The sequence below is a fragment of the Xenopus tropicalis genome, chromosome 2 (assembly GCF_000004195.4).
Source record: "Xenopus tropicalis strain Nigerian chromosome 2, UCB_Xtro_10.0, whole genome shotgun sequence".
NCBI classification, from domain to species: domain Eukaryota; kingdom Metazoa; phylum Chordata; class Amphibia; order Anura; family Pipidae; genus Xenopus; species Xenopus tropicalis.
Window position 1 is genome coordinate 78,372,368 of NC_030678.2, and position 71,472 is coordinate 78,443,839.

Below are 71,472 nucleotides of genomic sequence, written 5' to 3' on the forward strand. Positions count from 1 at the left end.
TTAGGTTGTAGCCTTGGTCCTAACAGCTCTACTTCCATCTTTGTTTTTTGCCCAGTGTTTTCCATTCTGGACTGCTGTTTCACTGGAGTCTATGGGCGATTTTACAAGATGGGTCATTTTATAAGATATTTAGCAGCTAATATAATTATAATTCATAGTCATAGTTTTATTTTATTCTTTAGAAACTTAAAGAAAGGCTTTTTTTCCTGTGAATCTTAGCACTTCTGAATGGCCAACTGTATGTTTCTATCCATTTGGCCAGCCAGTGGAATACCTTAGGCAGGGGTCCCCAACCTTTCTTACTTGTGAGCCACAGTCAAATGTAAAAAGACTTGGAGAGTAACACAAGCATCATAAAAGTTCATGGAGGTGCCAAATAAGGGCTGTGATTGGCTATTAGGCAGCCTCTATGCACACTTTCAGCTCACAGGTGGCTTTATTTGGTAGTAAATCTTGTTTTTATTCAACCAAAACTTGCCACCAAGTCAGGAATTCAAAAATAACTACCTGGTTTGGGGGCACTGAGAGCAACATCCAAGGGGTTGGTGAGCAACATGTTGGTTGGGGATCACTGCCCTTGGGCATCAGCCAGTGTATAGGCACTGTGTAAAGCAATCTATGCGCTAGTGTCTTATTGATCTGTGTATAAAGGCAAATGAAATGGTACATTTTACAAACAGTTTATAGTTCCTCTTAAAAAAGGTCATAGCTAAGTGATATTTCACTATTTTACATATTTCACTACATTCACAGTCAACAGCACAGTGAACTGGGAATAATTATTGCTGCTTAGTGTGCCAGCCTTTGAAACGCTGCCTAGTACTTACCTATTTTAAAACATGCAAACATTAGTAATTATGAACTATAATCAGAAGCATATTCTATTGTAATGGACAAACACAGCTTGATAGCCTACAGGTTTGCCATGCTTTTACATTTTTGGAATGGATATTGTTGTTCAAGTGTTCCCTCTACAGACGATATTGCTGTATTACAATATATTTAAAATGTATGTAGTAGGCAGGTAGCTCCCCCTGTAGTTAGAATTTAGCACTAATGTACAAACCTTTTGAAAGGCCTCTCTAGACAGCAGAGCAGCATCTTTCTGGTTTTCTCCATAGGTGAATATTACTGAACGGTACTGAGTGCCAACATCCTCTCCCTGCTTCATACCTGTAAATATAGACTAGATATATTATTTGTAAAGCAAAAAACGTGTGTCTGGGCTTGTAAGAAAACGTTACACTGGCAGATTCATTAGGTTTGGAGCCCCTTAGTTCAGAAAGTAAGTGAGATTTTAGGATGTGGGTTGAAGGCTTTATTTAAATTGACTTGATCCAGGTGAAGTCTCTGAACTGTTCCATTTTGCTACATTGGTTGATACATTTCTCACCAGCATCTGTGGAATGTTAACAACTATTGTATCAATTCTAACAGCTGCCTTTAATGAAGCATTATGCTCAGCAGGGCCAAAGATAAGAAATGTATCAACAAATGTATCAAATTAGAACAGGGTTATTGCCCGCGCTCCCAGAACTGCTCCAGGGAGACTTGAGAAGATGAAAAATGAAACTTATATATCAACAAAGAAAACTATTACAAAGTAACAATACATTTGTAGCTTTACTACTACTACTAATAATATATTAAGATATAAAGTAAAGATGAATTACTGATCATTAATATAACTGCATATGTTTATTTTACCTTGTGTTTTTTTCTCTATACTAGAAAATATATTGCAAAAATGTGTAGCACTGCATATAGCAATATCGCTATACAATAAATACATATATACATACACAAGATTCTGAGCTCTTTTGGGAAGGGTCCTAGTTTTTACCACACGTATGAAACCTAGTTTTGTATGATATTCGTGCGTGTATGGCGGATTGACCGATATCGCAAAAGCTAAGACGCTTGAGTAAGGTCTGCGTTTAGGGCTGAACTATTTTTTCCACCTTCATAGCTGACGATTCTGCCCTTAATGTCAATGGAGGGAATGAACAATCTTTTCTGCGACCAATGGTCGAAACTGGGAACAGGTACGTGTATGGCTACCTTAATGATTCAACATACTATGGCATTATTATTGCTGGGGTAGCCTAGGTTTCAGAATAATAATGCCCTCATAGAAACAGCAAGGTCCATAGGGAATGGATTTGCTAAGATGTGAGTAGACAATCAATGTTTCAACATCTAGTGAAAATCCTTCTTAGGAGTGTACAGGATGGTGAACTACAACACAAAATCCTCCCAGGGTGCAAATTTAAAAAAAAAAGCTAACTGCAGTGCCAAATTTTGCAAGTGTGTCTTACAAGGGCACTATGTGGCCAAATGTAAAACTGCAGGCAAATAAAAGATTTTGCAGCACAACAAAATCAAGCCAGACTGCGCCATTTTCTGCTTTTTCCTGTTCCCATTTTCAATCTTAGGTTGCCCCACAGCCATTGTGGACTTGATAGGTAACTTACCTTCTGTAGGATCATGGTTTTCCCAGAAAAGCTTCAGTAGCACCTTATAAGTTATCACTTTGGGGTCAAATACAACTCTGACAACCTCAGCATGTGCAGTGAGGCCTGTTAAGAGGGCAATGAAGAGTTATAAGCATGACCTACTTTTAATTTCCTTATAAACTAATTTATTGGAAATATTTTGAGGTACACACATTTTTTACTTTTTACTTACTGTATATACTCGAGTATAAGCCTAGTTTTTCAGCACCCAAAATGTGCTGAAAAAGTCACCCTCGGCTTATACTCGAGTCGGGTGCCATGGGTCCCTCCAGACTAGCACCCTCTGTCCTTTGTGTGCAAATTAGGCAACCCACAACCAGACCCTCCAGTGCCCTGGCCTGCTCCCAAATTCATCTTCATCTACCCATTCTACACTAGACATTGCACTTTATATTCGATATAAACTATATATGGTTTTGAAGGATTTTAACTCTTTGTGTTTTAGCTTGGTTGCTGATTGAGCTAAGAGGGTAGTACTCTTAAGGTATCATCATTGATACCATATTGTTTTTGTTGACCCTCTTCTCCACTAGAGCTAGTTTACTGTTTAAATAAATATTTAAAAACACATACCCCACTCGTTTAATGTAATTTTATTGGTATTTATTTTGATTATTGAAATGTAGCAGTAGCTGCTGCATTTCCCACCCTAGGCTTAAACTCGAGTCAATACATTTTTCCAGTTTTTTTAGGTAAAACTAGGTACCTCGGCTTATATTCGTATCGGCTTATACTCGAGTATATACGGGTATTTTATTTAGAATGCATGAAGATATTAGTGGCTTACAGGCCCCGATTGGAAATCCATAGATTTTAGCAATTGCCAGAGGGGCTGCCATTGCCATAGACCAGTGATCCCCAACCAGTAGCTTTGGGGCAACATGTTGCTCCCCAACCCTTTGGATGTTTCTCCCAGTGGCCTTAAAGCAGGTGCTTATTTTTTATATGTTGGCTTGGAGGCAGGCTCTAGTTTCATAAAAAGTAGATGTACTTCTAAACAGAGCCTTCTATAGGCTGCCAGTCCATATAGGGGCTACCAAACAGCCAATAACAGTCCTTATTTGGCACCCCAGGAACACGTTTCATGCTTGTGTTCCTCCCCAACTCTTTTTACATTTGAATGTGGCTCAGGGGTAAAAAAGGTTGGGGATCCCTGCCATAGACAGTTACTATGTAGTAGGCTAGTGGGGCTGTTTGGGCCTCTGTGTACTTGAAATGCCAGGGCCTATTTTGAGTGCAACATAATGCAGTCAGAAGAAAGAGGATGATCCACTCCATGTGCCCCTGGCCTTTAAAATGTATACTCTTTCCAGGAGGCAGATTGGTATATTTGCATTTGTCTTTATGTGAGAATGTTTGTGTTTACAGGTTCTGGTCACTAATGAGATAACACTCAAGCTTGGTATTATAAAATTGTTATCTGCCTCGGTTAATGAGAGCAAATCAGCAAAGAATAAAAACAGCAGGGATTAATCCACACCTCCTGATTTTGGATTCAATAAATTAATGGTATTATCACACAATGTTAATGTATTCTGGTAAAAGCAAAAAAGTGTTTTCTATGGTTCCTACACATCTCCCCAATACCCTATGTTGCCAGCTAGGTCCAGACTGGGATTCAAAATAGGCCCTGGCATTTCAAGTACACCGAAGACAAAACAGCCCACAAGGGCCCAATAAATATTGACTGTCTATGGCATCTTAAAACAGCCCCTCTGATATATACATATTACTAATCTGTTCCCAGCATCACATTGGTTCCTGTCTCTTGTCAGCTGCATCTTGGTGGTCATGAGTTGCAAGCAGACACAACTATGAAATCATGGTAGTAGCATGATGCAGGCTATTGCTGCAGCCAAATTCAGTCTGGGCAGAGTCCAGTAGTAAACCCCAGCTTTGTCTGTATAAATCAATTGTCAGGATCCACTTTGACTAGGGAACAGGGATCTGGACTGGGATTCAAAATAGGCCCTGGCATTTCAAGTACACAGAGGCCCAAACAGCCCCCAACCAGCCCAATAAATAGTGACTGTCTGTGGCATGTGCCAAATGATCGGATCACATTGATGGCAAACAGGACATCGGGACAAGGACCGCATCAATGCGCTAATGTCCCAACGAGATTTTTTAACCTGCTGATCAATTTTTAGCCAGATAGCAGTGAGACAGGCCCATTTGAGCGCCCAATACATGGGCTGATAAGCTGCCGATTGGTCCGTTGGCAGCTTTTATCGGCCCATGTATGGCTACCTTTCTCCTCACACTCTCAAATAGTAAGTTTACAAGGCTGCATGTTCATCTGTTACTGAGCAGTGGGTAAGGGAGGAAACAGTACAAGATAAACAAAAATGTAACGTTACCTGTGCGGACCTCCTTATAAGTAGGGTTGGGGGTGTGCCCTCCTGCAAATCCCACCTGAGTGGAGTAGACACCCTCCTGTTTCCAAAACAAGCGCTCTGCACCCCAGAAACAGCCCATTCCTGTAATAGATCCATTATTAGTATTGACAACAACCATGCATGGACTGGGAATCAAAAGAGGTCCTGGCTTTTCAACTACACAGAGGCCCAAACAGCTCCCCACTATCCCAATAAATATGACATGTTACAGCAGGCCCTTTGGCATTTGCCAGAATCCACAGACTTCCAGGACTGGTGTTACTATATCAAACAGGTGAAAAAAGCAAAACAATCTGTGAAAAGCAAAAAAGAGCAAATCAGGGTGCAAAATTCATAAACACAGTTGAAACCCAAAAGGTTTTCATACTACCCTAAATTGCCAAATGTCTCAGTCTTCTAAAATAGGGCACATTTGCCTAAAAATACAACTCTGCCTGTGTTCAGCAGCAATGTGTTCATGAGGAGTGGGTGTAGGTGTCTAGAATGTCATTTAGATGCACAAGTTTGATTTGCACAGGCTGCATCAGAGCCCAATGCATAACTCCTGCCCTATGGAAATTTTCTTGACACTAGGTAAAGAGAACAGCCAAACCCCAGATGCAAGTGCTTTTTAAATGTGCACTAGGGGACATGCTTTTGTTCCCCTGCCATCAGCACAGCCATGCCAAGTACACTGTATTCATGTGGCACAAAATGGACCGCAAATACCTGTGGCAAAAAAAGTGCACACAAAGTAAGAAAAAATTGTGGTTTTTGCCTGCTCTTTGCACTTTACACCCTAGTAATCTTAGCATATTGCAACCTTTCATAAAATTCAGTGTTAATGTTGCCATATACAGTAAGATTGTCTAAAGGAGTTAATATTTCCCCCGATATGGCCACCTTGGGTGGGTGATATCATGCAAATGTAATAACAATCACATTACAATGAAGGGGATATGAAAAGTCAGATTGAGTACTGCATCAGTGATCCAATGGAAAAATCAAGTCTGCCTGATGAAATTTTGCCCAGATATCAGTCGGGGAGGTCTGACGGAGGGCCCCACACATGGGCAGATAAGCTGGTGAATCAATCTAAAGGACCCATATCACCAGCTTAAAGGAACAGTAACACCAAAAAATAAAAGAGCTTTAAAGTAATAAAAATATAATGCATTGTTGCCCTGCAATGGTAAAACTGGTGTGTTTGCTACAGTAACACTACTATAATTTATATAATAAGCTGCTGTGTAGCCACGGGGGCAGCCATTCAAGCTGGAAAAAAGGAGAAAAGGCACAGGTTTGCTTAGCAGATAACAGATAAGCTCTGTAGAATATAATAGTGTTTTATCTGTTATCTGCTATGTGCCTGTGCCTTTTCTCCTTCGAATGGCTGCCCCCATACTACACAGCATCTTATTTATATAAATTATAGACTTTCTAAAGTAAACACACAACTTTTACCAGTGCAGGGCAGCAGCACATTATATTTTAGTTACTTTTACACACTTTCATTTTTTGGTGTTACTGTTCCTTTAAATCTGCCCATTTGGTCAACTGACTGAATGAACAGAAGTATGTGATTTGGCCAGCTGTGGATGCTGATGCCCATGAATTGTACTTATTTAAGTTACCAAGCTGGCCTGTAACTCTATACTCATCCTGTTGTGAGTAACTGTAGAGACTGGGCAAGAGACATCAGGTCCCAAGGGTCATTGTAAGACCCTCAGGTTTCTTTATATCTTGTTTTTAGTGCTGGATTACCATCAAGATAACATCTAAAGGTTCCACTAGTATTTCTGTGTTCCCACTACTTACGAAGATAGTTGGACATAGCAAGACATTTTTGATAACTTGAATATATCAAAATCAGACATGCACTTTCATTAGACTGCAAAAAAAAGAATCTATCTTTTTGCTATTTATTGAGCCAAAACATTTTGCAGAAATCCAGTCATAGTTTTCATTGATACAATAGCTGTAAGCTATTACTTGTCAGCAGCTGAAATAATAAAGGAAAAGCAGATACCAGAATGGTTGATGCGGGCTACTGGACTGCCACAAAGTTTCTCAATGTTACAGCTATTATGCTATTGTTCAGATGAGCCGGAATTGGTCCATATATGCTAAACCCTATAATTCACCCCACATAATTGCTCACAGTAAAACTACATTAGCTAGAGAAAAACTCACCAAACACTGCAATTTCTAGGCCATCTGGGAATGGTTCCAGAGTTGAATTCCCATTTACCATATGTTTATCTGTTAAGAGGAAGCAGAGGAATGACTTTCTAGCAGGGTAAATTATTTAATTGTACCAAGAACTTTTGTACTTTTTACTCTAGGATTATCCAAATAACTAAGAAATCCTTAGGGTAATGGAACACATAGGGGGACATTTATTAATCCACGAACGCTCCGAATTTGTGCGACAAAATCGTATTGTCGCACTGAGTATGAAAGTTTCGGATTCATTCAAGCTTCGTTATCGTTAAATGTGCATTTTCAAACCAACAACCACCTGTGCGATTGGTGACAGACAGCTTCCATTCTTTCTGTCTGATACTGTCTGAATGACAGGTGGAATGAAGAGGTATCAGACATTTCTCTGCTGATTGAAATATACTGGTGGAGAAATATTTGTGTGCCACATGTGTTAAAAAAAGATTTGCAACACGCTTCATACAATGTGGGTCATTTAAAGGGGTAGCTCACTACTTACGTATGTTATAGAATATTTTTTTAGCAACCTCACAATTGGTCTTCATTTATTGTAATTGTTATTTTATTGCTATTTTATTGCTTATCTTTCTATCTAGACCCTTTCCTAGTCATCTTACTGAATCTCATTCAATCCACTGCCTGGTTGCTAGAGTAAAATGGACCCTAGCAACCAGTTTCCTGCTAAAATTCCAAAGTGAAGCTAAACAAATAAAGCAAAATAATTAAAAACATAAAGGGCATTTGAAAATTCTCAAAATATCACTTTTAACATGAATAAAAGGTAATTTTTAGGTCAACTACCTCTTTCATAATAGGTCAGTTATAGTAGCATCATGACTGGTTGCTGACTGGTTCTAGTAACCTCTGATTGGCTGCTAGGTGTTACTGCATGCAACGCTAATGTGCCTGTTATTACATCACCTCAAATAGTTTGCGTTAGCTTCACTCACTCTATTCCCACCCTGAGGTGTGCCCTTGTTTTTATACAAAACGTTATGTGATTTTGTCCCAAAAACACACATTTCAGTACTTGCAAGAACCAACAGCCATGGCTGATGAGATTTGGATTCATGCTGTTAATACAAGAAAGGTTGCTGACTGAATAAAAGAATTGAATTGCAATTAAGCTAAACATATTACCCTTAACACAAACAATTTAATGATGTGAAAATGTGAGCAGACTGCCAGGAAAGGTAGAACCTCCCTATTTGGAGATGGGATTAGAAATGCTGGGATGTTTATTTGTCTTTAACCAGCTTAGAAGAGCTCTAGCAAATGTTGAACCTGATTGACTTATGCCTGATTCCAGCCCAGTCAGCTAGGTACACAATGATGTGATAAATGGCTGAATTATCCTAACAGACTTTAACCAGAGCTGTGTGAGTACTGAGTATTGTGTGCACACTGTGTGTATGTACTGCCAGCAGGGAAGCAAAATCCTATCAAATACTGTACCTTCCTAGGGTAGAACTATTATTTCAGAATAATGCAAGTACTTACCCGCTACTTGTAGGGCATCACTTCTTCCTGGTAAAGCCTCCTGGGCAGTAGGAAATCTAATGTTTCCCAACATTGTTGTGGAACTGGAGCCGTGGGGACAATCACAGGTATTTACGTAACTACAGGAGGGGGCAGAGGTTGCTGCCACACTAATGAGTAACTGATGGTGGAGCTTTGTTTGTTAACTCTTGACCTAGCGGCACATGGTGACACAGCAATTGAGATATTGGTGTATACAATAATGCTGTAGTCTAAGGCAAGAAGTTTGCCCTCTGCTCCTATCTGCTCTTTGTTGTGTCTGCACCCAGAGTCACTGTGTTCAGCTCAAAAATGTAAGCTCACCCATTCCCTTGCTAAAAATCCGCTCTGTGTGTCTGCACCCAGGCCGAAACAGTGACTCTGGGTGCAGACACAACAAAGAGAGCAGATTGGAGTGGAGGAGTAGATTGTCAGCCTGCCCTTTTATGCACTAACCTAAAGGAAAACTATACCCCCAAACAATGTAGGTCTCTATAAAATATATTGCATAAACAAGCTCATGTAAATCCCTGCTTCATCTAAATAAACCATTTTGATAAAAATGTACTTTTTTAGTAGTATGTGCTATTGGGTAATCCTAAATAATAAATTAACATTTTAAGAATTAAGGGCCACTCCCCGGGATCATAGGATTCACAGGGCACACATACATGCTGGGCCACATCAGCCAATAAATGGACAGAGTTCTGCCTTTTGCTCCCACACTACTTCCTGTTACAGTTAGAGCTACATTACTTCCTGTCAGGTGATCTCTGAGGGAGCACACAGCCGAGCACAAAATAGTGGATCAAGGGAAAGGATGTAAAAGGGCAATATTTACTGATATATATATTCAAGTTTGGTAAGATTCTTTAATAGGTCACTTAACATGACATAAAATGTCTGTTGGTTAAGTATTCATTCTGGGGGTATAGTTTTCCTTTAACTATAGAGGAATCAGAACTTGTGACTCCTGGGCAGCCTAGAAGTATAGGGAGGCCAGTGGGTTACTGACTGATAAGCAGCTTCATGAAATATGTCTTGTTTGCAAAGTTTAAGGGGACCTACAATGATTTTAACTATAGTGGAACCCCTTTTATGTACCCACATACAGGGCCATTTTAATAAAAGGGCACCAGAACTGGGGGCCCACAATCATACTCTGCTATAACTTTTGACAGAAGCAAAAAATGTCAGACCCCTCATTTTAATCAGCTGAAAAAGCAACATAACTGTATGTTTTACTTTCTATTAAAATAAAAGCACCTAAAGGATATATTTTTAATAAAGGCTGGTACTGGGCTGGAATGCCTGGATCTCATGTCTGTTTCAGCAAGCCCAGACTTGTTTCTCTATTTCCTGCCTTATTGTACTCAAATTCTCCTGCTGGAGGGTAGTTCTATAATAAATGTATTGGAGCAGTTGTGGGGGCCCACCAATGAGATCTTTGCCCTAAGGTACCTGGAACCTTTAAGCAGCCCTGCCCGTATATTAAGTTTTCCGAGATATGACGTGTGTTCGTTGTGGCCGGTGTACATAAACCAAGTTCCTTCCTTACTAGATTTTATGGTTTCCCAGATTTTACATATATTTTTTTGTGGTTGGGTTCTAATGCCTACCACTGGTAGTGGGATGCAGATAGTAATGAACTATGGCAAGTTATACTCAAAATAAACAATGGGGCTTCACAAAGCTTGTTTTGCCCTGTGCCTTTGTACCCACTAAAGACGACGTTAGGAACAAGACATACTTGAAACAGAAATGCAGGCACTAATGGTTATTTTCTCTTTGCTGCAGCATGTATTCTTTTTTTGTTTTAAATGTTTGCATAAAAAGCCAATAAATAATAACAGTAATAAAAATTAACGAAGGGTTAGTTAACTTTAGGGTGAAGACACATGGAGCTACTAGTAGCAGCTACTTGTCAAGGTTACAGAAATAGACAATGCTGATCATTTACTGATAATTGTATGTATGTGTGTTTTACCAGAAGCAATTCTCAGTATTGTCTATGGCAGGGTATTTTCTGGCATTTAGTAGCCATAACAAATAGCTGCTACTATGTAGCTGTGTGCCTTCACCCTTAAAATTAATTGTTAGAATAAGGTGAGACAAGTTGTACTCATAACATGGTTTTAGGCTAATGTCAGATGAGGCGTCTGGCGTATATTTTCGGCAAGCGGAAAAGCAGTTGCCGAAAATACCCCCATCCGCCTCCTACCTGTGCCTGCACCGGAATGAACGAGATACGCTCGGGTGCAGACACATATAGCCGGAATACAGATAAAAACGCGAGACTTTGCATTCTCTCTTTGGCTACATGTGCCTGCACCCAAGTGTATCTCATTCATTCCGGTGCAGGCACAGATAGGAGGCGGATGGAGTTATTTTCGGCAACCGCTTTTTCGCTTGCCGAAAATATACACTATGCGTCTCGTCTGACATTAGCCTTATCTGCTGCTTATTCTTCAAAGTATTCAGTTCTTTTAATGATGATTAAATGCAACAACATGGACAACGATTTTTTCCAGGCACCTTGGTTATGGTATTGATAATGCAAATGTCTGGGTGCTAACTCTAATAAACACATTAGTCCATGGTGAAGAAACTGTAAGAAGCCCTGATGCAGACAATAGTATACTAACAATATTTGCACATGGCTTCCTACTTTTTATTTTCTCTTCTGCTGCTCTCCATTTTGGTCAAATCTCTAGTATCAAGAGTCAGGAGATGGCATGAAAAAAAGAGATAAGTAATAAAAGCACATAATTCCCAGTGACTGCTGCCAACTTGTAACAAACACAGAGAGCCTCATGCTACAACACAGCACTGCCTTAAACCCAAAAATGAAAGGCTTTAACCTTCACTAATGGCATTATGGGCAGAGACATGCAGATAACTCCTTAATGTCCCTTAACCCTTTAAGTTCCTTTATAATGTAGAATCTATGTTCTTTGGTACCTAAGTGCCACAGATTGTAGATTCTACATTCTGTGCCACTTCTGGGTTTTCCTTCACTCAACACTCGTTCCACAGCCCCTAGTTAACAAGCAGATGGGGGGAACCAGTGGCCCCTGGGGCGTGATTGCCCAGGGGCCCCACTGGAAACAGCAGGCACACGGAAACTACAAACCTGCTGTTTTCTGCTCTTCTACCTCCCCCCACTCACCAAATTAGAAGAAGAAAAGGCTCCTCCAGGTTAGTGTCCTGGAGGAGCCAAAAAATTCAAGTGTATGAAAGAAATTCCAATATAATGTACTGCTGCCCTGCACTGGTACAACTGGTGTGTTTGCCTCAGAAACACTACTATGGTTTATATAAAGAATGCAGCTATGTAGCCATGGGGGCAGCCATTCAAAGGAGAAAAGGCACAGGCACTTAGCAGATAATAGATAAAACACTATTGTATTCTACAGAGCTTATTAGTTATCTGCTATGTAACCTGTGCCTTTTCTCCTTTTTTCCAGCTTGAATGGCTGCCACCGGGGCTAAACAGCAGCTTATTATATATAAACTATAGTAGTGTTACTGTAGCAAACACACAACTTTTACCAGTGCAGGGCAACAGTACATTATATTTCATTTACTTTAAAACGCTTTAATTTTTTGGTGTTACTGTTCCTTTAATGTCAGTGGTTTTATTGGATTTTAGTGGTTTTATTTAATTCCGCATTGTTCTTTGTTACTTGTTATGGACATTTTGTCTGCTATATATTAGTTTGGGTGCCTCTGTATGCCACATAGTTTGGTAAATATGCATATTGGGCATCAAACTCTTCAGTAGGCCCCTGGCAGGTCTTTAGAATGTTTTATGTTGATCCATTACAAAATGTGTGGTATATAATGGCGTAAAATTAAAGGGGATATATACCATAAATTTTTACAATGCACTAAACCATGTAAAATAATGTAAAATAGAACTAAGTGCTTTTATTTTAATACCTTTGGGTTCAATTATTCCATAACTGCTTGAAACCTGTGCTCTACCAAACCCTTTGCCAGCTTCTGGTTTAGACTCTTCAGTATGTGGCTCAGAGCCACCAGCCACATAGACTTCAGCAGAGAGTCTCCTGTGGGAGACTGAAGCGACACTCCCATCTTTCATTTTGCTCTAGCTTCTGATTAGAGAGGTTGTATATGCAGCTCTCATATAATGGCAGTTTTAGGAGGTAAAATGCTTTCAAAACAGCTTTCTTTCTGCATCATTTCACATTTTGAGGGAGGATGAATATTATAACTTAATATGAACTTTATATAAAATGTCTCCTTTAAAGCTTTGTGATGATTTTCTGAAATTTCATAAACACTGCTATGTTTAGCATAGCTTTGTAGTTTGCAGAAGAAAGATATATTTATTCACTTTTGTTTCTTCGGAATGTGTACTTTCAGAAAATATATGGATTCTCAGGTCTCTGTACTGTAGGTGTAAAAAAAAAAAAACTATACCCCCAAACAATGTAGGTCAGGCCAATCAACCAATTAATGGACAGAGTTCTGTCTTTTGCTTCTACACTACTTCCTGTTACACATAGAGCTGCATTATTTCTGGTCATGTGATCTCTAAGGGAGCACACAGCCCATCACTGAATGGTGGATGAAGGGAAAGGATGTAAAAGGGCAATATTTACTGATATATATATATTCCAGTTTGGCGAGATTCTTTAATAGGCCACTTAACATAATATAAACTATCTGTTGGTTAAGTACAGTATTTATTCTGGCGGTATAGTTTTCCTATAAAGGAGAAGGAAAGACAAAACAGATTAGTCCCAATAGTGCAAGGTAGAACCCTATATTTTTAAACTTTTCCCCTGATGAAGACCCTTATTGGGTTGAAAAGCGTTGGGATGTATTTTATATGTTTTGTATTTAATAAAAGATTTTTATTTTGTACTTTTTGAGTGTGCAGACACTTTTTTGTTTTTGTGATTATTTTTGGAGTTGCTGAATGGGTTTTCTCCAGTGTTCTGCACCTCTATCATTATTGATGTTTTAGTAAGGTGTGCACTGATACTTTGTATTGCACAGCAGAGAGGGCAGGTAGAGAGATGGGAGAAGGGAGGGAAAGAGAGGAGCAAACTGAGCAGACTCATGTTGTGCTGTGAAGGATTTCTGATACAGAAGATCACGTATACAGAATAAAAGGAAAGAAATGCAGTGTTTCTTTTCACTGAGGGCTCAGAGTAGCAGTCTGCAAGTGCTTATGGTTGTATTTACATAGACCTTTCCTTTACAGCACAAAATACACATACTGTGTGCTTATATTGCAGAAGAATAAGCAAAAATGTGAAAATTCATATGCGCTATTCTTATTTGGGTGACGCCACATAGTTTGGTAAATCTATGTATATTGGGCATCAAACTGTTCAATAGACCCCCCTGGCACTCATATTTAGAATGCTTTATGTTGGTACTTTACGAAATGTGGGGACATATAATGGAGTAAAATGGAAGCTTCGAGACAATTTTCAGAAATTACATATAGACATTTTTATCAATTAACCATTTGGCAGAATGTGTATTTTCTGAAAATATGTTGTTTTCTGGGGTCAACTTACTTAGGCGGTGTAATTTTTGGTAGATATATATGCCATGAAATATATATGCACTAACTTCCTTTTGGGGTCTCTGGCTTTCATATTTAGGTGTCTATTCTTGGTGTCTAATGCTATGTGGGAGATAAGATGAAAATAGAAAATTTGAGGCGATTCTTTAGAATTTTTGGAGAAACTGCTAAGTTCAGAAAAGCTTTGCCGTTTGGTACTTAGGAGCAGAAAGACATAGTTACCCATTTTGGATTTAGCATAGTTTTCAAAAATATGTTTTTTGGGGTAAACCTAATGTTCCAGGATTTTTATGAGCACAAAATGTTCAAAAAATATTTGCCATTGAGTGTAACTAAAATATTAAATTCTGTTGGTGTGGTACTTTAAGGGTTAAAGTCCTCCACAGAAGTCAAGTATTAATACCTTGCACAGATCAGATCTAAGATTGAAGAATCTGTAGTACCTTGTGTGTAAAGGTCAGCTTGACTATGTGAGGCAGGTGATAGAGGTTAAGCAATGCTATGTGCTTCAAACTACATAACATTTTGCACAGCCTATACAGGAACATTAAGGTCTCTGGACATGGACTTGAAGCCATCAGAGTTGTCTTGTTGCTTTCTTGCAGAATTCAGTCTCAGTTCTCCTTTTCTTCATGTTCAGTGTGCTGCATACAGACTGGTTTAATATGCGCTTCTTATACTGCAACTTATCACAGGTGAGTTTACCTTTGCATTAATGCTGTAAAAGTGCCCGAGTAGATTTTACATTTTGTGGATAAAAAGTGTCACAGATCATAGATTCTAAGCTTGCAGCACTTTTGGGTAGGGTAGCAGAATGGAATATTAAAAGTCTTTAAAAGCTTCTTCTTTGTTCTCCACTAATTCCACATTTCCTAGGCAACTAGTAGAAAAGGAAAATGAGGGGTGTGACCTTCCATGGGCCACTAGGCGGCAGCAACAGCAGCAGCTACATGAAACTACTAGTCTGCTAATGCCTTTACCCTCCATGAGTTTGCAGTATTTAAAGTGTTTTGTTTTTAGGATTCAGCCAAGTGCCTGACAGAACCAAACTCAAATCTTTAAAATCATCTGATTGTTAGGTCATGTAATTGAGGAAATTCTCAAATTTTTCAGCACGTGAACTTCACCCTGCATTGCACACTTACTTGCATATTCCTTGGTGAAAGCTTAGTTATATGGATAAATCCAGAAAAAGTGGGCAACAAACTGCTCCCATTCATATTTAGCATGTTTTATCTTGGTAACAAATGATGTGTGGGACTCTTCTTAATATATTTATACATTTGTATACAATTTGCTAGGTTTTTTAGGACTGTATTTTGAACATTTGGCAGTGTACTGCTGGCTATAGCAGTCATACACTTTTGTAAAACTATACTGATCTGGTATTAGCATGTTAGGGAGATATTGGGCAGTGATTTTTGATCGTAAATTGCTTCTGATATAAATTCCTATATTATGAAAAATCAGTTTAAGAGCTTTCCCATCTTGTTGCAGAACTGGAGTTACACAAAGATTCCAGCAGATTTAGAAAGCTTAGATTGTCCCCAAAAAATGAAGTATAGTTTTCATTAGCAAACGAAAAGTCCCCCAAAATAGATGCCCCTAAAGTGAGAGCATAAAATGCCAGCACTTAAAGGGTTAATAGAGGTTGCCTGAAATCTAAATTTTTCTTACAACTTCTAAAGAGTGCAGTTCATTTTGTCTGGTCAGCTGTAGGATGTGTGTGTTGCGTTGTTCCACTACAAACAAATACATAAGTGAAGAGCCATTTTATTTTTAACAACTTTCTGGCAACACTGTTGCACTAAAGCAAAGATGTCAATATTATTGCCCACAATTGTATGTTAATGTGTCATGTAAAGGTCTGTTATGGCCTGGTCTGAGTAATGTTATCTGCTAAAGCACAAAACAAGGAGGAGTATGGGTAAGGTAAATAACATATCCCAGCATTCTAAAAAGCAGCCCACGTGGTATTTTCTTCTATGCAAGCTAGGTAAATATACCTTACAACTCAAGAAAGAAGATATGTGTTCATTGATGCACATACAGTATATAAGCAGGCATTTCTCCAGTAGTTGTCCCTACTTATACTGCAAACATTTGCTTTGCAAAGTCAAATTAACCTTTGAATCATAATAACAGCAAATATAGTGTTGGGGTCACAGCTAAATATACACACTAGGCTCCTTCCGTACCATAATCAGGTTAGACACCAAAGCCGTTTATCAGATTAAGATTAGAATGATGTCTCCTGTCTGTGGTTTTATATTCAGTGAAGCAAAGCAAAAAGGTCAGATATTACACCGCTCTGACACTGACTACTTCCAGCTAACTAGCTACCAATTACACCTAACTGACACTTTGAAATATATGAAAACTACTCAACAGGATTCGGAGTTTCCATCTCCCGCATCCCCTTGAACCTGAATTTTCAGCATTATAGGAAGATCTAACTTTCTATCAGCAGTCCCTACCTTTTACTGTGAGAGCTTTAAAAAAAAAAAAAAACATTTAGATCAACTACACAGTATCATCCTTTCTGCTGCTGTGATTCACAGAAATGGCTCAAGATATGACAGAGAAAGATCTGCTAAAGATGGAAGTGGAGCAGCTGAGAAAAGAGGTCAAAACAGAGAGGATAATGGTAATTAGACTTTTATTTACTATACCAGTTATAGAGAAAAGGCCACATGTACCAGGATCCACTACTAGCTACGAGCCCCTTTCACTCTTTGTTTGGTTACCTATGAAGGAATTTCATTTAGGGCGAATCCATAATGGTTATGCCAATAACAAATCCGTCTACTTATGTTTATTATAAGTGTATGGAGTCCTAGGTATTTATTTATGGCAAAAGGTTTTATTTCACTGCTCTAAGACAGCAACCCCAGAGAAATATCAATCACCCTACAGAGTTAATGTGTCTCTGAATCCTATTTTGCTGCACACAATATTTTCAACACTTGTATTGTCTCATATTGCTGTTTAATCACAAATAACATCTACTTGGGCCAGTTAGACTTGCCTTTTTTTCTGCCCTGGATTTATTATTAAGCACCATTTTCTGTGCTGCTATACATTAGGTTTATATATATTCCATACATGCAAATGCTGACTGCTACAGGAGGTAACAAGGGCCATTCTCATTGGAGCTACTCCTGAATGCCCATTGTGAAGGTTAAAAGGAACAGTAACACTAAAAAATTTAAAAATCAATTCTATACCATTCTAAAAATACATCTACCCTGCAAAATGTTTCTTATTTCAAGAGCTTAATGTAAAAATACCAAAATGTACCTGTTCCCAAAAGCAGATAGGGTGACTAACTGTGCCAGATCATACAGAGAAAATGTGCTACGTCATCTCCCAACATCACCTCCTCATACGGGAAGAGTATGAAATAAACATTGAAAAATATTTTATTACAGATACTTTTTAATCAGCGGCTTAATGTTTAATATTGCCAATAGTTTCACTTATCTGTAATGTTGCAATGAGTGTAGGGGTGGAGGAGAAAACCACTGTAAAAATATGAAATGATTTATACATAATACACATTTTGTATTCAAAAGGGAAACAAGTGTATTCTCTGTTTCATTGCTCTGTAATACAAAAGAGCAATTACCTGTAAAATATATCCTTATGTCATTGTGATGTATTCAGTTAGAAATGGTGCTTTCACATAATTCTGGATGGAAGTAGATTTGATTCTACTCTAAATATTAAAATGAAATATTGCACTAATACAAATATTGCAGCTAAATAAAATATTACTGCATAATTTGTTTTTAGGGATGTGTTTATTCATATAATTAAGCATATATTATTCATATTTGAAAACTGTCCAGAAAATGGCTGGGCAGGCCAATCAGCAGACATCAAACACAAGACAATAAGCAGCTTTTATCTGCCTGTGTATAACCAGATTTAGGGAAATAGAATGAAGGGAGATTAGTTGCCTGCAGTAGCCGAGATTAAACCATGGGCAACTAATCTCCCCGAAATGCCTTCCCACCAGCAATAAGGTGATTCACTGGTGAGTTTTCAGAAGTCACCTGCATGACTTATCTCTCCATGTGCCATTGCCCATAGACCCAAGTTGCACCTTATCTAGAGCTTGCTTGACAAAAATGGCTCTGAGGCTAAACGGACAAGGCTTTGCAAATAAAACAGAGCAAGGTTTTTTAGCAATCAAAGGTTTTTTTTTTTTTTAAATCAACACAAAACCAGGATTTATATTAGTAACTCAGATCTATAGACTGCATATATAGTAAGACAAAATAAACACTTTGGAAATTCACCCAGTAGTTTTTAGCTAATGCTTCCTAGAAATGCTGCAGCCCAGGCAGATATGGATAATGACCAAACAGAACCCTGGCCAGATTAAGGTGGCCATACATAGTAAGGTTCACTCATTTGGTCAGGTCACCAAATCTTTCTCTCAGTATTGTGCTAATGCAATCGTTTGGTCCTAGGGCATTAAAACAATAGTAAAGCAAATTAAAAATGGAAGGGGGGGGGGAGAAACAACGTAAAAGAGTATTGCCACTATTATAACAAATCCCAGAAAATATAAGAATAGAGCCATTATGTCCCCCCTTTTTGAAACTGTTTGAAAGAAATGCCTTTAGTCTAAGGTAAAGGGTGGTGATTAGCTACAGGAAGATCCTCATATATTATATGGGATAGCAAGAAGTTCCCTTCTATGTAATCTATATGTGTAACAAAAGATCCTTTTGGTGCCTTTTTCAGCACATCTGCTAACATAATAGACCTATTTTGTATTTATTTTATAACTTTATATTTCATTTTTAGGTTTCCAAATCTATACCTGAAATTAAATCATACATTGAATCCCATATGTCAGAAGACCCTTTGGTAAAAGGCGTGCCAGAGGATAAGAACCCCTTTAAGGAGAAAGGTGGATGCTTAATATCCTGACAAAGGCAAAGATAAAGTTCATCACACAATGTCCATACAGTGAAATTCAGCTCTTACCTGTGGCTAAAACCATAAACAAAAGCACTGAGATTATTTCCACCATTTCCATTATATGGCGACATAACTAAAATGCATGATTTTGCATTTTTTAAGTCCTTCTGTATTCAGGCTCATACAGGTAGAGATGGATGAAAAATACCAAATAAATATTTCTATCTATGCAAAATTGTTTTTACAGCAATGTCTGTTTGTGTGATTTTTTTTGTCATTTTAAAGGACACAGAAAAGTTATTTTGTATTATAGGCCTTAAAGAATACGGTCATGGGAAAACATGTTTCTTTTTCCAAAACACATCAGTAAATAGAGTTTCTCCAGCAGAATCCTGCATTGAAATCTGAAAACACAATTTTTTTAAATTTAATTTAAAAAACTTCACAAAGGGCTAGCATATTCTTCATTTCCTAAGGTGCCACAGCCATGTGACCAGTGCTCTGATAAACTTCAGTCACATTTTACTGCTGAGCTGCAAGTTGGAGTGATATCACCCCCCTCCCAGCAGCCGATCAGCAGAACAATGGCAAGGTAGCAAGATAGCAGCTCCCAGTAGATATCAGAATAGCACTCAATAGTTAATGTGGGGCGTACATGTAACAATTGCCATCTTTCCTGCAACGAATGGAAAGATCATTCATACCCTCAATTGACGCCAATTGGAATTCTACCCCTATTTGACGATTCCGCCCTAAACACAGCTTTTGCTCTCAAAATCTTTTGTCCCTCCTGATTGACGAGACGAACGATATCCAAAGCCTTTGTGATATCGGTCATCGCGTCGAACCACCATACACACACCGAATATGGTACAAAACCATGTATTGTACCATAATATCGGTGCGTATGCCCAGTATAAGAAATCCGACTTGGCACTCCTCCAGTTACATGGGAGCAGAAGAAACAATAGGTTACCTGAAAGCAGTTCTAATGTGTAGTAATGGCTCTTTTTGAAAGCACAAGCTGGCCTACAAGCTCCAATATTGTGGCCCGAAACCTTGTTTCATGTGATATTCAGTGCGTGTATGGCGGATCGAAAAGATGACAGATATCGCGAAAGCTTTGGATATCAGTCTCGTTGATTGGGTGAGACTGAATAGTCAAGGTGGAGGTAAACCTATTGTTTCTATATCCATATCTGACGATTCAGCCCTGAACGTCAACAGAGGGAATAAACGATTTTTCTTGTGACCAATGGTTGGAGGAAAGACTGCAATTGCTACACGTATGGCCACCTTCAGACTCAGGCACAAAGCACTGAGATGGCTGCCTACACACCAAAGTTATATGAAGTCCTGCCATAGCTCCTTAAGTCATCAGTAGGTACTCAACAGGTTACAGACCCTGTGCTGGCTGTAAAACATTTCCAAATTCAAACACGAATGACCCTAAGAGCACACATTATCTCAGTGTATCATATCAGTAATTTATTGAGACATCATAGCACTACAATGTTTCATCTTAACAGCCTTCCCCAGGTGCATATATGAGTGACATAGGCAAACAAACTATATACCTTACACCCCACCAACAAGTTTCACCAGCTTCATAGAGTATCATGGAACAAAGGTGAACTGCCACCTCGTGGCCTACTCATCAAAGGCAACTTAATAGCAATTGCCATTCAGAAGTCCATTTTAGTACAGGTATGGGACCTATTATCCAGAATGCTCGGGACTTGGGGTTTTCCAGATAAAAGGTCTTTATGTAATTTGGATCTCCTACCTTAAGTCTGCTAAAAAAAAAAAAAATTAATTAAACCCAATGGGATTGTTTTGCTCCCAATAAGCATTAAATATATCTTCAAATACAAGGTAATGTTTTATTACTACAGAGAAAAAGGAAATAATTTTTAAAAATTTGAATTATTGGCTTATAATGAAGTCTATGGGAAAGGGCCTTTCGGTAATTCCGGAACTTTCTGGATAATGGGTTTCGGGATAAGGATCCGATACATGTATATCATTCAAGTACATTGCATAATACATCAATTATGAGTATATTCATAAGGAAAAAATCTCCTACCAGATAACCTTTTCTAGAAATGGTAATTCTGTTTTCATGTAAATGGGAGTCCATAGTCCAATTTGCAAATGTTATTAATACTACGAACATTTGCAAATTGGACTATTTTTTACTATGGACTTCTAAGCCAAAACATGTAGTGCTATGAGGTCTCAATAAATTACACGGATATGATACACTGAGATAATGTGTGATCTCCGGGTCATTTGTGTTTGAATCTGGAAATGTCTACACACTAATATTACAACAAAATAAATATACCTTTGTTGACTAAATGTAAACAGTGTAATTTAGAAATAAAAATCAAGACAGAATCCCTTCAAATTTTTAAAAATGAAATTGAGCATTGTTCAGGCTTTGGGACATGTTATTTTATAATATAGATCTTAGGGCTCATTTACTAAAAAAGAAAGTGCTGTTTTTACCCACAATGCAACATTCTTCACAAGTATTCCATACATTTTATTTTTGCCCTGATCAATAGCACATTTATGCTACATGGACCTGTGATTTAGCAGGTGCAATCCTGAGCACCTATGAATGCAACACAAAGGGAACCCAGTTCTTACCACCTAGTCAAAACAGATGTCACAGGGCTCCCTTGTGCCACTGTGCTGCACCCCCTCCATGAGAACTGCACTGCATGTAATATTGTCATAAAAGTCAACCTTCACAGGTTGTGTTAATTCTTATCAGACAATCACCCTTTATTAATCCCTACAAATGAAGACTTCCCAGGCTAAATCCTATATCCAATATTAAGTCCTGGATAATTCAATCATGGCTTAATAATGAGCTTGACACAGTCTTTGACGTTAATCTGTTTTTTGGTAATATCAAGTGCAAATCCGATAAATGACAAATTAACAGTGACAAATCTAATGGGCCACCCAAGCAACTAAATGGCAATTAAAGATTTACTGGCTTAAAAGTCAGTGTCATACTAGAGTTATTTTTAACTTGCAACACTCCAAACAAAAACACTATACAACAATCTGTATTATAATATGCAATTACATTGCATAACAACATATATAGCAATATATAGCTAATTAGATCAAACAAGCTAAGTTAAAATTACTTAGGGGTGCCGAAGTGATTGTAATCACTTACCTTATACTCTGGACCAGTGCTCCTGCTAGCAGAAAGCTGCACTGGCCATAATTCTGGTACTACGGGTGTTTTTGTAGGACGCTATATACACCCAAATGCAAGAATTATACCTAACAACATATAAATCCTAATTGGAAAAATGTTATATCCAATTTAAACAATTTATTTAGAAAGTAGTTCAACATGACTTAGCTCGTATCTGACCTTACTATAAATCTATAGTAAATAAGTGAGCCAAGAACCAAGTTCTCCCCTCAAAGAAATTGCCACTTCTCCATTGGATGGCACCAGGCCAATGGCATGCACAACAGAGTGAAGATACATGCAGCAATTAGAAGAAGCCGCGACTTGTGGAGACTAATCCGCGCAGCACAAACTGCGCTGGCACATTGGATCTGTGTGATGGGGGGATCAATAACAAATGGAGTGGGAAAAGAAAAGACGAGCTAAAAAAAAAAACTTAAAAATTTTCGATGAGAATGGAACTACAAGACAGACAATCTGGATATTTTATCATCTTGCCCTACATTCTATTCTGCCATTAACTTGAAATTTAAGAGGGAGTATTTCAACTTTAAGTATTTATAGACTGTCCTGTTAGTAAATCTGCAGTTTTTTTTTTTTTTTAATCATTTGCCTACCCTTTCTGTCTCTTTCGGGCTTTCAGAGGAGGTTCACTTACTCCAGCAGCTAACGGTTGATCTGTACTTTTTAATCTATTCATCTTCTAGTTTCTCTTTGAAACCACTACCTGGTCGGTAGGGTAAAATGAAGCAACCAAACCAGATAACTGCTAAATGTTAACTGGAGAGCCGAAAAAAAAAAAAAAATGGCCAATACTAACATACTAAAAGTAAATCATCCCTTTACATTTCCTGGTTAAAGCAACAGTAACACCCAACTGTTGCCCTGCACTGGTAAAACTGGTGTGTTTGCTTCAGGAACACTACTATAGTTTATATAAAGCAGCTGCTGTGTAGCCATGGGGGCAGCCATTTAAGCAGGAAAAAGGAGAAGAGGCACAGGTTACATAGTAGATAACAGATAGAATACAATGGTTTTGATTAGTTATGTGCTATGTAACCTGTGCCTTTTCTCCTACTGAATGCCTGCCCCCATGGCATCTGAAGCAAACATCACTTTAACCAGTGCAGGGCAACAGTACATTATAGTTGAATCACTTTGATACCTTTTATTTTTTGGTGTTACTGTTCCTTTAAAGGGATTTGTGATGCCTTGAAAATACAGGTATAGGATCAGGTATCTGGAAAACAATTATCCAGAAAGCTCCAAATTATTGGAAGGCCATCTCCAAAAGACTGCAAAAATGCCATCTACAACAGAATTTGGATTAGCATGCTGCCTGCATGGATGGAAAAGCTGGGAAGCTTTTCAGCTGCTAAAGAGGGAAATAAATATATTAGGGGTGCTTCCTCATAAAATGTGTCACTACTAACAGCTTGGGGGTCAGAAGCAATGGATTACATATGGTTCCATGGATTCTTTATCCCCTTTATTGGTTTTCAATGAAAAAAGGGAGATCTAGCACACCTGGAGGGTGCATAAAGGGTGCATATCTGCTACCCCTCATCTCTTCAAGGTATGTTCAACCTATGTACCTAGCACTAAAGCATTTACATAAAAAAAAAAAAAAAAGTAAAATTCTCTGCACTTGTACATTTGCAACCCGCTCAACCTCTAGGATGCATTAAACTAGACGTCTATTAATTACATGCCAGTTAAAATATAGCATTCAAAATTAGGCCAATAAATACATTTCAAATATACATACCACCAGACTGCTTTCAACATGATGTTTTATTTCAGAGAAATGGCTTCTTATAAAGAGAAAAGGGGTACAAAATGACTTTAGGTGGACATATCCTTTCTAAAGTTCACATTGAACAGTTGGGTTACCAACCCTGCAGATGCCAAAACTGGCAATAACACCTTCGTCTGACTTAAAGTTAATGGAATAAACCTATTTTAAATAAGGTTCTTTCTTTTTTCCAAACATTTTTTTTTTAAACTGTATACCATCCAAAACAAAAGTTCCCAGATTAAATTAAACTTTCTCTAGTTGAATTTGCCCAGTCAAGTCTGTGGGAATAACAAAATGAAAATACTTACATATAAATTTAGATATGCAGAGACAGCAGATTTTGTTGATGCATCTGGCACACAAAACATTTTTTTAGAGGAACAGGTGTGGCCCTATGTTGCAGCTTTTATAATGTAAGCTTTATCTGTATATGTGTATAAACACGCACACATACATGTGGAGCACTGAAAAAATAAAGAAGGCTTTTGCCACAAACTAAAAAGAAATAAAGGAAAAAGAGGGCCTTAGGATATAAAGGAAAATACATCTCCAGATGCTAGGAATGAGCATACTATATTTTAATCTGATTTGTAATCTGGGTTAAAACCCAAATTTAATTGAATTCCAGTATTCAATCCTTGTTGTGAGTTCTGGATTTGATTTAATTTGAATTTAATTGCTCAAGTAAGGGGACTGTTACCCTCTCCCATTGTCCTTCAATAAGGTAACTGCAGGTCCTATTTGCCAAAGTCCATCTTGTCACCGCTGAACATCTGTTAAAGGGGACATAATTTGGTGGTTGGTTCTGAAATTTAAAAAGGAGACCGTAGAATTAGGATTGTTATTCTCATACTTTTAAAAAGGTAAAAAATTCTCTCAACAGGTTTTGGAATACTCATATAAGACACAAACTGAAAACATATCAAACTTCCCGATTGCTACTGTTCACATCACTCATTAGGTTTGAGATTTAATTAGAAATTGGAATTAATATCCAGCACCTAAATGTCTGGAGATCACACTTGCACTCAAAATGTGCCCTTTAAAGGACACATAATGTACATAACAAATAATTTACTCTACCATTTAAAATATTTTTGAACCAAAAAATTTACTTTTTTTTATCTGTAATATTGGTGTGTAGGCAGCCATCTCAGTGCATTGTGCCTAATTCTGTGCTTTCAGAAAGAGCCAGCACTACACAATAGAAATGTATCTGTAGTAATAAGTAAAATAAACTGTATTAGCTGTGTTTTTCTTGAAGACATTTCACTAGTCATCAGAGTGGCTTCCTCAATTCAGAATGACTTGAAAGTCTCAGTTATGAAGAAAGACTGGCCAAGTTGGGTCTGTTTATACTGGAGAAGAGGCGCTTAAGAGGTGACACGATAACTATGTATAAATATATAAGGGGGTCATATAATAACCTCTCTAATGCTTTATTTACCAGTAGGTCCTTCCAACGGACACGAGGGCACCCACTCCGTTTAGAAGGGAGGTTCTGTTTAAATATTCGTAAAGGTTTCTTTACTGTGAGAGCTGTGAAGTTGTGGAATTCCCTCCCTGAATCAGTCGTACTGGCTGATACATTATATAGCTTTAAGGGGTTGGATGACTTATTAGCAAGTGAAGGGATACAGGGTTATGGGAGATAGCTCTTAATACAAGTTGATCCAGGGACTGGTCCGATTGCCATCTTGGAAGGAATGTTTTCCCCTCTGCGGCAAATCAGAGAGGCTTCAGATGGGGTTTTTTTTTTCCTTCCTCTGGATCAACTAGAAGTTAGGCAGGTTATATATAGGCATTATGGTTGAACGTGATGGACGTACGTCTTTCTTAAACCTATGTTACTATGTATAAAAGTCACCCTGAATTGAGAAAGCCAGTTAGATGACTAGTGAAAGACACAGCAAGTCCAGTTGATCTGACTTATTACCACAGATATATCATGACCTGGAAAAATGAGAACTTTCACAGACACAATAGAACTTCTTTTAAATAAGCAATTGTTTATCCAACTCAATGTATGGGAAATATGACCCAAGTCTTGAAATACAAAGTTTCTCCCGCCTACGTGATATTCTCATGTCTAACACTAAGGGGTATATTTATCATGCTGTCTAAAAAGTGGAGTAAAACATTAACGGTGATAGAAAACCAAAGCAAAGCATCTTATTGGCTGCTATGAGCAACATCACCGGTAATGCTTCACTCCACTTTTTATACAGAATGATAAATACATCCCTAAGTGAGCACCATTTAGCAACACAAACGATTTCTAAATTCAATTGATCTCTACAATGTTGAAATCTTCTCCAGCCTTCAAGAAACCTGCTTTTTGGAAAGGTATAGGGGACTGGGGTGTAAAAAAACAGCCTCTCGTATTTGGAGCTAAAGTTCCCACTGCTTCTCACTGTAATGTATTTGTGGTGCCAGGCTGACGCAGTGCCTGTGAGTGCAGATACACGAATAAGTGGAGGCCTGCAGATCAGCCGATCGTAAACTTGAATTTATACACAGCCAGCCCGAGAGTCAGCCCCATGTGGTGCTACCTTAAAGGGCACCCTATTACCCTAAACTTGTTTCCCCAACGAGAGGTGCAGGCTAATAGAGCATACACTCCAGTTAGGTGGAAAACAAAAAAAAGCCCCCTACAGTGCTAGGCTGCCTGCACCAGGTGGGAGCTCCTGGTAGGGCAACCATGTGTGGAACTCACATACGCATAAGGGCTCTGGCACACGGGGAGATTAGTCGCCCGTGGCAAAACTCCCTGTTCGCGGGCGACTAATCTCCCCGAGTTGCCTACCCCTGGCATCCCACCGGCGAACATGTAAGTCGCCGGCGGGATGGCAGACGCGAATCCACCACTCCATCACATGCATGCACATGATGAGCAAGCGGGGTAGTCTTGCTCAATATCTGCATGCACTCTAAATAACATGGTGACCCGAACCGGGAGCTCCCTCAAGATGTGGGTGGACTAATATTGGCAGGGACTGTTTTTTTTTTTTTTTTTTTTTTTTTAAAAACAAAACAAAAAACATAACACAAAAACTATTGTTTCTCCAAGCATGTATCTCTGGTGAGAGAAGCAATTTTGGCATGATAGGTGCCCTTTATGAGGACAGTGGTTCTCAACCTGTGGGTCGGGACCCCTTTGGTGGTCGAACAACCCTTTCACAGGGGTCGCTTAAGACCATCGGAAAACACATATTTCCAATGGTCTTAGGAATAATTTTATGGTTGGGGGTCACCACAACATAAGGAACTGTATTAAAGGGTTGCGGCATTAGGAAGGTTGAGAACCACTGTAACTGTAACTGAGGATTGCACAGAATGACAGTAGACAGAATGTTCCGATAGCCATCCTCTTAGGGAAGCTTGCAAAGAACAAATCTCTATCTCCCTGGCATTTGCCATTTTTTACAAAAGGAACCATTATGAGCATGGCAGACCTAAAATGTCACTAACAGATAGTTGGAGAAAGCTTATTTCTGCATTTGAGCGACACATACTAATGAAAATTTGTTTACTCATTTACCGTTCTATTAAAAAAAAGTAGTTGCATAAAATACTGACACCGGAAATTAAACCTTTTTTCACATCTATAACATCACTGTCTTTGCATGCTATTAATATTGCCATAAAGGTTATTTGCTTGATGCTTTTACATTGCCCATCTGATCCCCCATGTTTTTCTTTGAGGAAACGGCCATATTTGTCCATCAGTAATCCGTTAGCATTAGAAGCTATAACTGACCGCTTGAGAAAAACAATCACCAAGACCTATACATAACTTTATGTACATTAATATTTTGAAGTGTAATTTTTTAGTGAAAATCAGGGCAGATTTACCATTATATATTGTACCAGTACAGTTGGCAATTCATTTATATGTTTTCTAACTAGTTTCTAACTGCTAGCAGACTGAATAAAAAATGTCCACTTGCAAAACAAAAAAATTGTGCACCAATTCACACCTTGCACAACGTTCACCTGAGGAAGGGATTGGGTTCAACACCTCCCAGAAACGCTGTGCAAGGTGCGAATCTGTGTCATGTTTAATTACATGCAATAAACGCATAATTTTTATTTTGCAAGTGGACCAATGTATTTTTTGTTCTGCAGTATACTGGTGGTGGGAAGGTACGAGTATATTATCCACTTGCACCCTTGCTCTCTATCTTTTTTGGCAGACTGAATAAAAACTACTTGCTGATTGGTTGCTATTAGCAACTGCACTGGTGTTATCAGCATTAAATATATAAACACATCACCAGCACATTCTTAAAATATATTAATCTTACCTGTTTCTTTTCCACTAATTCTTGATCACCTAAAAAGGGAAAGAAAACAGTTTTTTAAACAAATGCACACAAAACAACATTTTCTATCTAAAACCATGTGCGTGACAGGAACTTTACTCACAAGTACAAAATCTGATCATATCTTCCTGGCTGACCAGGTGACTATGCTATATTCTCTGGACTAAAACAGATCTGAAATAACACACAGGCTCAAAGACTATATCTAATGAACAGAACCAATACCCCTACATAAATAGAGTTAAAAAACAGACTATTATACAGAACGTGTGCTTTGTTCTGTTTTCAGCTCTAGAAGTAATATTCAAAAGCCAGAAAGATGTGTGAGGTGTTGAGGAGATAGACTAGAAGACTCAATGAGAACAATGCTAAAGGAAGCATGCTTAGAGTTGTTCAGCAACATCTGATGACTTAAAAGGACCTTGGGGGTGGGAAAAAAGTTGGGATTTAGATAAAATATACGGATATAGCTAATAACAAAAGGGCTTTACTGTTCACATGCACTACAGTTAAATAACTGTCCAAGAATAAAACAAATATTAAAAAAATGCATTTTTATTATTCCTTCTCCTCTTCCACAACCTTTATATTCTGCTAGTCTTTTCTTTCTACATACTTTACGCCATTCTTCTATCTATTAAAGGAAAAGTAATACTAAAAATTTTTAAGTAAAAAAATCTATTCTACCCTGTATAATATAACCCCAATAATTGCCCTATACTGCACACCATTTAGTATTTTGAATGCTTTATTAGAAAATACCTGCTAAAACTTGGCTTCTGGCGATTTGAAATAGGGCAATACGGTGATGCAGGGGAAGCATCCATTATGCAACGCTCGATCCTAGCCTTCCTTCTGTATAGGAAGGAGTCGGGCTAGGATCGGATAAATAGATATGTTTTTTTTTTTTTTTTAAATAAAAAATTTAACTTATATTTTGAAAGTTTCTTATATCTGTGATAAAAGGCACATATTCAATTTATAATCCCTTAAGAATTTTCGCTGCTGATATTAGCACAGTACGTGGGATACTGGTTTCCAAAAGCTTCAGTTTATTTTCACAACACTTTCCCAACATAGAGCCTAAGTTTAGGCTACATTTTGGTTGACATTTAACACACAATGTACAGAATGTGCGCTGTACATAAACTTTTGCCTAATCTGAGGCAGTCTTTATAATATGTACAATCTCTAGCAGTCTCGGTCAGGATGGTCCTGAAAGCATGCAAAGTTTATGGTGCATGAAAGTATTTTTATGGGAACATCTGACCATAGACTCCTCAGTTGCAAAAAAAAAAAATAATATAAATAAATAATATAAATATAAGATAATAAGCCTGCATCTATGGCTTTGACAATATGTTGAGCAGTGCTGTTTCACAGATATCCAAAAGGAGCACAGGTAGACCTAAACTACCTATTATTGGCGCCTTCTTTGTAGAGGAGGTTACCTGGTGAGAAGCCTGAACATGATTACTATAACGATATAACCAACGTCCTTGACCAGTGCTGCCACACACTTGCCATGTAACAGACTTGGCTTCTATACCATGTTTCTGTGTTGGAAACACATTAACATAATGCTTAGGAAGAGGGCTAAAATCAGACCATAGATAGTAAAGGCTCGCTTATTACAGGGTATATGTAAAGAGTTGTCTAACGATGGTTGTACTTTCAAATAAAAGCGCCAGCTACTGAATAGATTTAATGTAGACCTTTACCTTTTTGACACTATCCTCTTCCTCTTGCCTCTTCTCATAATGAGAGAAATCATCAAAGATGGAGGTTGTGTGCTTGTAGCTGGCAATGATTCGAAGCACCTGTCGCGCTTTTTCCAATGGGACCTCTTGTGTGTCCCGAGAGTTGGTGACTGGCTTGTTGTCATTGTTCTCTAGACGAATGTGACGTAACTGTCCATTAGGTACATCCTTGACAAAAAGCCAGCGCACATCAAAGCGGCCCTTCCATTTGTCCTGTGACCAAACTCCCGCACAAGTATTATAGTCTACTGCTGAGCGCATTTCTGCAACTCCACAGAAGTGGCCACTACCATTAACACTAAAAAGCAGGTAAAGTGGACCTTTGCCATTAAGAGAGCGATAAGCTGCATCCAGGCGCTTGTTACCATGCTCTGTAGAACACCAAACATTGTACTTGATGGAGCGGTGAATGTCATCCTCTGAATAGCTCTTTACAATGAACACCCGACCAAGTTTAAGGCTGAAGTCAAAGTCCTTGGGATTGTAGTTGTTGACGGAACGCAATTTCTCCAGGACAGGGTGAGGCTCAGCAGTTAAGGGTGGAGGCTGAGTCTGCTCCGAGCTTCTGTTACGATGAGCTGACCAACGTGTAGGAGCATGAGGAGCTATTGCAGCATTGGGGATAGACTGCTGAAGGATCGGTGGAGATGATGCCTGGCAAACGCTGACTGTGGATACTTTGTTATCCCAAGTTCCAATCTCCATATTGTGTTTGGAGGGTGGAGGGGGAGGAAGAATTTTAGCAAGGGTTTGCTTAGCAGGTTTGCTTGCAATGTCCGCCCAAGATGCCTGTTTGGGTGGTGCCACAGATGCAGGTGGCAGACTACCTATAGCAGCCTTTAGACCACCCCCTTCTCCACTCAGTTTCAGAGCCCCCATTCCCTGTTCTAGGCTTCCCACTGCCTTTCCCCCACCAAAGCTTGCTTGCCCCTCTAACACAGCTCCCCCTAAAGTGCTGGGGGCATATGCATAGCTTCCCCCATATCCAGAACTAGGAGCAGAGGCTCCTGGTGAATTGCCTCCACTGCCCCAAGCTGAGAAGTCTACACCACTTGGAAAAAAGTTAAACCCAGGCTGTCCAAGGAATGGGGCACTCCCCAGAGGTCCAAACACAGCATCTGGCAAAAAATGTGGTTCTCCGTTGCTCAGCTGGCCATAGGAAGTTAGGTATGGCATAGTAGGTGGAGGGTCACCCCCAGTAGACCAGGCCCCCTCTCCCAGGGAGTATGAGAAACTGATAGATGGGCTGTAATAACTTGGCAAGTATGAGTCTGACAGTGCTGTGTATGCATTGTTCTACGAGAGAAGGAAATAAAATAGGTCAGTTGATAATTCTATAAAATAAGTATAAGAACACGAGAGGAGAGGACAGATAGAGATTTTTGTGATTAAAGGAGAAGGAAAGGGTAAATCACTAGGGGGTGCCAAATGTTTGCGCCCCCTCCCCCCCCAGCAGGCCAGCAATCCTCTTTCTTCCTTCTCCTTTCGCAGTGATCCCAGGGCCCAAGCATGCGCAGTTGAGCAAAAAAACAAACAAACAGCTTTTTAGTTGAAGTTCAGCTTTTCACTCAACTGCACATGCGTGAAGACCAAATGAGGGAGGAGGAACGTTTGCTCAAGTAGACCCAGGCTAGTGCAGTTATCTCCTAAAATGTGCACCAGCTGGGTGTTTCTGGTAAGCAATTACAAGAACAGGGGGGTGTCTAATCTGCCCCAGTGATTGCAACTTTCCTTCTCCTTTAAAGCAATAATCGATATGCCCAGAAATGCAGAACAGTTTAGGATAAGGCTGCATTAAGACAACTTGGTTATGTCTAACCCACCTGCCGCTCTTGTGTATGCAAATATGGCTCAAATTCATCATCATTTAAGCCATCCTTTTGGTGAAGCGATCCATTTTGCACTGAGAAGAGAGAGACAGAAATTACTACAACAATATGATTTTTACTTTTTTGTATTGCCTTTACAAATACTGTATTGCATTGAACTGCTAAATTCAACATCTTTTTTATGTTTACACTTTTAATACTTTTGCATTCTTCCATCTATTAAAAATTCTTACTTTACATTAGCTTTACTCTACTGCAAGGAAAACAAGGAAACAGATTCTGTTCAAATGGTCCCCATATGCCATTGCCTATTGCTGCCTCTTGCTGAACTCATTTGCTCAAGTATCGATTTTCTTACCTTTATTTCCTTGTCCTTTAGGTCTCTGCAAAATCAGACACAGGAAGACAATTAACAAAAACAGCTACACAATCCATTGATGCAAATACAAAAAGGCCAAAAGAACAAATGACAAGACTATTAATGACTATTTTGTAAAAATGTACAAAAGAAGCATCAAATATCACCCAGTGCTTCAGACTAAAAAAAAAAATCTTTTCTTTTATGTTAAAGGGAAGTTCAAAATTATGTTATGATTCACATATCTAGTATAATTAAATCTACAGCAACTGGACTTGCTTTAAAAAAAAAAAAGGATTTTGTTTGAAAAAATGCAGGTAATCTATTGGAATCTTATTGGAAAATCTCCTCAAATTCCCTTGACCCTTAATTATGCCTGAGATTACACAGGTCCACATGGGCCACCCAAAATAGAAAGTATACTGCCTTTTTAAAATGGGTTAAATGAACACTGCTAGGCTGAACATACAGTTTGGATATTGTTTTAATCATAAGAAAATATGTTTTTTGTTGTTCCTTAAAATATACAAAGAAAACAGGAAAATTGAAGCTTCCATGTTTGGTTCTTGTGGGATATATAATAAGAATATCATTGCACAGATAAAGCTGATGCATAATAAACTTTTGTTTCTCTGTGCTCTAGTAATCTATTTACTTCCCACAAAAGCACCAAACATGGAGTAGCTTCAATTTCCTAGTTTAGCTGAAGAAATACATTTTCAGAAAATTTTTAAAAACAAAAGCAAAAGGAAGGTATATCCAGAGTTCCTTTCTCTGATTTGACTTTTTTTGTGCCAAAACAACATGTTTTAGGAGGAGAAAAATAAACAGTAAATGTTAAGGAATGATCATCTGAGGAGTATTTATGTTGATTATTCAGATTTATATAAGTGACTTAACAGGCACAGTAACATTTTGAACATCGCAGATAGAAAGTGGGGTATGAACTTTAGCAAGAACCTGTCCGATTTGAATACTTTGAGCTGCAAGGAGCAAGAGTTAAGAGACACAGATCTAAAAGGGGTACGTCACCTTTAACTTTTAGTATGTTATATAATGGCCAATTCTTAGCAACTGTTCAGTTGGTCTTCTTCTGCAGGCTCTAGGAGCCTAATATAAAGTTTTTTGTTATTGTTATTTTTTATTACATATTTTTCGGAGAGTTGTTTAAAAAGTGAAAATTAAAAATCCAATATTAAAATAAAAAAATGTAAGAACAATTGCAAATTGTCTCAGAATAGCACGTTGTACATGATACTAAAAGTTAACTCAAAGGTGACCACCACATTTAAATTTCTCCTCTGAGGGTATTCTGAACCACATGTAATGAGAAGTTCTTGATTAAGTGTTCATAGGAGAAACACTGTTCTTGCTCTTTTGTTCTTCAAAGATGTAATTGACAATAAAGTTGGAGGAATCCTTGAGACAACATTGGAAAAGCCAAATGCTGTAAAACTACAGAAGACAATAAAGATGTTTACAAAATTAAAAAAAAACCCACTGTGGTTTAAGCTGTACAGTGTACTCAGCATCTTTACTACTTTCCTGCCTGATGGCAAAATTTGCATACAGTAGGCTGTCTCTGGAACACCAGGTGTCACTGAACCACAGTTTAATCTTTATTTTAGATTATGGAGGAATGCTGGAAGTTGCAGTATAGTAACTTCTGAAATGTCAAGTTTGCCTAAACCTGTGATGGGACACGCAGATGTAATTGATGTTATGAAAGATGCAGTGTGTGGCAGGAACCAGCATTCGCAATGACTTATCAACATCTACTATATAGGTTGAGGCAGAAAAGCAGCTTTGCTTCAACATTTAAAGGACAAACAGTTTAAATCACTGGGGGTTCCTATACGTTACCCTGCCATTTATTACAAATGCTAACAACCCAGGGAAGGTGCTCCTTTTTTTGAAACGGCCCAGGGTAGATTTCTTCTAGTGGAACACCACCCTGTTAGAAAAGGCACCTGGTCCTTTGCTGCAGTGCTGGACCATGTACAGTATAGTAAAAGTCAACAATTTTACAGTACGGCATGTGCAATTAGCCCTGACAGCCACAAGGGACTGCTGGGAGGTTATATATCATTGCTGTGCAGCAGTGAAAGAACTATAACTGGAGTTGGTATGATATTCAGCAAAGAGCACCACCCAGACTTTAAAGGACATGTAAAGACTACATTTGCCTACAATGTATATTAGTTGGACACGTTTCCCCCACCCAAATGGCATCATTTGTGCTGCATATATCCCCTCCGCTTGCCAGCACCATCACATTTTCCTAAAGCAAATGGCAGCTTTTACCCGGTGCCCATTTTTCCTCTAATACATAATCAGATACATTTAAATCTGCAAACAGCATACACACACAGCAAATTCCTGAGGGGGGGGGTCCCCAAGTGGGTTACAGGAGGAGAAGGAAATCTAAGGAGATGTTGCAGTCTTACTATTAGGGTGAAAACACACAGCTACTAGTAGCAGCTAATTGTTGTGGCTAACAAACTGGACAATGCTGATCATTTACTGACAATTGTCTCTACGTGTGTTTTGGCAGAGGCAATTCTCAGTACTGTCTATGCCAGGGTATTTTCTGGAGTTTAGTAGCCATGAAAAAGTAGCTGCTACTAGAAGCTCAGTGTGTCTTCACCCTTAACCTCTGGACAACCAGTGTGGCAGGTATTGAAAGATTTCAAAGAGGCTGTTCATGATTAAATTTGTGTGTGTGGGGTTTACATGTCCTTTAAGGTTAGTGGTTGTAATCACTGTGGAGATGCCTAATTTTTGGAACCCCCCCATTAATATACATCACTGTTTCCTGAGCAGCACTAACTGGTAACTAGAGAAATATGGATAGCCCACTCTAGCTGAGAAATGTCTTCACCAACTATATACAATGTATTTAGTTTTCTTGCCCTGGATGCTTCCCTGGGTAGAATATGAATTCCTGCTTCACTATACTTCAGCAATAATGACCTGACTGCTTCTGTGCCAGCATGCCCAACAACATATGTATTCATTTTTCTTGTACCATGCATCTTACTACCTCAAAGGATCAAGATAGACAACTTTTAACACTCATTTTGCCCTAACCTTGCAGATGAGGCCTGGCCTTCCAATCTGTGAACCATTAGAAAAATGCATTCTATGATGCCCCCTTGAGTTTAGATGGGATGTAAATGAAATGGCCATAAATACAGGACAGTGAGAAGAGAAGACATCATGTCAGAAATGCAGACGAAGGGAATGAGATTGACGGGAAGTCTCAGGTTTACATGAGGCAGATGAAAAAGTGTCAGTAAAGGAAACGAGGAAACAAAAAGGTGGGAAGGAACAAGCGCGGAAAGAAGACGGCACACCGGGAATGCAGTGTGCGCATACGAATAGGCAAAGGAAAAATACAGAGCTAGAAATATAAGCGCAAAGCGAAAGAAACAAGAGCGGATAAGGTGATAAGAACGAATAAACAAAGAAGAAATAAAAACTCTCGTTACCGGCTCCAGAAGACTACTGGCGGACATGGCGGCAGCGTAGTGACCGGAAGAGATGCCGGAGCTGCGCGCCCTGAAAGCAGGAAAGGGGTGGGGCTTACCGCGAGCAAGCGCATGCTCTCTAAAGGTTAGAGGCCCTGTCTCCGCCGGAGCCGTGTTAGATTATGGTATGGTAGCTTTATTGTTGTTTTCTATGAGCTTTGTTGTATATTCCTGATGCCCTAGTGACCTAGGGCTTTGTGACTATGTTGACAACTGTCGGGCTGTTTTCGGCAACTTTTTCTCTCACTGACTATAAATTATTTTTCTTTATTGACTATGCAGCCATTGCCTTTCAGCTCTTTAAGACTATAAAGTACTGCAAGCTTCTTAGCGGGGAATGCTGGGTGTTGCAGTCTCTCAACACCTAAAGGTTGAGTACTAAATTAAATTCTCTTTGCGCATGCGCGCCGCTTTAACCATACGGAAGTGTCTGAATTGTGGAAAGGTGCGCTTGCGCAGTACAGCTGCTGTAAAGTTCGCCAGCGAGCGTAAACGCTTTGTTTAGGAATTTCCAAAGATTTGAATGATAAATATATTGAAACTAAAAAGTTCGGCGTTTGTTAGTTTTAAAAACGAGTTGTAGCTGTTTTATGTCGAGTTGCGTCTCTATGAGAATGGATAATTACCTGTTATACTGTAGTAGGTTAAGTCTATAAAATGTGCCTATTGGGATGGTAGGTGCTATTTAAAGGAATATGGTGCCAATTATAATTTTTTAATTTTCCTTTATTTGCATGATGCAGGCATGTTATACGTGTTTATGGAGATTGTTTATTATTTACATCCTATCAGTACTTGCCTAAGCTGGGCTTACAATCAAATAGGGTAAACTAAAACAAATTAAAGTTTGCAAAAGGTCTGATAATCACTTAACAATGAGCAGATCAGTGGGGGACCTACTAGGGGTGCATCTGCAGTGCATCTATGAGAGACTCCTCTCATATTCACATAACTGCCATATTGTTATGTCTCTTCATCAGATGGGGTTGCCACCTTTAAAAGGAAAAAAAAAGAGACTTGTTTCCCTACTTTCTTTCATACCAATTGATAACATTGGCATGAAGTATTATTTGCCAAGTAGCAAATTGTTAACCTTCTTGCATTGTTTTGTAGTGCTGTCAGAAACAAAAGCAAATTCACACAGGTTTCCCCTAAAATAAGTAGAAGTTACCATGGCTCAGCTGAGAAATCCTACAAGTGCAAAGGTGTGGTGGACACGAATCAACAAAGAAAAACAACACACTTTTTTTGTGCTGGAGATAATTAAAACTATTATTACTTAGGTTATGTTTAAAAACATACAAAAAAGATCCTGCTTTCCTCCCACACCAGAATTATATGATAGACCAAACACTGTTGTTTGCTTATATGGCAATAAATGCTGCTCAATGCATTGTCCATATGTGCTGCTATCTTTATATACACTAGACCATGCAATATAACTTGCTCTTTTTTTTTCTTGGATGAATTAGGTTGTGGAGTAACACTGCACAATCTGTGTAACTAATGGCCAATGCTGAGGTGACAGTCCCCATGGGGGATGTGGTTGTGATTCCCAGTGACTGCACTGAGGGGGAAGATCCAGAGGATACCAAGACACAGGTGATCCTGCAGTTGCAGCCCATACCTCATGGGTAAGTGTACAGGTGGCCGTGCACATTGTGATCTGCTCAAGCAGCTCTTCTTTCAATAAGCCCACCTAAGGTGGGCAATATCGGCCCTAGGACCAAGGCGCCATCAGACCGAGGGCCGCAACAATGAGCCGATGCAGTCCCCTAATTCGACAGAAAATTAAACCTGCCCCATTGAGATCTGGACAGTTTTAGGCCAGATGTTGGTCAGATAGGCCCATCGGGGGTGCCCATACATTGGCAGATGAGCTGCCAAACTGGTCAATCCTAGTCCCTAAGTAATCATTTCAGCAAAGATGGATAATGAGTATTTACTCTTAATTTTTTGTTGTACTAACATAATGCCGTCATAAACAAATTTGTTTGGATGCAAAAACAATTCATTTGGTTGGCAGATTTATCAAAATGTGAGTTAATGAGTGGTTAATTCATAAAAATCACCCGTTTTCTATTCATACCTATGGGATTTAGAAGCGTATTTATCGGTGAAAGTTAGAACTCACCATTTGATAAATACACTTCTAAAAATCCCTGTAACTTTGTAATTATTATCTTAAAACTCCCACAATGCGAAAGATGTTTGAAGGTAAATAACAAGGTTTCAGAAGTTGAACAGTGGTTTGCCTTTATTTTGCAAAGGCTTGTGCTTACTGAATCTAGGCAGTAACCCATAGCAACCAATAAAAGTATTTAGCTTCTTTTCAGATAGGCATAAGTAGAACAGTAAAAGAAACATTTGATTGGTTGCCATTGGTTACTGCCCAGGTGCTAATTTGCTCAGTATTAATAAATTAGCACCAGTGTCTCGCATAAAAAAAAATCTAGGGTATAATTTCTGAATCTTGACTTTTTCTCATATTGAAGTAAAATATTTTTTGTGTGTAATTTTTTTACTATCCAATGTTTTCCTATGCTAAAAACTTGTCAAAATGTACTCTGTCCCAAGCTAGCATTCCATATAGATGCCACAAAAACATTCTCTGCAATGTTTCCAGTCAACATTTTTATAGAATGCTTGGAAACTTCCTGCAACTTTAGAGGTAATAATGTAACTCCACCTCAGAGCAGGCAAATGTTTTTAGGGAAAAAATGGAAAATGGATGTGAAAAATAGGAACAGGTAGGTGAACTGCAGGACAAAGTCAAGGAAAAGCCTAATATTTCTTTTCTTTTTATTAAAAAAATCAGTGTTACATAAAAAACGAGAACAGTAAACTTAACATTAAGTATATCTAACCAATGCTGCAGTATCATTAACAATATACATTATAAAATACATTCATATCATCACATTGGGGTTTGTGGGATATAGTATTTGGTTTGTCTGGTGTGTGGGGAAAAATTGAGAAGGGTCACCAAAGTAGGCAGAAATGCATATCTTCAGATTCTATCCATGACCCCCAGACTTTCTCAAATTTCTCCGGATCTCAATTGGCTTAAAGCCAATTGAGATCCCAATTGGCTGATTTAATAAAGTTTAGATTGATGTTCATTTGAAAACGACGGTAGAAATAGTAGAAATATTAGGTAGTAAACCTAATATTTCTACTATTTCTACCGTCGTTTTCAAATGAACATCAATCTGAACTTTATTAAATCAGCCAATTGGGATCTCAATTGGCTTTAAGCTATGTTTTCCAAATGTAAGTGAATGGCCATGTGTTCCGTTAATTAACTTGAATTTGGTATTTAAAAAGTGTTTCTACCACTGAAACACAGTAGAATTTTATCAAGTCATGGCTTTGTTTATATACATATACAGTGGTGTGAAAAACTATTTGCCCCCTTCCTGATTTCTTATTCTTTTGCATGTTTGTCACACTTAAATGTTTCTGCTCATCAAAAACCGTTAACTATTAGTCAAAGATAACATAATTGAACACAAAATGCAGTTTTTAAATGAAGGTTTACGTTATTAAGGGAGAAAAAAACTCCAAATCTACATGGCCCTGTGTGAAAAAGTGATTGCCCCCCTTGTTAAAAAATAACTTAACTGTGGTTTATCACACCTGAGTTCAATTTCTGTAGTCACCCCCAGGCCTGATTACTGCCACACCTGTTTCAATCAAGAAATCACTTAAATAGGAGCTACCTGACACAGAGAAGTAGACCAAAAGCACATCAAAAGCTAGACATCATGCCAAGATCCAAAGAAATTCAGGAACAAATGAGAACAAAAGTAATTGAGATCTATCAGTCTGGTAAAGGTTATAAAGCCATTTCTAAAGCTTTGGGACTCCAGCGAACCACAGGGAGAGCCATTATCCACAAATGGCAAAAACATGGAACAGTGGTGAACCTTCCCAGGGGTGGCCGCCCGACCAAAATTACCCCAAGAGCGCAGAGACAACTCATCCGAGAGGACACAAAAGACTCCAGGACAACATCTAAAGAACTGCAGGCCTCACTTGCCTCAATTAAGGTCAGTGTTCACGACTCACCATAAGAAAGAGACTGGGCAAAAACGGCCTGCATGGCAGATTTCCAAGGCGCAAACCACTTTTAAGCAAAAAGAACATTAAGGCTTGTCTCAATTTTGCTAAAAAACATCTCAATGATTGCCAAGACTTTTGGGAAAATACCTTGTGGACCGACGAGACAAAAGTTGAACTTTTTGGAAGGTGCGTGTCCCGTTACATCTGGCGTAAAAGTAACACAGCATTTCAGAAAAAGAACATCATACCAACAGTAAAATATGGTGGTGGTAGTGTGATGGTCTGGGGTTGTTTTGCTGCTTCAGGACCTGGAAGGCTTGCTGTGATAGATGGAACCATGAATTCTACTGTCTACCAAAAAATCCTGAAGGAGAATGTCCGGCCATCTGTTCATCAACTCAAGCTGAAGTGATCTTGGGTGCTGCAGCAGGACAATGACCCAAAACACACCAGCAAATCCACCTCTGAATGGCTGAAGAAAAACAAAATGAAGACTTTGGAGTGGCCTAGTTAAAGTCCTGACCTGAATCCTATTGAGATGTTGTGGCATGACCTTGAAAAGGTGGTTCATGCTAGAAAACCCTCAAATAAAGCTGAATTACAACAATTCTGCAAAGATGAGTGGGCCAAAATTCCTCCAGAGCGCGGTAAAAGACTCGTTGGAAGTTATCGCAAACGCTTGATTGCAGTTATTGCTGCTAAGGGTGGCCCAACCAGTTATTAGGTTCAGGGGGCAATTACTTTTTCACACATGGCCATGTAGGTTTGGATTTTTTGTCTCCCTAAATAATAAAAACCCTCATTTAAAAACTGCATTTTGTGTTTACTTGTGTTATCTTTGACTAATAGTTAAATGTGTTTGATGATCAGAAACATTTTGTGTGACAAACATGCAAAAGAATAAGAAATCAGGAAGGGGGCAAATAGTTTTTCACACCACTGTACATATAAAATGTTAAACACGTATCCTATTTTTACACTTGATTAGTTAAGGAAATCTTTGTTGTTACAAAGTGAAAACAGAAAATATTATATAGACTCATGAAAGGAGATTGTAATTCTACTAGTTTAGAATATGCTTGTTAGAACTATTCTAAAAGAAGCAGTGCAGTTTCTGTCAACAGTTCATAATAAAGAACATGATGAGATTAGAAAGGGCCTAATTGATGAGAGGACCATACAAGAAACTCTTCTTAAGCCTTTTTACCTATAGGTCTTTCAATCTTCATGCACAGCTTTTTTTTACTGGTAGAATGCTTTGGTAAGTTTAAAGCAAAATAATAATTACACTGATCAGTTAAAGCCACCATTTTTTGTTGTTGTGCCATTGGTTTCTTTGTGTGCACCATCAATTGCACAAACCCAGGGGGTGGCCCTTAGTACCCTTTAAATAGGATTAGGCACATACTGCTAAAAAAAAGTATTTTTATAGAGACCTACATTATTCGGGGGTATAGTTTTCCATTAAGGAGGACTGCCCCTGAAATGCAAATAAATAGTGTGACAGCTAGGATTAACTATTTAATACAGACTACAGACGCTCTAATAAAAAATCATATGTTTTGGTCAACCTTCTGTTTATACCCCCTTCCATAAGTTACTGCCCAGCTGTTCTCATTCTTTTACTGCTTGTGACCATTATTTCTCTTTTACACCTACAGGATTTATGGGGATATGACTGACACCAGTGCAGCTGTTGTGTCTTTGGAGACTCACACCTTAAAGATGGGTGACACCCTAGGTGAGTTTCTGACCAGTTCCTTTTATTCCATAACTATTATGTAACATTGCCTCATCATGAAATCTCTGCACAGATGGTGGCACTGTGGAGTTAAGTGAGGACATTGACATTGCTTACCCAATAACCTGCGGGGAAAGCAAGGCAGTACTGCTGTGGAAGAAATTTGTGTGTCCTGGAATCAACGTAAAATGTGTTAAGGTAACTGCCAGAGGATGGACCTTTGCACAAAAACGTACCACCGGCTATATAACTTTTTATGAAGAAACAATTGAAAGCAATATGTTAATAAACTATTGCACACTTGAGGGGTTATAAAAGATTGCCTTTCTAGCCCATAACAAATTGTTTATCATTGTTGCTTACTACATTTGGTATGAATGTACCAGTTCAGCATATCAAAGAAAATAAATTATTGGTTCTTATTGATTACTAGTTCTGAAGTCTTTACCTGTTTGTAGATTACCCCCTTCATTTTTTAAATATCTCAACCTGCAAAACACCAAACAATACCTTATTCCCTTATCTGCATATTCTTATCTTATTCCTTTGTTTTCAGTTTAATGATCAGCTGATCAGTCCAAAACATTTTGTTCATTTGGCTGGAAAATCCACCTTAAAGGACTGGAAAAGAGCCATTCGTCTTGGTGGAACAATGCTGAGGTAGACAAATTGCTTTCTCAGTGGTAGAATCAATATATTTGTTCTGTTAAGACTGTAGCTTGTGCTCAGTGTTTGTGTTCATTTGTAGAAAGATGATGGATACTGGCCAAATTGACTTCTACCAGCATGACAGAGTCTGCACAAACACATGTCGCAGCACTAAGTTCGACCTGCTGATTAACAGTGCTCGTGCCCCTGTTCCAGGACAGGGTACTATAGTGCAGACTCCCAGCACTACAGAAGGTATGGAGAAAATATTGTAACATTGCACGGTGGTTTATTTTTAATATCTTTTGCTCTTTCAGTTTAGGGGCTTTTACTTCAACTTTTACTTCATCTAGGAAAAGTATGTACTCTGTTTTTAGCAGCATACGTTTTCTAAATAGGTCAGTGTTTAATTTGAGTTTTTTTTTTGCAAACTGACTTGAAATACTTTGCTTTGTGTATGGTGGTATTCATTTTGCAGGTATCCACTGAACCTAGACATGTTTGTTATAGATTGCACGATGTGAAGTATGATTCATTACTTCAAAGAAACCCATTTTCACAGTGTTGTAGATCCTTACATTGTCCCTGCCAACGCATATTATTTACCTGGTGATGTCAGGTTTGTGAGCTTTTGTGCAAAATGATGTGACATCAACAGTGTAAGGTTAGGTATATCCAGTCTAACTGGAGGTTTTTCACCACTTATATTGACAGACCCCCACTGCAGTGGTTGTAAAGTCACTTGGACTACATACACAATATTATATATATGTTACAATATTATATAATATATTCTGCACTTGAAGGTGCATTGTGTTTGAACACAGCTGGTCAACTGGATTTGGGGGTGATGAATGTGAAAAGCATTTGTAAGCAGTTGTCAAACCCATTTGGAAGTTGCATGATGCATCCATGATGCAGGTTTGGTATTATTTATGTACTTACAATGTGCCCCACATGCATCCCAAAATAAATAACAGGGTTTATATCCTGTTCTAAACTATAGTTAAGTTAAAGCTAAAATAATGTTATAATAAGAATATATTTTTTGTTTATCCTAACTAGTCATTTCTTTTATGCTTTTAAAGTTAAATATTGTATTATTATTCTTTCAAATCCATTCTATTACACATACATTCTACCAGTTATGTATTCATATGGAATTAAAATGCAAATGTTTAAATGTTTTTACTCCTATTCAGGCAGCCTTTCATCTGTAACTGTATCCGAACAGATGGTGGAAGATACTACAGTCGAGTGGGGCACAGGCCTTACTGCCACCTTACAGATGAACAGAGAAGAGAGGACCAAAAAGGAGGGGGAGGAGATATCTGGTAAATAGAAGGCAAATTAGTTAATTCATTGTAATTTTAAATTGTTCTACTCTGCTTTCTAAACACCTTTAAAATATTATCATGACAAGGTCCTATATGTCCGAAAGACTGGAGATCCATGGGCCCACTGCAGGGCCTGTTCTACAGGGCTCTGATGGTTCCCCAGCTACTGATACCTGATGCACACTTGTAGCCATTAGAGGACTTCATGTTTTATTTAAAGAAGCGTACAGTCCTATTAGTACAACTTAAGAGGATGTAAATTAACTTAGTTTTAAATGGATTATTTTATATAATACTTGTAATCTTTTTCTTTCTCTTTGTCTGAAATACAACCTGACCAACCTCCATTAGGGGCAAGTGGCTTTTACCTCTGCCATTCACAAGCGTGCATGTAGCTAGTGACTTCTGATTACTCTTGGAGAAATAAATGTTAATCAAAATCAACCTTATTATTGATGATGAATAATATATGGACATAATATTATCTGGACTAAAAAGGATTGCTCTTTTTAGGGCTCCTCCACATGGGTGTGGTGTAATGCAAAAAATCCAGTGCCCATGTGCAAGAGCAAGTTATTCCTTTATTTGGGCTCTCTATAGATCCTTTCTGGTCCCTGTGTGTGGTACAGCTGAATGGTGGATATGTCCTTCCCCAGAAAAACAGATGTGAGTAACTTATTGCAGCTGTACCTTCACACAGAGAAAGATAAACTGTGATTCATTGGCAGGTCTATTTAGCTGCTGTTTGGCTTTTATTCTACACTGCTAAGAGCTTGTGGGTTTTCCTGCACAGCCTGGGAAAACAATTAGTAGGAAGTTGTATAACTGTGGGAAACCTTAATTGAAGCAGTCCAAAAAACACCTTATTAAGGTACCTTCTATTTTAGAGGTGCACAATGCAACACAATATCTTGACACTATGAGGCAGATTTATCAGTCTTCACACATCTATATTCATTCAAATGAATGCTGCAAAAAAAAAAAAGGCCTTAAATCGCCTGATTTTTCTGTAAATAATTGCTCTGACCTTTCGCTGAATAGGATTTTAAAGATAAAACATACCAGGTTTTAGGGGGCAAGTATTTTATTTTTGTCAAAACCTAGCAAATTGGTAGCTGCTGAAATACCGAAATGGAGAGCTGCTGAACAAAAAATAACTGAAATACCACAAAAATAAACAAAAACAACAAATGAAGACCAATTGTAAATTGTCTCAGAATATTAGTCTATAATAAAGATTTATATAAAGGAAACTACCACTTTAAACTCTTGTTCTGCACATGCACTTTCAACAGCAAGTATTTTTGAGATGGTAAAGTTACTGCTGGGCATACCAATGAGGCACCTGTACAACACTGCCACCTTTTAGGTTTTGTTGAGACAGGGCTAGTCTGCTCATTGGTGGCTATGTTTGATGGACCATGATTTTTTTTTTAACTTTTACCAATGAGGCACCTGTACAACACTGCCACCTTTAGGTTTTGTTGAGACAGGGCTAGTCTGATTGGTGGCTATGTTTGATGGACCATGATTTTTTTTTTTAACTTTTACTAATCAAGCTTTAACAACCAAATAGCAATCAAAATTCTAAGGGGCTGATTTACTAACCCACGAATCCGACCCGAATTGGAAAAGTTCCGACTTGAAAACGAACATTTTGCGACTTTTTCGTATGTTTTGCGATTTTTTCGGATTCTGTACGAATTTTTCGTTACCAATACGATTTTTGCGTACAAACGCGAGTTTTTCGTATCCATTACGAAAGTTGCGTAAAAAGTTGCGCATTTTTCGTAGCGTTAAAACTTACGCGAAAAGTTGCGCATTTTTCGTAGCGTTAAAACTTAACGTTACGAAAAATGCGCAACTTTTCGCGTAACTTTTAACGCTACGCAAAATGCGCAACTTTTTACGCAACTTTCGTAATGGATAGGAAAACTCGCGTTTTTACGCAAAAATCGTATTGGATCCGAAAAATTCGTAAAGAATCCGAAAAAATCGCAAAACATACGAAAAAATCGCAAAGTACCGATCATTACGAAAAAAACGCAATCGGACTCCATTCGACCCGTTCGTGGGTAAGTAAATCAGCCCCTAAGTCTTATAGTGGTCGAAAAATGTAAATATTTCAGAAACCAAAAGCAATTAATTTTAATTGCACTTTAAAATAATTTTTAATGTAATAAATAAACCAGTTTATGGTGAGCTACTATTGAAAACAAATCTACATTTAAGTCTTCATTTACCTTTTACAAAGAATAAACATACATAAAAACATAACAATATGTGTTTTGCTTTTGCTTGATAGGGTGTGAGTTTGTGGAGACAACAGTCACCATATACCCCCTTGTTTAGGACTTGTTTACCTCCTTGGTGAACATATGTTTTCCTTGGTGTTTTAATCATGGAAAATGTATGGTTTTTGCTTTTTCTTGAGCTGAACTCGGCAAACATGGACAATGAAGCTATGGTTGATTTTGGCAAGGTAGATAATTAGATTACAGTGCACAATTCCCTTGCATATTGGCCTTGTGCTTATTAAAGTGTTAAAGCTGGAGTAAGTTTCAGCATTGTACAGGTCAAAATTAGATCAGAAACCATCTGTTTATCCATGCATCCATCTAGTGGCAGACGTTGGCATAGCACTCAGTGGGAAGATAGGTACCGAAAGTACTTGCGTAATTCTGTGCTTGCTGTTTCTAGAAGCACAAGATGATTTATAATGACCTGAGATGTCTTCCCACACACCATTATTAAAAAAAAAATGGTAAATAACTTATATGCCAGGCACAGATACCTCATTAATGTGTGTGCTGTGACTTGTAGTCTAGCAACAAATGAGTAAATTATGTTTAAACAGTGCAGCAGTGTTTAGTTTCCATTTAAGGTTTCCTTTCTTTAAGTAACTGCTTTATTTAAATAATTATTTTACTCTTCTCTTTTCACAGCTTGTTTATAAGTTTGATTATAAATTATGGTATCATATATTATTATTATTAACATTTATTTATAAAGCGACAACATATTCCAGAGTGCTGTACAATAAGTGGGTTTCTTACATTGGACATACAGAGTAACATATAAAGCAATCAATAATCGATACAAGATACAAGGAGCAAGGGTTGAGACACAAGGTGCGGGAATGGGCTTGACCAGAGTTGGGAGAGGTGTGGCACAGGGTATTGCTTTTAGCAGCACACTGAGGTTATGTTAAACTAGATTAGGGTAAGCTTCTCTAAATAAATGTGTTTTTAGAGATCTTTTGAAGGCAGAGAGATTGGGAGAAAGTCTGACAGTTTGTGGGAGCGAATTCCAGAGAAGGATATATGTTATATACAGCATGTTGCCACAATCAGTCTAACAGTAATTGCATTTGTAATTATACTGATATGCAGGGACTGCTACCATTTTGGGCTGGACACTAAGGGGCTGATTTACTAACCCACGAATCCGAAAAATTCCGATTGGAAAACGAACATTTTGTGGCTTTTTCGTATTTTTTGCGATTTTTTTTCGTCGCCGTTACAACTTTTCTTAAATTGTCGCAACTTTTTCGTAACCATTACGACTTGCGCGAAAAGTCGCGACTTTTTCGTAGCCATTACAATTTGCTCGTATCTTGTTGCGACTTTTTCGTATTGAGCGCTCGTAAACTGCGGGCAAAACTTTCAGACTTAGCATGATTTTGGAAGCCTCCCATAGGACTCAATGGCACTCTGCAGCTCCAACCTGGCCCAAGAAAAGTCACGATACTGAAGCTTGAATGAATCGTAACGCTACGAAAAAGTCGCAACATTTTGCGAAATAGTCGTAATGGCTATGAAAAAGTCGCGACAATTTACTAAAAAATCGCAAAATACCGATCATTACGAAAAAAACGCATTCGGACGCCTTCTGACTGTTCGTGGATTAGTAAATCAGCCCCTAAGGGTTGCCATGAGTATGACTAATTTCATCCTTTACCACAGAAGGAAAATATGCAGCATTGAGTTTACCATTCACAATACAACATTCAAGAAATGGGGGATATCATTAGATAGGGCTGTGGGATTTAGAAATTCATGGTCAGTGGTGATATAGGTGCAGGACCCCCTCTTTATTTCTGTTTTGGTTGCCACAAGCAATAGAGCAGCTTCACTAACCTATATGGCCATACCCCTGATGTGCCCTAACTCAGGTCCGATGTGACAGGACTCCTATGAAAAGGGCAGTCTGTGATGGTGACTTTTATTACCCCAAGGACCAGTTTTTCTTCAGAGCCCATGGGCTTCTAAGTTAGATGTATATTAGTTGAGAGGCAGTGTACACAATATTGCTGGGAACTGCCTTGTGCAGAAAATCACGCCAGCTCATTTCTAAAAATGATTGCATCTATGGTTGTATTTGGTGACATTGGCCAAATACAATGTAGGGGGTTTATCTTTAAAATAGTTTTTATGCAGCTTTGAATTTATGTAAAAGGTGATGATGAAACTTCTTCTGTGTCTCTTTTTAGAGGAGACGTTGTTGTTTTGGAAAGGTATCTCTGATGTGGGGCTGATGGATGAGGTAATAAACAAAATTCATAATGAGATTGAGGAACTTTTGAGTGGTGTCCAGCAGCGAGCAGGACAGATTCCCTTCCAAGTGTCGGGTAAGTGTCCGTTTCTTATTCATAAAATGGCTAATACTTAAATAAAAAAAAAAATATATATATATATATAATATAGTATAATATACAGTTTGATCATTTCCCTGTGGGACCAACTTCTAAATTATATCCTTATAAACGGGGCTTAGTGATGTAATTTCTGTCACATGACTCACTGAAACTTGTATATTATAATAAACCCCCAATTGTAAAATATGAGTATATTAGAAGTCACCTCGAAGTTCCATTACCTGTATAAAAGCACTCTGCCGTCGGCCTCGTGCTTTGGTCATGGAACTCCTTGGTGACTTACAATATCCCTATATTTTACAATAGGTGTACATTATTCACTATACAATTGGTGTTTAGTGATATAATTTGTCACACAACTTACTGGAATGTGTATTATAATAAATTATGTACCCCCTGTTTTATATTATGGAGGTACAGTAGGGGGTACATTATTAAATGTAATAATAGGGGGCAAAAAGCATATGCACAATTCAGGTTGAAAACAATCGGCAACAGGGAGCCTATGGCTGTCCATACATAGGCTGACTTGCCTGATTCTTTTGACATTGTGCAGTCTGGAATAATACTGGAATGCCAAATTATGCCAAGAACAGGAATGCAGTTCAGTTGATTCAATAAGACAAAATCCAATGTTCCTGGGTTTGTTTGCTGACCCTGTTCATACATGTTAAAGGCAACTTCGGTTTCTGAACCAAAATTGTTTAGACACAGGAAACCCTTAATATACCTATCACTATAATCTGTTCCTTCAAAAAGTATGAATAAATACCAGTTTTATATGCTGAAATCCAGCTGCAAAACAGTTCTTCTCTTTCTGCATCATTTGAAACACTGGCAGTGGAGGAGGGACTAAAACATTGATGTTACAAATTGTAACAACTTTTCCACAGATTACATACAGCATGTAGGAACTACATAACCTTCAATGCAGTGCAGTACACTGTGAGGTTACTTTCCTATATGATATTACTTGTTCAGGGAATTGTAGGATTTAGAGGATGCAGGCTGAAGGCAGGCTCAGGACGGTCAACTACTGTTACATTTTATTTGAGTCTCAAAGTAGTCAGCCAGATCAGCAGGAGAACAGGGGTCTAGGCTTAAGTAACTGTTCCAAACCATATTATTACATTGCAGATCATGAAAAAGTATACCGTAAAAGTCATGACAGAATCCCTGAAGCATCCTTAAGCCATACACAATCTGATAACCTGACAACTTGGTTTGGAGGGGTAGAGTCAGTTTGTATATGACCTCCCTTCTGACTCACAGGGACTATTTTTCTACCTCAGCTTACCGCTCCTTCACCTTTTTTCACAGTGAAGTCATGGATTCTGTGAATTTAGGTATTACATATATATATGTAAATTTGGCAGTGCAGCTAATGTTAAGGCACCTTTTTTTATGTTACACAGTGGGCTATTTTTTTCACTTTAAGAATAATTCAGGGAATATTTTGACAGTTCATTATTTAGGTGTTTACACCTTGTGATCGCTTTTCTTCATTCTGTTAATTGGTGCAGTTCACGGTTGCTGGCTCATCTATGCATATTTGGCATCAGAAATGCCTGGTTCATATCTCACTTAAAACTACGTGCAATATATATTGGAGATGCATTGTACTGAATAATGTTGTACTGAATACAAGCGGTGCATATGTAAGATGAAAATTTTTACGCAACACAGGGAACCTACATTCTAGTCTGCTTATTGTTTTTTAGATGCCACTGTGCTCAGTAATGTTGCTCACAGCTTTGGATTATTAGACTCAGTGAAAAAAGTACTCGAACAAAAGAAGAGTCAAACTGAACATAGTGAAGAACAATATCATTATACATTAGCAGGTGAGTCTCTTAACTTCTGTCTTTTGGTACTAAACTATAGGATAACTCAAAGACGTTGATGGTACAGTATCAAGGTTTTGCTGTAATCATGCAGTATTCTTTATAGACTGGCACATACTTTTGTCCTTTATTTTTTGAAACAAAAAAAAGATGTAAAGGTACCCTATTATTGTTTTAATGCCAAAGAAAGTTGTAATCTCTTATGCTACAATTTATTTGTGCCCTATCCTTTTCTGCATGATAAATGTATCCTGTCACCTTCCTTTCTGCTGTACACATGCAGCCTTTAATTTGCTCTGGATACTTTAAGCCTGCTTTTACCTTTTCTTGTGCCCACCTTCCTCCAGCATTCACTCTAAAATAAAACATTACAAAAATTCTAGTGGCATACGTTTTGAGCCAGTAAAAGTATTTATTTACTGTTATCCCTTTCTACGTTTTTGTACATTTTCTCTGCTTTTTCTTTATAGTGCACCATTATTTGCATGTGAGCCTTTTTCTCTGGTTTAAATGATTATAATGTCATCTATGACAGATAACTGTCTCCTGTAGATAATACATGTGGCCTTAATTGTGGTAAGTTTCAACAAAACTCTACATTTAGACCACAGTTTTTGACTTAAGTAAGTTTTCTTACAGAACTGGAGCGACAGCTAGAGGAGCAAAAAAAGCAAGAGGGCAGCAAATCCCCTCTCCTTCAAAATGTTGTTTTAATGCCTATGAGTACGCCAAAACCACCCAAGAGGCCACGTCTCCAGCGCCCAGCTTCTGCTGGTTCTCTGAACAACCCTTCTTCCCAGCCCCACTATACAGTATTGTCCCCCTTAACACTGGCACCAGTTGGCCAGCAGTTCTCCTTGGGTGGCGTACGCTATGCCACTGTGCTGGGAAAATCTGGATCCGGGGATACACTGGCAGTACTCACAACAGATATGCAAGAAACGGGCGAACTAACCGGAGTAATGAGCCCTGTAGAGCTAGTAGCTATGGATACAGGACTTGGTCATGATGGGGTGGGTGAAGAAGGCCAAACAATCATACAGATAGATCCAGCCCCTGACCCAGAAGGAGGATCCAAAGTGATGGAACTGGGAGATGGAAAAGTCCTAGGTGTTAATCCAGATGGAATACACAATGTGGAGATCGTGGTCCTGGAGGATGACTAGAGCTGAGGCAGGTGAATGATCCAACCTAGAAAGAAGCATAATTTGTTCACCCTTTGTGCTTAACCCTAATGAGAAGCAAAGTGAAATAATAAAATGTGGAAGTATCTGGTAAGCTAATCATACCTCTACACTTGAGAATTATTTTTTTGAACTGAAGGAAGAAGAAATGACAAGCCTATCAACTTTACCACATTTTCTGTATATAAAGTGTGTAAAAACAAAAAATGAATGTAGAAAGTTGTTGAATTTTTTTTTTGTATTAATATAAATTTCAGTGATACATATTTAATCGTACTCTTTCTGGGTGTCTTTATTCAGCATTGTTCCCAAATATTGAAAATAAATCAGTATAATGCCAAGTGAATTCAGTTTAGCAGTTACATGTATAAGTGTCAGAATACTTTGCCATTCTCTAAAGCCAGGAACTAAACAAATGAACCACAAAGTCTTGTGAGCAAATGTGTTTGGTTTCTGGAAAGCACTGAATATAGAGAGTCCTCCCCATTTCTTACTTTTCTCATTCCGTTGATGAGAAATACAACCATATGATAAGGGTTGTAAGTATAGATATGAACAAAGGTATGCTATTGTAAATGTATGTATGTTTTTATATACACACAATACAGAGCATTATTATGGTACATACATGAAATACATGCTTTTGTTACATACAGTGTTGAATACCACTCCACTATTCCTCTATAGCTTGTCTTCATCTACTGAAATTAATCAGTTTAAACCTGTACAACAGGGAAACTAATATTCTTTTATAATTGTTTCTAGTCAGAGTATTTTATTTGTAATTTGATGTGTGGAAGACGAAGAAAAAATGTTTTTTTATGTTTTTAATTTTACTACTGACCTTAAAGGAATACTGTCATGGGAAACCCCCCCCCCCCTTTTTTTTTTTTTTTTTTTTTAAACGCATCAGTTAATGGAGCTTCTCCAGCAGAATCCTGCATTGATATCCATTTTTCAAAAACACTTTTTTTTTCATATTTTGAAATTTCACATGGGGTTAGCCACACAGCCATGTGACCTGTGCTTTGATAAACTTAGTCACACTTTACTGATGAGCTGCAAGTTGGAGTGATATCACCCTCCTAGCAGCCGAACAGCAGAACAATGGGAAGGTAGCAAGATAGTAGCTCCCAGTAGAAAGCCAAGTCCGGCTTGGGACTCCTCCAGTTACATGGGAGTAGGAAAAACAATAGGTTAACTGAAAGCAGTTCTAATATGTAGCACTGGCTCCTTCTGAAAGCTCAGACTCAGGCACAATGCACTGAGAGAAAATGTGTAGAGCACTTGGGAATATCTTTTCATTAAAAAAGTCATTTTTATTACAAAGTAGTTCCATTAAAAACAATGCACTGAGATGGCTGCCTGCAAACCAATATTACAACTAAAAAAATCTATATTTGTTGGTTCTAGAATAAAATTTTAAATGGTAGAGTGAATTATTTGTTATGTAAGCAGTGTAATTTAGAAATAAAAGTACCCCATAAAAGTCATGACAGTATCCCTTTAAACATGCAGTCATCCAATGACCCCCATCCCCACTGCAATTTAGAATTTCATGCTTCCATACACATGAGGTATAACAATAACTGTGATATTAGGTTGGGGACAGTTAAAGGATTGCAAACACCCATTTATTAATATGAGTTTACATTCAGTTCATTTATTTTTATCCTGTACATGTAAATATATTTTCTTTTTTGTAGAAGTTGTTTATCTCTGTGCATTAACTGGCTCATCTTTTACCTATTGTCTTAACAAGCTATCATGTACAGTGAAACTTTAGATAATACTTATTCATGAACTGCCTCAAAAAGCTGTACCCCATAAACTAGAGGTATTGTCAAATAAAATATTATTTATAGAAATTGTGTCAAATGTTCAAAAGTACATTTAAAAAAAAACAAAAAAAAAAAACATTATATGTAGATACTTTTGATTGGTATGCAGCTGCACTACTCTGCTCTTTTAGTTTGGGGTTAGCTATAGGGACAGTTTTTAAAGTTAGAAACTATGCTTGGCCAAAGTGAGATCTTTGCTGAAATGAGAATAGAAGTTCACTGACTTGCACAAAGCCTTGACCTTAGCCCAAATCCCAATGAACAACAATGTGCAATGAACTGTAATTCAGACTTGGTGAGAAATGAGGCCTGTACCCCCATCTGTGCCCAAACCTTACTAATACTTTTGTGGCTAAATGAAAGCAACAAAAACTCAAAATCTTTTTCCAAAAGAGCAGAGAATGTTTCAGCAGTAAAAGAAGCACCAATTTCTTGTTAATACTCTTATTCCAAATGAGACCTTGGACATGCAGTTGTACAGATACTTATGTACCTTAAAAGAATTCTGTCATGTTTTTTTATGGTGTATTTTTTATTTCTAAATTAGTCTGTTTACATAGCAAATAATTCACTCTACCATTTCAAATTTTATTTTTGAACCAACAAATGTATTTTTTAGTTGTAACATTGGTGTGTAGGCAGCCATCTCAGTGCATTGTGCCTGAGTCTGATCTTTCAGAAGGGCCAGCCCTACACTTTATAACTGCTTTCAGGTAACCTATTGTTTCTCCTACTCCCATGTAACTGGAGGAGTCCCAAGTCAGACTTGGATTTCTTACTAATTGAGTGCTATTCTGATATCTACTGGGAGCTGCTATCTTGCTCCCTTCCCATTGTTCTGCTGATCGGCTGCTGGGAGGGGGTGATATCACTCCAACTTGCAGGACAGCAAGTGGCACAGGCCACATGGTTGTGGCACCCTGGGAAATGAAGAATATGGCTAGCCCCATGTGAAATTTCAAAATTAAAAAACAGATTTCAATGCAGGATTCTGCTGGAGAAACTCTATTAACTGAAAAAAACATGGTTTCTCTTGATATTATTCCTTTAACTAATGATAACCTCGAGCATTGCATATACTATCATAGATGTATTAACATAGTAATTGCATTAGGAAAATTTCTAGCCTACTACAAATAAATAACGCACCAAGTCAAGGACCTCCCATGTAATCATCTTAGAGACTGTCTATGCCATGTGGTACTCCATAATTAGTGGCCAGTCTGGGACATTTTTCAGGAAGAAGTTTGTGTGTGTTTTTGTATAGAAATTGACAGCTGCTTAAGATGGCTAGTATCTCCGAGGGAATATTTTGATGTCATGTTAGAGAGAACCACAGAATAGTATGGAAAATAGAAGAGGTGTGAGTAATAGGGTGGAGATGATGGAGGGTTAGCATATGACAGGTAAGCTTAATTCTGCATTTTTCAACATATATTTATGGTTTTAAGCATGGTGAGCGTTGTAGTAATCATGAAGTGCAAGGTTAAACAATGCCAGCATGCATTTTGCATAATAGCTTTTTCAAGGGAAGTGGGAGGGATTTTCTATGCCTCCTATTTTATACCATCAAAGAGTTGAAACTGGCCAATTATGTTGAAAATATGGCCTGCCACTACCCAATCACATATAGGAGGAGAAGAGCTATAGATCCACTTATTTCTGCCATCTATTACATTCCCTAATTTTGGCGCGTTATGTACATATTTATTTTGCCATTGTGTGTCGCTTTGCTCCTGATGCTCAATACATCACAGAAAGTTTAACTTATACTGTACTGTGATTGCATTTGTTTCTGGTCATAAAAAAACATAAAAAAGGAAATCCTAAAATGTACTTCTACACAGATCTTAAAGGGGACATGGCTCAACCCCCCCTCATCGTGTAGGCAATTATAAGTAATATATGGTTCTGGTTTTAATCTGGGCTAAAAATCATTATTATCTTTAAAAATGGCTCATTTATTGGGCTTCCACATACAGTTAGGTCCATAAATATTTGGACAGACTTTTTTCTAATTTTTGTTCTGTACTTAACCACAGTGAAATTTTAATGAAACAACTAAGATGCATTCGAAGTGCTAACTTTCAGCTTTAATTCAGTGGGGTGAACAAAACAATTGCATAAAACTGTGAGGCCACTAAAGCATTTTATTTTAACACAGTCAGGCTCAAAAGTAATTGGACAATCTACAGTTTGGTACATACATCCTGAGAAAGAAAGCAAGCACTGGTGAACTCAGCAACACAAAAAGACCTGGACGTCCACTGAAAACAACAGTGGTGGATGATCGTAGAATCATTTCCATGGTGAAGAGAAACCCCTTCGCAACAGCCAACCAAGTGAACAACACTCTCCAGGGGGTAGGTGTATTGATATCAAAGTCTGCCATAAAGAGAAGACTGCATGAAAGTAAATACAGAGGGTGCACTGCAAGGGGCAAGCCTCTCATATACCTCAAGAATAGAAAGGTTTGATTGGACTTTGCTAAAGGACATCTAAAAAAGCCAACACAGTTCTGGGACAACATTCTTTGGACAGATGAAACCAAGATCAACCTATACCAGAATGATGGCAAGAAAAAAGTATGGAGAAGGCGTGGAACAGCTCATTATCCAAAGCATACCACATCATCTGTAAAACACGGTGGAGGCAGTGATGACTTAGGCTGCCAGTGGCACTGGGCATTGGGACACTAGTGTTTATTGATGATGTGACACAGGACAGAAGCAGCCGAATGAATTCTGAGGTAACATAGTAACATAGTAAGTTGGGTTGAAAAAAGACATACGTCCATCACGTTCAACCATAATGCCTATATATAACCTGCCTAACTGCTAGTTGATCCAGAGGAAGGCAAAAAACCCCATCTGAAACCTCTCTAATTTTTGCCGCAGAGGGGAAAAAATTCCTTCCTGACTCCAAGATGGCAATCGGACCAGTCCCTGAATCAACTTGTACTAAGCTACTCCCATAACCCTGTATTCCCTCACTTGCTAAGAATCCATCCAGCCCCTTCTTAAAGCTATATAATGTATCTGCCAGTACAACTGATTCGGGGAGGGAATTCCACAACTTCACAGCTCTCACAGTAAAAAATCCTTTCCGAATATTTAAACGGAACCTCCCTTCTTCTAAACGGAGTGGGTGCCCTCGTGTCCGTTGGAAGGACCTATTGGTAAATAAAGCATTAGAGAGGTTCTTATATGATCCCCTTATATATTTATACATAGTTATCATGTCACCCCTTAAGCGCCTCTTCTCCAGCGTAAACAGACCCAACTTGGGTCTTTCTTCATAACTGAGACTTTCCATACCCTTTACCAGCTTAGTTGCCCTTCTCTGGACCCTCTCTAACTCAATAATGTCCCGTTTGAGCACTGGAGACCAAAACTGAACAGCATATTCTAGATGGGGCCTTACCAGCGCTCTGTAAAGGGGAAGAATAACCCCCTCCTCCCGTGAATCTATACCCCTTTTAATACAGCTCAAAACCTTGTTTGCCCTTGCAGCTGCTGCCTGGCATTGCTTGCTACAGCCAAGTTTATTATCTACAAGGACTCCAAGGTCCTTCTCCATTATGGATTTGCCTAGTGCAGTCCCATTAAGTGTATACGGGGCTTGCATATTTTTACATCCCAGGTGCATGACCTTATATTTATCCACATTAAATCTCATCTGCCACTTAGCTGCCCAGATTGCCAGTTGGTCAAGATCCTGCTGCAGGGATGTCACATCCTGGATAGAATTGACTGGTCTGCAGAGTTTTGTATCATCTGCAAACACTGATACATTACTCATAATACCCTCCCCTAAGTCATTTATGAACAAATTGAACAAAAGTGGACCCAGTACAGAACCCTGAGGGACCCCACTGAGGACCTTACTCCAAGTAGAGAATGTGCCATTAACAACCACCCTCTGTACCCGATCCTGTAGCCAGTTTTCTATCCATGTGCAAACGGCTTCACTAAGACCAATAGACCTTAGCTTAGAAAGCAGTCATTTGTGGGGAACGGTATCAAATGCTTTGGCAAAATCCAAATAGATGATATCTACTGCATCCCCACTGTCCAGCTTCTTACTCCCCTCATCATAAAAAGCAATTAAATTGGTCTGACATGACCTGTCCTTCATAAAGCCATGCTGATTACTGCTCATAATGCCATTCTCCAGTACATAATTTTGTATGTGATCCCTTAACAAGCCTTCAAATAACTTGCCCACCACGGATGTCAAACTTATAGGCCTATAATTGCCAGGCTGAGATGTTACTCCCTTTTTAAATATGGGAATGACATTCGCCTTCTTCCAATCCCTAGGTACCATACCTGATGAAAGAAAGTCTGAAAATATCAGAAACAAGGGCCACTGTAATTCTGCCCCTAGCTCTCTCAGTACCCGAGGGTGTATTCCATCTGGCCCCGGTGCCTTGTTTACATTTATCTTGTGTAACCCTTTAAGCACCATATCCTGTGTCAACCACTGTGTAGGTGTTCAGAGACATACTGTCTTCTCAAATCCAGCTAAATGCAGTTAAATTGATTGGGCGGCGTTTCATGATACAGATGGACAATGACCCAAAACACACAGCCAAAGCAACCCAGGAGTTTATTAAAGCAAAGAAGTGGAAAATTCTTGAATGGCCAAATTAGTCACCTGATCTTAACCCAACTGAGCATGCATTTCACTTGTTGAAGACTAAACTTCGGACAGAAAGGCCCACAAACAAACAGCAACTGAAAGTTGCTGCAGTAAAGGCCTGGCAGAGCATTAAAGGAGAAGGAAAGGCTAATAAAGAGTTAATCTCAAGCTGCAGGCATACCTTCAGTTCTCTCAATAGTGCCCTTAAGTCTCCCTATATTTCTCCCATTCAGATGATCAGAAGCCTCCTAGGAAAAAAAACCCTGAGCTCTGTAAAGAAAGTTCCCATAATGCCTTGCTCCTGCACCAAGACCAGTTTGTAAGACTATGAGGAAGCTTCTAGCTGATTTGCTCAGATACACATTCCATACACATTGCTAAGTGTAAGTTCTTAGCATTCTTGAGGGAGAGGGGAGAGAGTTGTGTGTCTCTGGCAGAGGAAAACAGAGACAACAAATCTTTTGACAGAGGACTCAGTGCAGTGTTTCTGTGAGTGCTTATGGTTGTATTTACATAGACCTTTCTGATAAAGCTTACTTAGTTTTTACCTTTCTTTCTCCTTTAAAAAGGAGGAAACCCAGCATCTGGTGATCTCCATGAGTTCAAGACTTCAGGCTGTCATTGCGAGCAAAAGGTTTTCAACCAAATATTAGAAATGAACATTTTATTTCCGGTTATTTAATTTGTCCAATTACTTTTGAGCCCCTGAAATGAAGGGATTGTGTTTAAAAAAAGGCTTTAGTGGCCTCACATTTTAATGCAATTGTTTTGTTCACCCCACTGAATTAAAGCTGAAATTCTGCACTTCAACTGCATCTGAGTTGTTTCATTTAAAATTCATTGTGGTAATGTACAGAACCAAAATTAGAAAAAGTCTCTGTCCAAATATTTATGGACCTAACTGTAGATTCTTTCTGGTCCTTATCTGTTTTTCAAGTGAGTGGTGGGTGTGTTCTAACAGTCCTTTGTCAAAAGCACAGTAGTAAATATGCCAAATAAATAAGTATAGTATAAATATGGTGTAGATTATATTACCAGTGTTGCCAATGTAGGTTAACAAACTCCTCACTCATGGCATGCATTGCACCACATTTTGGAGTTTAATCAGTATGACTGTTATTTTCATCTTTATTTCCACCACTGATTATTCAACGTGAAGTGTGCACATAGAGCATTCCTAAAAATGCTTACCCCAGTCTATTAAGCTATAGAAACAATCCATCTTTTCTCCTTTGCTATTCTAGTAGCGTTAGAATAATATGCTAAAACATCTAAGGATTTTGTTAGTTTGTTACTGAAGACTGCAAAATGTTCTAATTAACAACACCATGATCATTAATAGGAATCTGTATGCCCAGGTGCAAGATTTGTACTTGCCTCAATCATTCAACACCCTGGAAAATAAAATACCTGCTCTCTACCCACTCCCAGTCTACTATAATGCAAGGATTCTATGTTGAGGAATAGGTGCTTGAGGTCACCTTAAAATAGACACCATTACAATATTATGACCTTCACTGTAAAGCAAACCTGTGCTACCTACTGTGTTCCAAATGTAGCATCTCAATAGGATTCTTAATTTCCTTACATTTTTTGGTGTAGAACAAGCAAGTAGTGACTGGCAGGACTAAAATGCACAGAATTGTGGCTCAGATTTCTCCCTTCAAAGGGCCTGTTGCATTTGAGCTTTTAAAGGAGAAGGAAAGGCTAAGTCACTTGGGGGTGCCAAAATATTAGGAACCCCAAGTGACTTTAATCGCTTACCCTGTACCCCGGGCTGGTGCCCCTGTTAGGAGATAACCGCACCAGCCCGGGGTAGCTGTAGCGAGCGTTTCTCTTCCTGCTTCTGTCTTTGCGCGCTTGCACATGCGCAGTAGAGTGATAAGATGAATTTTAACAATAAAGTTGGCTTTTCACTTTACTGCGCATGCGCCGGCCCAGGGATTTTGACGACAGAAGGAAGAGAAAACACTCACTACAGGTACCCTGGGCTGGTGCAGTTTTCCATTAACAGGAGCACCAGCCTGGGGTAAAAGGAAAGTGATTAAAGTCACTTGGGGGTGCCTAACACCCTTAAGTGATTTAGCCTTTCCTTCTCCTTTAAGTCATGTAATCGGAGGTCAGAGGCTGTTGCTGTTTTTGCTTTTCCTGTTTTGCCCTTAAATTAAAGCAAAAAAGAAAATACAATGGAAACTGTCTACCAACTTTTCAGGTAGGTCATAAACAAGCTGTAAAACCCTGCTTCATACAAATAAACCATTTTCATAAAAATATCCTTTTTTTTTAGTACAGGTATAGGAGCCGTTATCCAGAATCCTTGGGACCAAGGGTATTCGGGATATGGCGCCTTTCCATAATTTGGATCTCCATACCTTAAGTCTACTAAAAATCAATAAAACATTAAACCCAATAGAATTGTTTTGCGTCCAATAAGAATTAATTATAGCTTAGTTGGGATCAAATACAAGGTACTGTTTTATTATTACAGAGAAAAAGGAAATCCGTTTTAAAAATCTCAATTGTTTAATTAAAATTAAGCCTATGGGAGAAAAGCTTTCCGTAATTCGGAGCTTTCTGGATAACGGGTTTCCGGATAAGGGATCCTATACCTGTAGTATTTGCTATTGGGTAATCCTAGATAGAAATTGCCATTTTAAGAATTAAGGGCTGCCGCTGGGATCATAGGATTCACAGTGCACACAAACAAGCCAAGGCACACATACATGCTAGGCCACATCAGCCAATTAATGGGCAGAGTTCTGTCTTTTGCTTCCACGCTGCTTCCTGTTACAGTTAGAGCTGCATTATTTCCTGTCAGGTGATCTCTGAGGGAGCACACAGCCCATCACTAAATGCTGGATCAACAAAAGGATGTAAAAGGGCAATATTTACTCATATATATATATTCCAGTTTGGCAGGATTCTTTAATAAGTCACTTAACATAATATAAATCTGTTGGTTAAGTATTCATTCTGGGGGTATAGTTTTCCTTTAAGGGGACAAGTCAGGACTAGACTAGACTGTCTCATTCACAATATGCCATTACACAGACTGCTCTAGGGCAGCCAGGTCAAGTAATCTCTAGGTCTTAGACTGAAAAAAATTCCTGTCCCAAACTGTCCAAATGAAACAATTATCTCTGTAGGAGGCAATTCCCAAGAACAGAAGAACGTAGGAAATAGCTAGAGGCCCCTCTGCATCAAGCAGAATAATGGCAATAATTTTCAAGAAAGCATCCTAAACTTATTTAAAATAATTTTTGGAATGATAAACAATATTTACAGGGGCACCAATATATTTGTTTCTTCATCAATCCTTTTTTAAAGGAATACTGTCATGGGAAAACATTTTTTTTCAAAGCACAGTTAATAGAGCTTCTTGAGCAGAATGCTGCATTGAAATCCATTTTCAAAAACTCATTGTTTTTATATTTAATTTAGAAATTTTACATGGGGCTAGCTATATTCTTTATTTCCCAAAGTGCTTTGATAAACTTCAGTCACACTTTACTGCTGAGCTGCATTTGGAGTTATATCACCCCCCTCCCTTTCCCCCTCAGCAGCCAATCCGCAGAACAATGGGAAGGTGGCAAGCTCCAAGTAGATATCAGATTAGCACTCAATAGTCTGACTTGGGACTCCTCCAGTTACATGGGAGTAGGAGAAACAATAGGCTACCCGATAGCAGTTCTAATGTGTAGCGCTGGCTCCTTCTGAATGCTCAGTCTTGGGCACAATGCACTGAGATGGCTGCCTACACACCAATGTTACAAATAAAAAAAAATACATTTGTTGGTTGAAGAATAACATTTTAAATGGTAAAGTGAATTATTTACTAAGTAAACAGCATAATTTAGAAATAAAAAGTATACCATAAAAATCATGACAGAATCCCTTTAACAAATAAGATCCAAACAAAAGGGAAAAGCGGAAGTAACATGATTCAGTAGAGGAGAATATTCATGCAGTGTCAGTTTCTTGTTCAGACCTGGCAGAAAGAGGCAGGAATGTAGAAGACAAGAAGAAACATGAAACTGAGCCTTGTTACTGGATATAGCGTAAAAGGAGTAAAGACAGAATGAACACTTTAGTCTTCAGCAAGCATCTGTGATTTACATTGTCTGCAGATCCCATTTCTTGTCTGAGCATGGCATGTGCTTGGGATTTTCAGTTCCGTGTACTTCTGTTGGGAGACTCAGGAGTGGGTAAGACTTCTCTACTCCATCGTTACACGGATGGCCAATTTACAGACACAACAACAGAGACAGTAGGAGTTGATTTCTGCTGCCGGGAAGAGGAGCCAGAGCCTGGTGTAAAAGTCAGACTGCAGTTCTGGGACACGGCAGGGCAAGAGCGATATAGGTAATATGGGTGCATGAGACTGGTATAAATGTGTATATTGTGTACATGTGTATATTATATATGTATAGTACATTAGATAACAAACATTGTTCTCTGATCAACATCTGGGGAAGTCAGAATTCCACGTATGAAAGTTGTCCAGCTGATATAGTGAAAAGCATATACATTATCATATATGGGCCCCTAGTCCCTGGGCAAGTCTTTTTAGCAAACCTCTCAACTTTACTATGTCTATTTTAGGGAGTTAAATGTTTATCCCGGGCATCTGTGCAACCTATGGACAATGGAGCATACCTCAAAATTGTCCAGTTTTCAACTGGACAGTACAGAATCACAGACACAGTACAGACACATAGTTCCTTCTTTCTATTAACTATACAGCTCATTTATGGGTGCTCTCAAATGGACACAATGTTGTGCTCGTATTGATGCTTGCCAATAACACTCCTTGCACGTAATTTGCCTCTTCAAGTAAATTATGTGCATTTCAAACTGATACCTGTAGAAGACAAAGTGTATTTTCTGGGCAGACATATAGTTAATATAAGGGTATATGAGTGAGCCAGTTGCCATGAGCTGGAAGGTAATGCTTAAAGGACATGTCAACCCAAAAAATATTTTTTTGCTAAATAAAATAAAACATAATTCTAAGCAACTTTCCATTTTATTATTGAAAGCAGCATTTGCTAAACTCCTGGTTATGAATTTGAAAACAATGTTGCAAAGGTCTGTCTCCTCCAGCAAGTCAGGTCTGTCAGTCTGATGCCTTGTGTTCCGTTCATGAAGTCTTCTGTGCAAAGACACACCTGCCTCCTGAAGAGTGTTTCTTATCTGTTTGACAGGTGTATAAGGATTTTTCTTTACCATAGTGAGCATTCTTCTGTCACCAGCAGTGGAGGTCTTCCTTGGCCTGCACATCTGAATGGTTTGATTTAAAATTTTACACTGAGGAGCAGAGGGATAAATTAAAGAAAAATGTGTCTTTGTTCCAAACACTTCAGAGGGCACTGTACATTTAATTCTGGTACCAACTTTTAAATTGTGTAAATACAACTTGTGATCCCCCAGCCATTACTGACCACCTCAACCAAACCTTCACACCCATTTTTACTATGCCCACTACTTCATTTAACTTATTTTCCACACAATTACCCATTGCACCCACCCCTATGCCTAGTTTAAAATCTCCACTAACCCTCAACCATTCTCTCCCCAAAGCAGCTGCACTATCATCATTAAGGGGCAGTCCATTCCTGGCAAAGAGTCTGTAGCCGAATAAAAAATAAACTGGCCCAGTTCTCCAGAAACCCAAAGCACTCCTCCCTATACCAAACTCTCTGCCACAAATTAATCTCCCTAAGTTGCTGCGGTCTTGAACAAACTATAGACAGGAAGCAATGTTCTTTTTGGATAGTATTGGCTTTCTCTTTGCAACACTGCCATGCACACCATTATGATTCAGTGCTCTCCTGATGGTGGGCTCTTGAACATTCAACATTTGAGAGTTTTTTTAATTTTTTTTTTTAGATATTAGCCTGACATCTTCAGGAGTATTACATGCTTAGCTCTTAGTGTGATTTTATTTCGCTGAACACACCTGGGATAGCAATGGCGTTGTATCAGATACTAAAGCCTAATATAGTAACTGGATTATTTTTTTAAATGAACAAGCTTTTTGTTTAATTGAGTTCTCATTATGTAGGATTTACACAATCATGGTTTAGGTCATATTTATGCAGATATACTGAAAATTCAAAAGGGTTCACAATCTTGCATCCACCTCTGTACATCACAGAACAGTGAACATGTTATTAGGACCACTTTGTGCATATCCTTACAGAAGTCCAGATCATCCACTTTAATAATGTACTTGTGCTGCAGTGAGTAAATCCTGAAATCATTCATTACTGCTCATCCTTCTCCTTAATTCCCTACCATGTTCCATCTGACGATTTTTTTTTTTTTACATTTTTATTGAACCGTTTTTTTTTTTTTTGCATTTCACAACATTCGACCACTGAATGTTATTATCAGTTATGGTAGACATCTATACATAGATACATGATTATAATGGTACCCGGTGGTCTAGTGGGGCGGCGGGGACACCCGCTGTCTTCCTTAGGAGCGCGCACGTGAACTGCACGGGCCTTTGACGCGCGCATGTGCACTCGCGTTCGAGTGCTCGCCGCGTGCGACGTCACTTTGGCGCCAAATTCAAATATTTAAAGTGCTTCCTGGTCTTTTTCCTTTGCCCAATGTTGGTTCTTCCTCCTGTGAGTTCCTGGGTGTGATTTCTTGTTGTTCCTTGCGTGTTTGACCTTAGCCTGTACCTGACCTCTCTTGTTTACTGCCTGTATTGACCTTGCCTGTTCCTGAACATTCTCGCCTGCTGCCTGGACCGACCTTTGCCTGACTGACTATTCTCTTGGATCCTGACTCTGTGCTGCGTTGCCCGATCGTTGCTGACCCCGGCCTGTCCTGACTATTCTGAAGTGTTCCCCGCCTTCCTGCCACACGATTGGTTCCCTTGCTTGCTGAGAACTCTCTCTTAGGATTTTTTATCTATAACAGATATGGGACCTGTTATCCAGAATGCTCTGGACCTGGTGTTTTCTGGATAAGGGGTCCTTCTATAATTTGGATAACCATACATCAGGGGCAGGCCAAGCCGACCGGGCGCCCTAGGCAACCGGGTCGGCCACCTCGCCCCTGCACCTTCCGCCCCCCCTCGCGTTTCAGCTACGCGATAGTTCATTGCCCCCACCGCGTATTGACAAGCGGCGGGGGCAATGAAAAAGGAGCTAGGGGTAGGCAGGAGAGGTTCCTGCCTGGCGCCCCCCCAGTGTTTGCGCCCTAGGCAGCTGCCTCTTCTGCCTACCCCTAGTTCCGGCCCTGCCATACGTTGTCTACTAAAAAAAATTAAACCTTTAATTAGACCAAATAGGATTATTTTGCTTCCAATAAGGATGAATCATTATCTTAGTTAGAATGTATAAGGTATTGTTATATTACTACAGAGAAAAAAGGAAATCTGTTTTCTCGTAATTCAGAGCTTATTGGATAATGGGTTACTGTATAAAGGGTCCCATACCTGTATATGATTTTGAACAAAATTATTGTACATTCTAGAAAGTGCAGACGGTGATAACAACAATTCTTTTTTTAATGTTACTGGTTCTGTGTAAAACTGTGGAGGCTGCTTTCTATAATGTTATAATAATAATTCCCTATAATGAGCTTCCATCAGAATTGATTCAAACAAAATGAATAGAACAAAGATGATGTAGCTTGGAATGCATGCCTATTTCCCCCTTACACACATTCAAATATATCTTACAGTGAAAAATCTATCATAGTGCATTTTAAAATGCCACTGGATAGGGATTAGAAAAAATAAAGATCTTATCTGCTTGTAACTAAAGCTATTCTCCACTTAAGACAGAGAAGATGAAGAACAGACTTTGTGCTTCCAGTTACAAAGCCAAAATAGATTCCAATAACCTGTCCTGCAACTTTTCTCAGGAAGCACATGGCCACAAGCCACATAAATATACACTTTACTTACAGCTTCTGAAAGAGATCCAGTACGTGGGTGTTGAAATCTAATTCTTTAGACAACAATAGCTGCAAAGGCATAATAATAGCCACTCAAGTATATCAGTATATCAGAGCCAGCACTACCACAAAGGAGATGACAAATTCTGTTGCTTCCAGAGGGCAATGACACACAGTGCTATGTCACCAGTGTTTCGCCACAGCTACAAAACACCAGAAATTACCCTGCCGTAGACAATACCAAGAATTGTCTCTGCTAAAACACTCAAATTGCGTAACTATTTAAAATGTGTCTGTGTACACAGACATTAATGAAACTTAAAGTGGATCTATCACAAGCCACAGGGGCGCTTCTGCCATTAGGCGAGTTGAGAAACTCGCCTCAGGCAGCAGAAGCGCCCCAGTTACCAGGGGCGGCAAAAAGCCGCTCCTGGTAACTTTAAGAGCCGAATTTCCGGTTTTTAAACCGGAAATTCGGCTCTTCTAGTGCAGAGAGCGCAATTGCACTAGCGATCTCACCGCCCTCGGACCTGCTCCTGCGCTCAGAAGGTAAGCGCTGGGGAGCGGGGGCGGCATCCAGGAGCCGCCTCAGGCGGCGATATGTCCAGAATCGCCCCTGACAAGCCATTGTGGCAAACAGAGTCTTGGGTGAAGGAGACCAGACAATCACTACACTGTTTAGGGCAGAGAAACATGGGGCGATTAGTGGCTGCATGTGTCTTTGACCTTAGGGCTCTGGCACACGGGGAGATTAGTCGCCCGCAACAAATCTCCCTTGTCACGGACGACTAATCTCCCCGAACTACCATCCCACCGGTGAACATGTAAGTCGCCGGTGGGATGGTACGCGCTGCGCAGGCGATTTTCGGCAAATCGCCGAAGTTGCATCACGAGGCATTTTCGGCGATTTGCAGAAATTGCGCCGCCGCGTGTGCCATCCCACCAGCAACTTACATGTTCGCCAGTGGGATGGCAACTGACGGCTCTCTGATGGCAACTCGGGGAGATTAGTCGCCCGCGAACAGGGAGATTTGTCGCGGGCGACTCATCTCCCCGTGTGCCAGAGCCCTTAAAGGAACGGTAACACAAAATTTTCACTTTAAAAGATATCAATTCTAAATACTTTTATTAAGCTATGTAATATGCAATATTGTAAATAGTTTAATAAATTGGACCAAGCTTAAAAGGCGATACGGTGATGGGGTAGACTTCCGGTTTAATCTGGAAGTTGATTTAGTGCATTCTTCAGAGTCCTTTTTAAAGTGATTTATAGGCTTCTAGTGATTTGGCACAGGGTAAGGAGAGGGATAGGAGATGGACCGTTTCACCTCTTTTGCTGGGTCTGCGTGTCTGTTACAAGGAGCGCTGCCTGAGCCTGCACGGGGAAAGGGAGGGGGTGGAGGGGGAGCAGAATGGAAGCAGGCTGCCAGACTTAGGAGAGATGTGCTGCCTGAGCTCAATAAATCAATGGTAAAGTAATTTTTTTTAAAAAACCACATATACTATTGCAATCTTTCTATGCTATATTTGCTAATAAAAGTATGTAGAAAGGATATATTGAATGTAAAAAATTTGTGTTACATTTCCTTTAAGCAGTTTAATACTGCTTTCAACAACAAATAGATTTACAAATGACTTTAAAAACAATGAAAATGTTAAACTAAAGAGTAATAGGAAATTGCTTAAAATTACCTTCTTTCATTATGCAAATTTTTATTTTGGGGTTTACCTTCTCCCATGCCAGCAAACATATGAATTAAACTATTGTACAAAAAGTACTATTATGCTGTACATTATGGGTGCTAAAGATGTAGTGTCTTCTTTTAATGAAGTTACTGCATGGGATCTACCACCACATCATGTGTTACATGACAATTTTTTTTTAAAATGTAAGTTAACTCCCCTACCCGCTTATGTAGTCTGGTAGCAAAGACAGGAATCCTACACTCTAAGTATTAAAACTTAATATATGAATTCATTCACTTCTCAGCAACAGCTTTAGCCACTACTAGGCATTCACCTTGATTCCTTTTCTGTCTGTAACAAAGCAACAAATAGTTGCATTACTTTCTGATAGTGCTCCATAAAAGCAATTGATAAAATTTGGTATTTGTGGTGTACTATTATAAAAGAATATGTGTTTTGGAGATGATCTGCCCCGTTATCTTCTGAGATGCCTCTTTATTGCTGAAGAAACAAAGGCTAATGGTCAGGAGGCGTAATGGGAAAAGAAGATGATGGGCACTTTAGCATTTGAAAGTACAATTGCTTATTTCTTTCTGCATTTCAGCTTTTGTCATTTTTCAGAGAAAGGAGAGGGCCTCAAAATATTAATATTTTTGAAATTGTCATTAATTGGAATACAATGCTTGCATTTTTTTTATTGACTGTTAAGATGGACTGTGTTGTATGGATTTCTCTCTTCCTGTATGCCAAGTAGCTTTCAGTTCATTCTTTTTCTTTGTGTCTTCAGAGCTGTGACACGTTCCTACTACAGAAATGCTGCCGGGGTTCTCCTTCTCTTTGATCTTACCACACGGCAATCTTTTGATAATGTCACTGAATGGCATATGGAGGTAACTGAGCGGACTCAAGCCAAACCAATGGTGTTCATGCTGCTTGGAGCAAAGAATGACCTGAAGGAGAAGCGAATGGTAACCCGGGAGGAGGCCCAGAGACTAGCAGAAAATCTTAGTGCTCCTTATTTAGAGACCTCTGCCCGAACAGGGAGCAATGTGTCTGCTGCACTTTCACTTTTGTGCAGGGAACTGCTTAGAGCTGCTCGTTCGCAGGCCCAGGTATCAACAGATGACAGTAGTGGGGCCTATTGTACAAACAAAGAAATGCAGAAAAACCAAGAAGCAAAATGCACATGTTGAAAAAAAAACCAAAAAAAAAAAAAACAGAGAGTGATTGTGCCTGTTAATGGCAGTTTTGGTATTAATCTCACTGCCGGAGTTTGACAGAACTGATGCCATCAGCACTTTAACACTCTTCACTTTTACCTGGACTGTTTCCATGAATGGACAAACAGAATCAGTAGAAATAGTAATTACATCAGCCATGTTTAATTAAACAAACAATCCTATGTATATACAAAAGGTAGTCAGGGGACCAATTAACCCTTTCCCAGCAAGAGGGTTGTAAACTTTCTGTCCCCAAAGTTAGACTCTTCTCTGAAGAGGTTGCCTTCACGCTCATCTGTCATCTGTGGCAGTTTGAAGGTGTCAAGATCAGAATGGCAAGGGATTGCAGAAGTCCAAAGTCACAAATGGATTTTATTTCTTTTGTGTTTTCTTAATTAAAGCCATTCTCTGTTAGAAAAACAGAGGGGATGGTAAGTAGGCAGGTAAACATAAACAGACAAAACAATTTGATTTGAAAAAAAAAAAAAAAACTAGTTTAATTAAAGTTAAATTAAAATGAAAATGCTGACACTGATATTGTTCTTTAGAGGTATGCCAGCCCCACCTTGCCTGCTCTCCCAGGTGTTCAATATGGCACCAATGGCTAGTTGCAATGTGTATGTGCCGAACCTGGGCAACGGCAGGCAAATGCTGAACACGTGAAAGAGCAGCTGAGATGAAGCCACTGCACCTCTAAAAAATATCAGCACCATAACACCATGTTTTTAAAGGAAGAGGGACACTGTCCTGGAATTCAAGGTAAGCAGGCTGTGGTCATCGGGAAGTCAACTTAAAATTTTGCATCCCCCAGATTGGCCTTTTTTTGTTCTTTGCAAGTAAAAATGCAACATTGTGCAAATTAAAACAAAGGTAGCAACAAAAAATTAATAAATAAATAAATTAAAAAACCCCCACAAAGGCTTGGGTACACCATTATAACCCTTGGGTACACCATTTTCTGTTACATAAGCCTTTACATGTCATTTCTCCACATCAATTCTTAAACAAGACTGCCAGTCAAAGCCAACACTGACCTTCTACCATAATGGATGGATATGATTTTCTTACTTGTTCCCTATCAGAGCATGTTTCTCTCTAACTCACTTAAAATGTATCCAAGATTCTAGCCACCCTTCATGTTCTAAAGCCATGACCACCATTATCCTTAAACCTGGCAAAAAGTAATATGGATTCATATTTCTTACTCTTAATGCAAACATCCAAGCCAAAGTTCTAGCCAACCCTTCAGTGTAAGGTATCTCAGATCGAATACACCCCAACAAATTGTTTGGGTGTATTGGATCTAATGTTTGGGGTGTAAGATGATTAAACAAATAAGTTATAATTTATTTGGAGAAATAAGGCACAGAGTATGGCACTGTATTTACCAACCTTTTCAACTAATGTGAGAGGATTTGGCCTACCAAATGTATATTTTATTTCCTAGGCGCTCAAATCCAATACGTCTACTGGCGATTTAATTTAGATCTTGATAACCCTAAAACTATACTGCAAGTGTTTAACTATACATTCAGTTCTCATATGCTACTCCAACTGAAGCTCCAGACACACATGCTTACGCTGCCACTGGAATTGATAGCACCCTCAAAGGCATGGATCCAAGCACTAACCATATGTCCTCTGAAGGGCCATACATCTTATGCCAAATTATAGGTTTATACTTTGGACTGGATAAAAGTCACAAAAGGATCAAATGAAAAAAGCACACTATTTGAAAATGGACAGCCACATTACCTGTTTATGTGCTTCAGTAGTACAAGCCTTTTTATAGGGCCGAATTTCTTCTGAACCAAAGCCTGGAATCCACATGTTCCACTGTCTCTCTGTGTAAATAGGAGCAGAAATTCAACATCTCAGACTTGTATGCTTGGTTTTACATCTGATGCCCGTGTCATATACTTAATAATCAAGAAGGAAGGCTCTCTCTATTTAACATTATCATAATAAGGGAGGAGGGAGAAAAAAATAAGGAAAGAAAAAACAATCATAACACTGTACTTTTTTTTGTACTCTGAATCTGATTTATAAGTGGTGTAATTCTTAAGCTGCACCAGCAGGTGACATTGTAATTTAGATAAAAACATTATTAATGTTATTATTAAAGGGCCAGTATACTCCCATTCAACAAGAGCATAATAAATAGAGCTTGCAATGAACATACTTTTCGCCTAATGTTTTAATCATGAAAGATCAATGTTTTTTGTTAAACAGGGCAAACAGGGAAATTTAAACTACTCCATGTTTAGTCTTTTGAGGTAGATAATTGAATTACTAGTACACATACAACCCCTCTGAATAATGGACTCCTGCTAGAAAAAATAAAGGGTAAAGGCAGTGGGTTCAGATTTTGAAGTGACAACCCCCCCCCCCCACATATATTTATTCATGAAAATTATAGACAATAAAAATCTTGACTGCTTTTCCCAAGGATCCCTTGTGCCAGTGCATGCACACTAATACACAGAAAATCTTCACTAATATTTATTTAGGAAAGTGTGATGTGTGATGTGTTTTTGCTGACTTTTATATTGATTTAATCCCACTTTTGCACAGATTCATCTTAGCTCATGACAGGGTTTTTATACATATTGAGAAAAAGCTGCTCATGTGTATCTTATCCAAGTGGGACAGCAGAATTAAACAAAATACAAAGTTGGCATCATATGGTTATGGTTAACATACCAAGATGAAGCTGTACATCCTTAACT

General features: G+C 38.7%; 6 protein-coding genes across 15 annotated transcripts in view; 3 read left to right on the forward strand and 3 right to left on the reverse strand.

Annotated features, from left to right (window-relative positions):
- The window catches only part of msra.2 (methionine sulfoxide reductase A, gene 2), a 10,618-nt gene extending 1,452 nt beyond the window's left edge, over positions 1-9,166 (reverse strand). The window contains exons 1-6 of one of the 2 annotated variants that reach the window (XM_012956406.3): positions 8,618-9,166; positions 7,088-7,156; positions 4,877-4,996; positions 2,475-2,579; positions 1,067-1,173; positions 384-639 (exon numbers count right to left, since the gene is read on the reverse strand). In XM_012956406.3, the coding sequence (XP_012811860.1) occupies positions 460-639; positions 1,067-1,173; positions 2,475-2,579; positions 4,877-4,996; positions 7,088-7,156; positions 8,618-8,690 (654 nt within the window). In that variant the 5' untranslated portion in view covers positions 8,691-9,166 and the 3' untranslated portion in view covers positions 384-459. Of the gene's footprint in view, positions 1-383; positions 640-1,066; positions 1,174-2,474; positions 2,580-4,876; positions 4,997-7,087; positions 7,157-8,617 lie in introns of those variants that run through there. The other variant, NM_001114258.1, reaches the window with a different exon arrangement.
- A 290-nt stretch (positions 9,167-9,456) lies between these two features.
- On the forward strand, positions 9,457-19,386 carry gngt2.1 (guanine nucleotide binding protein (G protein), gamma transducing activity polypeptide 2.1). Of its 2 annotated transcripts, XM_031895772.1 has the most exons (4): positions 9,457-9,497; positions 14,807-14,896; positions 16,763-16,848; positions 19,020-19,386. In XM_031895772.1, the coding sequence occupies exons 3-4, from the start codon at positions 16,765-16,767 to the stop codon at positions 19,143-19,145; spliced, it is 210 nt and encodes a 69-aa protein (XP_031751632.1). In that variant the 5' UTR covers positions 9,457-9,497; positions 14,807-14,896; positions 16,763-16,764; the 3' UTR covers positions 19,146-19,386.
- A 4,749-nt stretch (positions 19,387-24,135) lies between these two features.
- Positions 24,136-36,108, reverse strand: ythdf2 (YTH N(6)-methyladenosine RNA binding protein 2). Of its 3 annotated transcripts, none has more exons than XM_018091889.2 (6): positions 36,019-36,108; positions 32,430-32,454; positions 32,066-32,145; positions 30,204-31,538; positions 28,465-28,493; positions 24,136-24,962 (listed from the first exon to the last, which is right to left on the reverse strand). In XM_018091889.2, the coding sequence occupies exons 1-5, from the start codon at positions 36,031-36,033 to the stop codon at positions 28,479-28,481; spliced, it is 1,470 nt and encodes a 489-aa protein (XP_017947378.1). In that variant the 5' UTR covers positions 36,034-36,108; the 3' UTR covers positions 24,136-24,962; positions 28,465-28,478. The 3 variants fall into 3 exon arrangements, with proteins under 3 accessions (XP_017947378.1, XP_002934690.1, XP_031752749.1); XM_002934644.5 differs by lacking the exon at positions 36,019-36,108 and adding an exon at positions 35,921-35,982; XM_031896889.1 differs by lacking the exon at positions 36,019-36,108 and adding an exon at positions 35,520-35,847.
- On the forward strand, positions 35,998-51,711 carry gmeb1 (glucocorticoid modulatory element binding protein 1). Of its 5 annotated transcripts, none has more exons than XM_012957263.3 (10): positions 35,998-36,084; positions 37,432-37,593; positions 41,686-41,765; positions 41,839-41,963; positions 42,322-42,425; positions 42,514-42,668; positions 43,616-43,747; positions 48,243-48,380; positions 50,129-50,251; positions 50,891-51,708. In XM_012957263.3, exons 2-10 carry the CDS (start codon positions 37,466-37,468, stop codon positions 51,415-51,417), a joined length of 1,512 nt encoding a protein of 503 aa, XP_012812717.1. In that variant the 5' UTR covers positions 35,998-36,084; positions 37,432-37,465; the 3' UTR covers positions 51,418-51,708.
- A 10,174-nt stretch (positions 51,712-61,885) lies between these two features.
- Positions 61,886-71,472, forward strand: part of rab39a (RAB39A, member RAS oncogene family) — a 10,355-nt gene continuing 768 nt past the window's right edge. The window contains exons 1-2 of the mRNA XM_002934646.5: positions 61,886-62,282; positions 68,311-71,472. The exon at positions 68,311-71,472 is cut by the window's right edge and continues 768 nt beyond it. Of these exons, the coding sequence (XP_002934692.1) occupies positions 62,068-62,282; positions 68,311-68,716 (621 nt within the window). The 5' untranslated portion in view covers positions 61,886-62,067 and the 3' untranslated portion in view covers positions 68,717-71,472. The remainder of the gene's footprint in view (positions 62,283-68,310) is intronic.
- taf12 (TATA-box binding protein associated factor 12) overlaps positions 68,884-71,472 on the reverse strand; it is a 12,214-nt gene continuing 9,625 nt past the window's right edge. The window contains exons 5-7 of one of the 2 annotated variants that reach the window (XM_012956936.3): positions 71,447-71,472; positions 70,499-70,587; positions 68,884-69,151 (exon numbers count right to left, since the gene is read on the reverse strand). The exon at positions 71,447-71,472 is cut by the window's right edge and continues 89 nt beyond it. In XM_012956936.3, the coding sequence (XP_012812390.1) occupies positions 69,116-69,151; positions 70,499-70,587; positions 71,447-71,472 (151 nt within the window). In that variant the 3' untranslated portion in view covers positions 68,884-69,115. The remainder of the gene's footprint in view (positions 69,152-70,498; positions 70,588-71,446) is intronic. The other variant, NM_001016168.2, reaches the window with a different exon arrangement.

Coding starts and splice junctions, on each gene's coding strand:
- gmeb1 (XM_012957263.3), top strand. CDS start 37,466: ATGGCCAATGCTGAGGTGACAGTCCCCATGGGGGATGTGGTTGTGATT. Junction 43,748..48,242: donor GGAGGGGGAGGAGATATCTG/GTAAATAGAAGG, acceptor GTCTCTTTTTAG/AGGAGACGTTGTTGTTTTGG. Junction 50,252..50,890: donor ATATCATTATACATTAGCAG/GTGAGTCTCTTA, acceptor GTTTTCTTACAG/AACTGGAGCGACAGCTAGAG.
- gngt2.1 (XM_031895772.1), top strand. CDS start 16,765: ATGGCTCAAGATATGACAGAGAAAGATCTGCTAAAGATGGAAGTGGAG. Junction 16,849..19,019: donor TCAAAACAGAGAGGATAATG/GTAATTAGACTT, acceptor TTTCATTTTTAG/GTTTCCAAATCTATACCTGA.
- ythdf2 (XM_031896889.1), bottom strand. CDS start 35,618: ATGGCCATTTCATTTACATCCCATCTAAACTCAAGGGGGCATCATAGA. Junction 32,455..35,519: donor GGCCAGGCCTCATCTGCAAG/GTTAGGGCAAAA, acceptor CTGATTTTGCAG/AGACCTAAAGGACAAGGAAA. Junction 32,146..32,429: donor TAAAGGACAAGGAAATAAAG/GTAAGAAAATCG, acceptor CTCTCTTCTCAG/TGCAAAATGGATCGCTTCAC.